Source organism: Prosopis cineraria, unplaced genomic scaffold (assembly GCF_029017545.1).
Source record: "Prosopis cineraria cultivar Desert tree isolate PC_DT_omini unplaced genomic scaffold, ASM2901754v1 PC3, whole genome shotgun sequence".
Lineage (NCBI taxonomy): Eukaryota > Viridiplantae > Streptophyta > Magnoliopsida > Fabales > Fabaceae > Prosopis > Prosopis cineraria.
The window spans coordinates 31,298,489-31,370,577 of NW_026555334.1; the positions used below are offsets into that span (position 1 = coordinate 31,298,489).

At 31.1% G+C, this 72,089-nt stretch overlaps 3 protein-coding genes across 4 annotated transcripts in view; 2 read left to right on the forward strand and 1 right to left on the reverse strand.

Moving 5' to 3' along the window:
- LOC129306894 (gibberellin 2-beta-dioxygenase-like) overlaps nucleotides 1-2,279 on the forward strand; it is a 2,902-nt gene extending 623 nt beyond the window's left edge. The window contains exons 2-3 of the mRNA XM_054947686.1: nucleotides 1,038-1,386; nucleotides 1,718-2,279. Of these exons, the coding sequence (XP_054803661.1) occupies nucleotides 1,038-1,386; nucleotides 1,718-1,972 (604 nt within the window). The 3' untranslated portion in view covers nucleotides 1,973-2,279. The remainder of the gene's footprint in view (nucleotides 1-1,037; nucleotides 1,387-1,717) is intronic.
- A 24,417-nt stretch (nucleotides 2,280-26,696) lies between these two features.
- On the forward strand, nucleotides 26,697-34,182 carry LOC129306829 (uncharacterized). Of its 2 annotated transcripts, XM_054947581.1 has the most exons (11): nucleotides 26,697-26,955; nucleotides 27,363-27,509; nucleotides 27,616-27,671; nucleotides 28,690-28,755; nucleotides 28,905-29,012; nucleotides 29,723-29,789; nucleotides 29,918-30,002; nucleotides 30,850-31,010; nucleotides 31,793-31,894; nucleotides 32,476-32,698; nucleotides 33,780-34,182. In XM_054947581.1, exons 1-11 carry the CDS (start codon nucleotides 26,917-26,919, stop codon nucleotides 33,911-33,913), a joined length of 1,188 nt encoding a protein of 395 aa, XP_054803556.1. In that variant the 5' UTR covers nucleotides 26,697-26,916; the 3' UTR covers nucleotides 33,914-34,182. The 2 variants fall into 2 exon arrangements, with proteins under 2 accessions (XP_054803556.1, XP_054803557.1); XM_054947582.1 differs by lacking the exon at nucleotides 27,616-27,671.
- A 668-nt stretch (nucleotides 34,183-34,850) lies between these two features.
- Nucleotides 34,851-38,080, reverse strand: LOC129304578 (pentatricopeptide repeat-containing protein At1g26900, mitochondrial). The gene has a single exon (XM_054944285.1). The coding sequence runs from the start codon at nucleotides 37,291-37,293 to the stop codon at nucleotides 35,512-35,514; it is 1,782 nt and encodes a 593-aa protein (XP_054800260.1). The 5' UTR covers nucleotides 37,294-38,080; the 3' UTR covers nucleotides 34,851-35,511.
- Nucleotides 38,081-72,089: the final 34,009 nt, after the last annotated feature.

Below are 72,089 nucleotides of genomic sequence, written 5' to 3' on the forward strand. Positions count from 1 at the left end.
GTATCTCCCCTTCCTGAATTGAGTTTGATTCCTCTCGGAAGCATTTTGACATTGTAACTTTCAGATAAACTAAGAGGAGCCCAATAAACACGGCCCCGGAAGATGAAGAAATTGTTGTTCAATTGTAGAAATTAGGAGAGGAATAAAATGAGAAAACCGTCAAAAAGAAATCGAGATGTGTAAGAAGCTGCGAAATCCTCATAACTACTGAGAAACCCATCTAAAATCCATGTTGTCATTCTCGCGATATGAAAACCATCTGAAATCCACGACTCTCTTGGGGTCATCTAGTTGTTCTCGTCATGGGAAACCCACACAGTTGTTCCTGCTCTCTTGCCGTCGTTCTTGTTCTCTTGTTTGCTTTCTCCTAGTTTCTCAGCCCCATTCATAAAGAAACTTGTTACAGAGAAAGGAGGATGAATCGGTGGTGAGGGGTGTCGTGTCAAAGTCTTGGAGAGAAAAGATGTATCGGAGATGTGGCATAAACAAGACTGGATTTCTCATGAGCAGTGATTCATTTCCAGTTGATTTTTTGAACGCTGTAGGTTATGCCACGTGGCGACACTGATTTCATACGACTATTGGCTACTCGCTTGGAATCCAGATTTAAAAAAAAAAAAAAAAAACAGTTTCGCGCTGCTCATTTAATATTCAACATTGATGATAAATGCCAAGCTTTGACAGTGGACATCAATGCTGAACAACATTAAACCTTAAAAAATCTTAGTAAACCTCCTAATATCTTCTCATATTGAATGGATGGAGTACATCATTATTTTTCAAAAAAAATAATGCGTGCTTAATATTTAATCTTGAAGCAAACAGACCTGTCATTGCTAAAAAAAAAAAAATAGATTGGCAATTTGGCATATCAAATAAAGCATTTTCACGTACTCATCAAGGGTTAAATTTTGTGGTGTATTTTACAACTTTATTATCCGAATCTTTTTTAAATTTTATAATGGTTTTCTAAAATCTTTTAATCGGATAACAAAAAAGATTTTTTTTTATTCTAATCTGGGTTTAACAATTGGCAGCTCTGCTGTGGAGAAATACGTTTCGGCGGTGAGGAATTTGAGCTATCAGGTGCTGGAATTAATGGCGGACGGGCTGGAGATTGAAGAAAGGAATGCATTTAGCAGGCTGCTGAGGGACGAGAAGAGCGATTCTCTGTTCAGGCTGAACCACTATCCGCCGTGCTCGGGGCCGGAAGCATTGAGTGGAAAGAACTTGATTGGGTTCGGAGAACACACGGACCCACAGTTAATTTCTGTGCTGAGATCCAACAACACGTCGGGCCTGCAAATTTGCCTCAGAGATGGGACCTGGGTTTCGGTCCCATCGGATCACACCTCGTTTTTCATCAATATTGGCGATACCCTGCAGGTACCACTCATCTCAACCTACAATTACAACGATTCATTTTCCCTCAAAATCAAATCTGTTCAAATTCTTCCTGTAATTTTTTACCTAGTCTTGACATCTATCTTATCCGCCTTTTTAACCCTCTCTCTCTCTCTGCTGTGTGTCGCGAGAACAATCGTGATTCCTTAATTGGTTGAAAAAGACGCCATGGTATCCGCCAAACGTTTGATTTCACAGAAGATTCAAGATTCTTTTTTTTTTCCCCCTTATCAGCAATGATACACTGCTGTAGTAATCATCAATTTGTCCAGAACTCGAGGTGGATCAACTGTTGTGTGAAACATGGATGCAGGTGATGACGAACGGGAGGTTCAAGAGCGTGAAGCACAGGGTTGTGACAGACTCGAGCAGGTCAAGGCTATCAATGATATACTTCGGAGGACCACCGTTGATCGAAAAGATAGCGCCTTTAGCTTCATTATTGATGGGGGAGGAGGAAGAAAGCCTGTACAAGGAATTCACATGGTGCGAATACAAGAAGGCTCTGTACAAGTCAAGGCTCGGCGATAATAGGCTGGCCCTCTTCCAGAAAGCTGCAGGCCAATGAGATATTATGAATTATCCATGAATGAAAGGGTCAAGATATAATTGGCACCCCAACTGCTTTAATTTAGCATATTTTAGGTCTTTTCTTTTCTCTGTATGTTTTGTCTGCTGGGAAAATAGGGTTCAAAGGGCTTACTCGACTTGACATGTTAGTAGTGAAAGGAACAAGCTGCTGTTTAATATTGTCTGGGATCCTTTATTTTCTTAATTTTGGTTTTAATTTTCATGTAACCACCAGCGTCGATGTAATGTAGATGGAGCGCAGCTCTTTGTGATGGTGTTGTTTGAATATTAAATAGACTTCTTAATGACTTAAGCGTCAGTTTTTTTCTTTAAAAAAATGTCTGCTTTATTCAAAATAATAAAAGAATAAATGACGGAGTCTAGTCTACGACGAGATGACAAAAAGGCAAGGTTTTAAGACCCAGACCGACCCGGACGGTCGGACTGGTCGAACCGTCGCCCGCTGAAGAAAACGGGCTGGTTCAACCAATTAACTCGGATTAGCAGTTGGCCCGGGTTGACCCACCTAGAACCGGACAGTTTTTAAAGACTCGGGAAAAACCCGGAACCCGGAGCGGGTTTTACGGGTCAACAGCGGGTCGCAAAAAAATGACAAAATTGCTATTTTTAAAAATAAAAAACCCTTCTCCTCACTCTGTCTAGCAGACCAACACCTATAAGGACCCATTCTTCTTCTTTTTAATTTCACTTCTTTCTGTCTTGCACAATGCACGCACTCATTCTCGTCACCTTCTCAAATCTCAGCCATCTGGGTTTTGTTCTATGTGTCATCTCCCTCAAGCCACTCAGCCTTCTAAGCTCTGTCTTCACCGTTCAGCCATCTTGAACTCGCCTTCTCAACCATTTGGGTTCTATGTTCACCCTTCGTTGTCTTCACCATTTAACTTTAGCCATCTCAAACTCTCTCAAACTTCAAATGCTTCTTTATTCTTCATCTTCACTTCACTTTCTTCATTTTGGTTTGTGACTTCGTGTTCTTGGTTAATTCTAGTATAGGCATCCAGTTGTTGAAAGCAATCAGATGGCGTCGAGCTCGACCCCTTTCATGATTCTTCATCTTCTTTGTTGATTGCTCTCTATCTCTCTCTCAGTCCCAGTGAGATTTTCTTTCTCCCTCATTTATATCTCTACCCAATTTAATATAATCTCTATGGTTCTAAATGGAGTAGAATGAATGCTAATAGATGAGCTTGCTTTTTATTATCTGAGCTGTTTATTGCAAAATGAAGGATTGTTGAATGGATGAAGATGAATCTATTTTTTATTGTCTGAGAGTTGTTTATTGCAAATAGAAGTTTTATCTTTTTCAAATGATTATGTCTAAATCCTGATGCATTCAAGAATCTAGTGTTGTATTTATTAACTTGTTTCTTTTATATATATATATATATATATATATAAATAATTTTTTATTTAATTATTAGGTCACCGGTCCAACCGCCGGTCTGACCGGTTGAACCATGAGACCCGTGACCCATTGATATTTTCGGTTCGCTGTCCGGTCCGGATTTTAAAACATTGCAAAAGGGTCTGTTGAGCGTAAATGTTAGATTAACTCCGGAATGGAGTTTTAAAAAAAAATAAAAAAACAGTCAATTTAATATTTATAAATCACACATATACATGTGAATATAATTAAATATTGAATCTTATTAATTTTACGTTTGTAAAGAGGTGGTGTGGTGGTGTTGTCACAACGACGAGCGATGATTGTGAAGGAACAAGGTAGCATGGAAAGGGGAACAAGAGAAATAAATAAAGGATTGAAGAAATTAAAGAATGAAAATGAAAATAGGAGCAAGTGGGGAGGGAGGCCAAACAGCCTCACACATAAATAAGAGAGAAGAAGGTTGTGAAGAGGGTGTCAGGGTGGGGACATTCCCTTGTCTCATGGTCCAAACAGTCGCTCTCGCTTCCAAGCAAAGTGTATTCCCATTTTGACCATCCAGATTAACCTTTCCTTCGCTACCCCACCTTTCATCTTCATCCCCCATCTGTGACGACGACGACGACGACAAATATACATGTCTTGATTTAAAATACGACTTAATAAAGATTTCGCTTATGATCTATGAGATCGTGTGAGTGCTGTTTGAATTTAAAAGCATGCACTAATTATAATGAGTTTCTAAAACTTCATTCACAATTTTTTTTTCACAAAATAGTAAATATCTCAAAAGAAATATTTGCTATTCACAGATAAGGTCCTCCCAACACACACGCACACCATCTATCCAAAGCTAAACATATTATTGTCTGTTGGATTATCGTTATTGTTGCAGGGTGGCAACTGGCAACCACATTATTAATCAACAAGGTGTCATTGACACGTTTGATATATAGAATCCAACTCATCGGATTAATATATACAGATAATCTTACCAAGAATTACTTGACTACTAGTCCCTGTAATTGTGTTAAGACATTTGTTCCTTGAAGAAACAAAATGTCACCAGATGAGTCTTTGGAACAGGAATTCAAAACTACCCTCATGGATAGGCCAAGGTCCTCTTAGTAATCATTGTCTCGGTCAATTTGTGTCAACTCTTGCATTCACTGTTTCATCTAATTTCGTGGAATGTTCTACATGGCTTAAATGTGATTTGAATGGTTCATCTTTTATTTTCTTTATTTTAAACTGGAAAAATTTTCATCTCTAATTAAATATGCATGAACATTCAGGTTTCTTAAGGGAATACTCGCCTCAAAGAGTAGCAATTCATAAAATTTGACATTTGTCTAAATGTCAAATTTTTTTCTATATTTTTTGTGATATCATTTTATAAAATATTATATTTATTTTATATTATCAATTTTTTTTAAAAAATAAAATTAAAATATATAAAACTCTCTTAAACTTTAAGACAGTTACAAATGACTTCCTTCACTTTTAAATATTTAAAATAAACACTCTAGTCTTTAATTTATTTTTCAATGCCCCTACCGTTAATTACTTTGTTATGTTATTAACAAAGTTTACCATGTCGAACTAATTAAGAAAAGCCACATAAAAACTTTATTCATGTTTAAATAAATGTACAAAATTATATTATTTTAATAAATGTATAAATGTATTAATTTTATCCATGCTTTTAAATAAATGTACAAAAATTATATTATTTTTTTAAATATTTATTTATGTATTAGTTTTATACATGTTTTTTGTCAGGATGCGCGATTTCTTATATTAAAGGGTAAATTTTTATTTATATAAATCATTGTTTTGGAAACCGGACTGGACCGGCCGGTCGGACCAATCGAACCGTCGACCAGTTTGGTCGGTCTGATTCAAAGGAAAAAACCGTTTTAAGAGTTGAGTCAGTTTGAGTCGTTTCGAACCGGCGGTCAGACCGAAAACCGGATCCGGTTTTTAAAAATCGGACTGTTCAAAAAAAAAATTTTATTTTTTATCAAATTTTTAAAAAAAATAACTAATTTTTTTAATCATTTGATATTATATTGTATCATATGGCTTGTTAAGTCGTAATAAACTTAAAATATTTAATTTTTTTAAGTTAAATAGCAATTTCATATGTATTTCTTATATTTAAATTAGTATATACATATATAATTTTTTTTTAATTTAATTATTATGTCACCGGTTGGACCATATGAATTGTGAACCGTTGACTTTTCCGGTTCAATGTCCGATTTGGTTCTGAAAACATTAATATAAATATCATCAATGACAGTTTTTAGATTTTTTTTCATTTATTTAATATAAAGAGTTCTTTTAATTGATAAAAAAATAAAATTATATTTTTTTAAAATTGTGTAAACAGTAAATAATGAGAATAATGTCGTTCAACTAAAAAAAAAATGGTCTTGAGTATTCAAAGTTAAAAAAGAAATTACATTTTTGCTCCTCCTTAAATTGTGTTAAAAAACTAATAAAAATATTTTTTTTATATCATGTACCATGTATATTTTATTAATTTGATATGACAAATTTTATTAATAACATAACAGAGTTTATTAATTTTAGAGGGTTTTGAAAAATAAAATTAAAATTAGAAAGTTAATTTTAAATATTTAAGGTTGATGGGTCATATGTAATTGTTTCAACATTTATGGAGTTTATGTGGGGGGGGGGGACCAACGACTTAAGGTTCATTTGGTTTTCTTCCATTTCAAGTTCAGAAAGTAAAATTTTACTTTCAGAAAATTAAAAGTTGTTTGGATAGAATATTCTGTAAGAAAGTACATTCTAAAAGTACATTCAAACAGTAACTAAAAATAGATTTATAAAACATAACTATTTAAAGCTTTTGAAAAGTGAATTTAAAAAATAGGATGTTATTTGACCATACTACCTTAAGTTTAATCTCTTATTCTTTTATTTAAAAATAATTAATTCATTAAAAATATAATTATTATTTTAATAATAATAATTAGGTATCAATTTTTTTAGTATTATAAATTGAGTAATTAATCATGTTAATTTTTAGCATTAATGTATAATAAAAATTACAAATATTTATTACATCTTTTAAAATTATAAATTAAAAAATATAAATAACTAGAGATCAAATTTTTAATATTATAGATCAAAATTTATGTTATTTAAAATCTTTATTATATTTTTTAAATATTTTAAATATATTACATTTGTATAATAAAAATTATAAATTATTATAAATTAATGTTGTTTTTGGTAATTGTACATTCAAAAGCACATTTTACTATTACAAATCAAACAACTTTTAATGTATCAAACTGACTTTTAAAAAAATATATTCAAACATAAATTTCATTATAACAACTAACTTTCACTAAATTAATTTTCATCAAATAACTTTTTATCAAATAAATTTTTGATAAACTAAAAACTAAATGCACACTTAACCTTTCAACGAAACCATTCAATCTACAGGCATATCCATGTTTCTAGATAAAAGCAGGTCCATGTATCTTGCCAATTATTCACAATTCACGCTGGAATTGAAGGTCAATAGCTTGAAAAGATATTGTATTGCGAAAGAACAGATTCAATTCCCAAAAAATAAAATATTTCAATGGTATCCTGCTATTGTCATCCAAACAAAGATTTAGGTTCCATTGTGAAGTATATAGAATATTGGAGATTTTATTATATCTTCTTTCCCTTTTTCAGAGTAAATTAATTATTAATTATTAATTATTCTTTCCTAAAGTGAGAATTTACATGAAGAACTTTACAAGAGTCTACTGTAATTTATCTCAAACCTATGGCTGCCGCATGTATTTAAATAGTAGGCTAGTTTTTCCCCTGGGTTATGCAGGACTAGACTGCTTTCGCATGGGACCAAGTGGTGTAATATTAATATAATAATAATTCGGACCTCTTAAATATTATTTTAAGATTTAATTTTTAAAAATGTATATAAAAAACCATTATTTAAAAGAGGATGACTTCCTTAAATAACTCTTATATTCTTCAAGAGATTAATGTGACAACAGCAGGTTGCGAAGATACCTTAAATATCAAAAAAATGCTATCGCATTGGGCTGTGAAGATTGAAAAACTGAATTGGTCAATGTACATTAAATAAATCTAAATTTTGCAGCTTATAAAAAAAATCTTAATTTTGCACATCCTAGTTAAATTATTATTTTGCTTCTTCCTAGAACAGCTTCTTGCAGTTTTGGGCAGAATAAGTTCTCTTTTAAGGGTTCATGAATTTCGCAAGTCAGTTTTTTTAAAAAAATGTGAGAATCAACACTGACATTATTTTTTCAACAAACATAGAAAATTGGGAAAAAATGAATTAAAATAAGAGGGAATATACGAGGGTATTTTAGTCAATTTATAGTGGTGTTTTAATTATATCAACTAAAGAATTCTTAATCTGTATGTGTCATAATATACAACGATACATAGGTATGACATGAAAGGATTATTATTTTAAAGAGGAGGTTAAGTAGTATAATAAGCGTTCAAAATTTGGTTGATAACGTGTCTTAAAATAAATATTATTAAATACACACACATATTATTGGATGAAATTTATCCGATGCATGATCTCCCGTCCAAATATATGCATGAATTCGCCAATATAATTAAGTAACAACCGCAGGAGATCAGGACAAATTGAGGGATGAGTTTGATGAGGGAGAAATCCGAGGCTTTGAATTTAATTACAATTGCACCAGATGAAGAGCCATATAGAATTGTTGCATCCAATAAATGTGGACTCTGTGTGTGTGTGTTAAGTGTGTGTGTGTGTGTAACACACACACACACACTTTGGTACAAAAGTACGAACCATTGATCTGTGATATATGTGCCCTAGCTAGCTCCTTCCGGGAGAATGCACATGGGTTTTTTTTTTTTTTTTGAGAAGACTGCTTTTGTAATGTCATGTCGATGTCGGGCTTGATTTGGAAGGAAAGAAAAATCTGCAGGGATGTGAACAGTTAGATGGGAGAGGAGCGGTGAACAGAACCCTCCGGTGCAGTTGTCTGAGCCTGTGCAGGTCATATCTGCTTCATTAAATGATTTCTCTGTTTTGATTCAAGAAGGAACGCCACAATGGTCTTGTCGCGATTTTTCATTTTTGCCCCTATTCTCGTAAAAATAATGATGACCATTTGACTCTAACAATTAATCAACACAAAAATCATCATTACTACATAATTAATGGACGATGGTACATCCTTCATCTCAAATAGAGCTGAAAAAAACATGTGAGCTCGGGTTTAAACTTTAAAACCTGATTTCTCATTTTTTATTTTATTTTTCAAACTCGATTCCCTCCTTTAATTCGTGCCCGTGAGCCTTATTTTAAAAAATAAAATAAAATTAAATATTATAAATTAATTAAAATATTTTAAAATTAAAACAAATGAAATTTTCATAATTTTATTAAAAATTAAACAACACACATTAAAAAATTTAATAACAAAATTTAAATTTTGATTAAAAACAGTTCATTTTTTATAAATACACAAATATAATAATTATAAAAAATAAAAAATATTAAAAATTTTATACTATACACTGATATTTATTAAATTATATTAAATTAATTTTAAAATAAATTAAAATTAATAATAATATAATGTGTGTATGATCAAGTGAGCAGATCATTTATTTTAAATATGTGTTTCACCAAAGAAAATAATGATAATAATAATAATAATATGATAGGGCTTGAAGGACAACCCTGGATTTGAGTTTTTTTATAAGATTTATCAGGGTCAAGCTCTCAAACTCGATTACTTTAAAAAAATTATTTTTAAAACTCGAACCATTATTTAAATAAAACTTTCAAATCTGACCCTTATTCTTGATTCTAATCCCAACTTATATATTTGAGTCAGAATTATGTATATTAATAAAACACAATAGTAACACTTAATCAATATATTACAATATTATATCAACTGTACTATCTCTCTAAAAGATTACATTAAAAAATATCATCAATAAAATTTTACTTTTTTAAAGTTACTTCCTCCGTTGAAAAATATAAAGCATTTTTAATCAAATTTTATTTTAATAAAGTAATTACATACTTTTCAATTAACCCTATCTTTTTATATTTATCTCTATTAAACACCCTACAATAAATATAAAATCATTATCAATAGAGGCACTTTTAAAAAAAGGCAATGATTATACCTCAAAAGATTAAAACTATCTTATATTTTTAAACATTTAACTCCTCAAAAAATAGTTTACATTTTTAAACGAAGAGAGTATCTTATATTTTGAAATAAATTTTTTAAAATTATTTTATATTCCCTCCAATTAAAAATATAAGATATTTTTTGAGGAGTTGGATGTTCAAAAATATAAGACATTTTTAATCTTTTAAGATATAATTATTATTTTTTAAAAATTTTTTATTAATAATAATTTTATATTTATTGTAGAGTATTTAATAAAAATAAATATAAAAAAATAAAATTAATTAAAAAGTAAATAATTATTTTATTAAAAAATAAAATTTAATAAAAATATTTTATATTTCTATAGAGGAGTAATTTAAGAGGGAGTGAGTAATATATTACTTTGGTCCATTAGGTCTCAGGTGACCTCATCCCTATGTTCTAGAGACACAGAGACATGGCAGGGTTTCCTTCGTCATATGCCTCTACGTACAGATGGTGCATGCATCTTTCTCTGATCACACTGCCAATTTTCATTTACTCTTTCGAAGTGCCCATCCCGTATCGTGCATGTTGGGTCTTTCAGGGTTATAAAAGTCAGAGGGCTTCAAGTTTTTTCTATTCTAGAATCAAGGGGACGATAGAATATTTAAAAAAAGTTTCAATAATCTATATTTTTTGTTTTTATAGATAGAGACGTCTCAATATCACTTAAACACATAAAATAGGTGTCTCCGCCGCCGAGAAGATGGGCCGTGCAAGATTATGTTCATATATGCTGGCAGTTAGATTGTGTTTATACATATAGCGTGTGTCTGTGGGGTGGGGGTCAGTAGATTTTCGGAAGAAAGCCGAGTGATATTTGATTTACGAGAAGGCTCTCCAAGTGAAGTGAGGAAGAGTGGAAGACGACACCTTCTCGTTAATTGGGACGACATCTTCTAATTATGAGACTTAATTACGCGCTAATTGACAAAACTTACGTCTTGTCAGGCACTGTAATTATCATGTCCAGAATCGATAAGTAGAATCCAACTTTTTGGTTCTGCCATGTTCGGAAGGAATGCTATGTTAATTACCACCCCAAAATCCTTCCTAGCTATTATGTTATGTTCGCAAAAGTAATTTAAGTTATTTAAAAAAAAACTAATATTCTGAAAACACATTTTCTTTTAATCCTTCAAATTACTTAAACTGTACTCCTATTCAACCATCCCTGAAATCAATATGGATAATTAATTTGTTAAAAAGTAAATATGAGATCGATGAAGGAAATTAATTAAAATCACTGCTACAAAAAATGACATAAATGACTTTTTTTTACTTATAAATGAATCGACATTTATGACCTTATCATTTAAAGTCCTTCTAAATAAATGACAATTATTTACCTGTCATTTATTTCTTTATATAAATAACGGTTAAATAATCCGTCATTTAAAATATTTTTTGTGCCTTTTGTTAAAATAAATGATGGTGTGTTTAAAATATTCATCATTTATTCTTATCATAAATAACGAAAAAATTTTTAACCGTCATTTATTCACCATAAATGACAGGAAAATATTTGCCTGTTGTATATACTATGATTTTTTTTTTGAAAAAATAGAAGTCTGTTATTTATAGCAGCCTCCATGTAACAACTATACAAATAATAACTAAACAGCAATTCTAGCATTTTTATACATAAATATCAAGTGAAATTTAATTATAATCAATACAAAATGAAATTAAAACTAATCTTTTATTCTAATCTATCAAGTAATCAATTTATAGAATTTTTTAAAGGAAAGTAATTTACCAACTAATATCAAATAATGAATGAAAACTAATAAAACTATATACACTAATCCTATTTGCACTAAATCTATTGATTTTCATCTTTGTGCAATGACCACACTTGGAATATGTACTGGCACCACTTTTCAATTACATCATTTATTTGTGCATGCCCAAATTCTTCAATGTAGGAATCCTCATAGTATTGTAAAACATAAATTATCTACCATAAATTTATTTTAATAAATTAAATTCATTAGCAATTATAAAGTGAAAATTAATTGTCGGCATACCATTGTAGGAATTGTGCTCTCATTATGGATAATGATGTCTTTCATAAGTCTCATAACACATAAGCCACAATCCAAGTTATTTTTCATTTGTCTTCAAGTACTACAAATTAAAGAACTAATGAGTACATATTAATGCATTAAAAAATTATGAATATTTAAATTAAAAAATGATATTAATTACCTTTATTATATTCTAAGTGTAGGCTGTATCAAAATTTGTAAATGACTTTGGAATTGTCTGTTTAATATTTGTGTAGTACAACACAATCGCCCATATAAAAAAAAAGAAAAAAATATGTCAATATAGAAATAAAAATAAAAATATAAAATACTTATTTTTTGCATTTACGTATTAATCAACTCTAATAAAATTTGTCTATTCTCTGATTTTCCACCAAGAGAATCGAGATAATATTTCCTTGAAATGCTACCATATGGTTTAGTGGCAATTATGGTTTAGTGGCAATCAACATCCAATGGTCCTAATAACATTAATAATTAAGTGTTATAAAATTATAACTAAGTGGCCAAATTAATCTTAACAAATCCATTAATATAAGTAAGAAATAGGTTACCCTTGGCAATATGGTATTAAGAATAATGTCCTCTTTTGAGCCCTTGCTTTAAAATTTTTACTTAATTGCTTGGCTTGATCTAAAATCTTGCCCTTTTTAATTAAAGCATGTGCACTAACCTTATGGGAACTAACAAAAATGAACTTCGTTTAGGCCAAAAGGGACAATAAATTTTTCATACAAACACCTACCATCAATATATCAAATGGATTAATATATATTTAAAATACTAACAATTCATATATGAAAGATAATTTACCGTATATAAAAGCTGAGAACAGTGAGGCTGGTCATCTCATGCTACAACACTTCATCTATAATATTGAGCAAAAGAATATCATATCGTGGTGCACTGTATATTCCTGCCTCGAATGAGATTTGCAAGATTGAAGGATTAGACTTTTGAATCATTGCATATGCTTGAAGTAAATTTTGATACTGGCTTGACAATTAAGGCTCTTATTTAGGCATAGTTACATGCGAGACAATTTTTTAGAAAAGCCTAGATTGGGGCATGGTTTTTTTCTTAGATTGTGCATCTTTGATAGCTTTTTTTGGACTTGGCATCTTAACATCGATAGCTTGCCATCCAACAACGTTACTCATTGCCTCTCCTACAATCCCTGCATCCTTAATAGGAATAGGTAATGGATAGTTGAGATCTTTAGGCACATCAATAGCAACTCGTACATAGGATGTAGGAAGTGGCATATTATATAATGTGTCTTTAAGCATATTGAACACTTAACTGATAGCAATCACGTGATGATTCAGGCCATTCGCTAACAACTCACATATATTCTCTCCCTATATTAATGAGTAATATACTATATTAATGCTATGAAAAATAAAAATAGTAAAATATAAGTGAAATAAATAAGTACTATTTTACATCAGGGAGATTTTTAACGAGTTGTGTTACACTAAAACTACCTTTCCCACTAGGACTAATATGAAACTCTCCCACCTACCTCTCCTTGTCCCTTAGCAAGGTATCAATCAATTCTCGCTGCCTAGATAGCTCCTCTTTCAGTGTGGCAATCTCAACCTCTACGCCTATGTCCTCTGTTGACTTCATCTTTTTTTATGTCCTAAATATTTGTTTTTTTATGGCACCGAAGTCATAACCCTTAACCCGACCAAAGTGTTTAGGATTACCTAGTGCCTTGCCTAAGACATCTCCATTATCAGGTAGGCCACTTTTCTCTATCTCAATATGTGCAACATATAGTGAAAAATTAAGTTTATTAATTGATTATAAAAAAATGACAATATTAAAATAATATACTTACATATTTGTTGGTAAGTTCCTGAACAAGTTTGTCAACAATATTTTCTTCTTTATTGGTCCGAGCCTCTATGAAGAGTTTATGACGTGAAATAAAACTTGCTCCTGAACCCTTTCGCTCAATCTACGCATTTAAATAAAGTTGAACATTAATAGTGCACATATCAATAAAATAAAATAAAATGATATAGCTTAAATATTCACATACCATTTACTGTTCAATTCCTGCATATCCTATGCATCCTTTCTTGTATGGGTATATATCTTTCTCATGCAATTTTTTGTTGTTGCTCAATTCCTATGCAAAACACATAAAATCATATAATATATATATATATATTGATAATAAAAAATTATAGTTCTTACTTGGAATTGCCCCTCAAAATGTTGGACGATAAATTCATCCCATTGTTCTTGTGAGATTTCAAAAATTTCAGCACTAATGTTTTCAATCAATTTTTTAATGTATTTCATTCTAACGAAATACTAAAATGTCTGCATTGCCTTTCCACTTGTTGAATGAAAAATTTCATTCGACTAGCATCAATTGTGAACGTTGACTATAAAATAAGGAAATTACTTAGATTTACAGTCAAGTAATTATAATGATTATGAGTAAAGTATTTTACCTCTACTTTCTCCCAAATATAATTCTTTATTACTAGACTAACATCGTTCTAACTCCTAATTGTAATAGGCACATTTGCCTTTGCTACAATCCCTATGTAGCTGATAAATTTATTTTTGTTAAGCTTGATAGGTTACCTTTGTAATTCCATTCAAACTCATATTTTTGGTCCAGTGGTCCTTCTCCTATTTACATCACTCATCAATGTCAATTCCCTCGTTATTTGATTTGCTTCTTATTGAATTTGCTGGTCATTCATGTTAATGCTAGGATCAGTATTGCTAGGTCCACTAAGATCAATACTTTTTTAAGAAGTTATTTACCTACAAAAATAGAAAAAAACAAATATGGAGAAGAAATGAATGATAAATTGATTAAAAATGCAATTGACTATACTCTATGTAAAAAAAAATTTGGCAGCATAATGTCATAAAAATAAGTATTTCCTAGGTTTAAACTTGCTTTTTAAACCTAACATCTATTTCAATAAGCTAAATTCAATCATATGCAATCTCAATAGCAACAAAATCCAACAAAATGACATTTTTAGCCATATACAATTCCAAAAAAAAAATTCATTGAAAAATCATAAAAAAAAAGAAAAATACCATAAACATCAATTTCAATCATTGTTTTTTGTCTCATTTATCATTCTAATGTTATTCATACCTTACAATAGTAATCTAATACCAAGATAATATCATTTATTATAGCAATTGTTAAAATCTCAACAAAATAGTTATAATTTTTAGAAAAACTACACATTACTTTTGGTCATTCAAATCAACTCCAATTGTAATAAAATTTAGCATACTATTATATTTCAATATGTAGTTTCTAAGATAAAACTATCCAAATCAAATAAGGTATATAATTTTAAAAAATATTATTCAAAAAATTCGTTCAAAATTCAAAAAAAAAATACAGTCATCATGAATATGCATTTCAATCACTCATTTTCATCCTCATAATTATTCTGAGGCTACCCATAACCTCCATTAGCATCCTCAAGCTAAGAACACATCATATATTATCAATTTTGACAACCCACATTACCAAAATCAAGCAACAATATGCACAGAAAGTTAACTATGTAAATTCAAGCAATAAAACTCTACAAAACAAAGAATAAATTATTTCCACAGCAAAAAAGTCAAAGGACATTGAAGAAATGGTAGAAAACATGAAAAAAAAGGCACCTTGGAAGAAAATGGGTTGAAACACAATGGTAAACTTAGGGCACAACGAACGACAGTGAGGACGATGGCGGAAACACGATGGAGGTGGGGGATGATGGTCGACTATAGAAATGAAGTCACTTTGAGGGTTTACTTGTAATTTCGTATGAAAGTGAAGAAGAGAAGAGAGGGAATTCATTAGGTGCGCAAGAGAGAATATGAAATGGAAGAAACTAAAAAAATTATAAACAAGAATGAATAAAGGCCATTTAAATGCCCTTCATTTATTCCACTTTATATGAGGGCATTCCAAAAGCATATTATAATGACTTTATATGACGGGCATTTCAAGTGCCCGTTATATAAAATCTCATTTTTACTTTAAATTTTAAAACTTAAACATTATATGAGGGGTGTTAAAACACCCATCATATAATGTCATCAATATAAATGATGAGGGTTTAGGAAGATCGTCATTTATGTTGATATTAATTTTAAATTTTTTTAAGAGGCAAAATTTGAAGCTTTATATGATGGGTGTTAAAACACCCGTCATATATGTTAATGAAATAAATGACGGTGTTTAAAACACCTGTTATTTATTTTGCAATCATTACTCGCCTTTTTTTAAGTGAAGAACTTTTTTAAAACTATTATTTTTAATGATATTATATATCAATAATTTTGCAGTAGTGAATCTTGCATTTAGGACTAATAAAACAAGCTCCCCCACCAGGCAAATGGCTCTTACTTTGAGGATTGGTGGGAATGTAATTAATAAATTGAACACATTTTTATTGGATCAAAGCAATATTTCAACCAATTTATGATGGGCTCAAGTTATATATAGAGAAAGAGAGAGTTTGAATTAGAAATATTTTTTCCGATTCAAAATATAAGACATTTTTAATTATAATTTAAATATTAATAAAATTCAGTTATATCCTTATTTTTAGTTATAATTAACATAAATTTTCTTTTTTATCACTTTTTCCAGCTGTCAATAATAAATCAAATGAGAGAGATAATTTTTTTAATGAAATACTATAACATAAGAAAGCATAAATCTCTTACAGATCAATAAAGTTTTAACCATAATGAAAAGTGGAGAAAATTTAATATATACTAATAATATATACTAATAAATTTATATAACAAACTACGTTAAATAAAAAAAAATGTCAAAACCTATCAAGTTTTATATCTTGAACCATGAGTTGGGAAATTTTTTTTTTATAATTTGGACCCAAGGCAGTATTTCCTTGACCTATCGCGCAATTTGAGAAGGGAAGTGCCCATTTTGTGGAAGTTGGCGTCTGCCTGTCGTTTCTTGTAGCACAAGATTCCTTTTGCCCATGGCAAAACTAACTTGGGATACCATTGCCTATATACTCCCTCTTATATCTATTATAGGCTATTTTATAAATATTGTTTATTGTTAATATAAAACGTTTATATTTTTTAATATTACTTTTATTTATGTAATGCAATTTCAAAAAAAAAATCTTTTAAATAGGAGTGAAATTGAAAATTATTTCCATAGTATAAAAAATTGAAAGTTTATTATTTTTCAAGCAAAATTAATAATTTAACTACTTTTTCTTGATTTAAGTGAGATATAACTATGCCTTGTAATAGGCGCCGTAGAGAGTATATTTAAAATCAAGTTAACGGTAGTTTCCAACATAAAAATAAAACTGACCATGATACGACGTTTCTAACTTGAAACTAAGTATGCCCTCAACCCTTGAAGTTGATTATTAATTAGCAATACGTATGTTCAGCATAAAAATCTTTTCTTGCATATGTAAGTGTTTATGTATGCATGTTTGTAAGCATGTGTTTGTATATGCATGTATATAAAGAAAGCTAAATGTACAGTACGGGAATATATCTGTTGTTCGATCAACTTCGCTAATTTATTGAAGAGGATCCAAGTCAACTAACTATGCTCCATTATATTACGACCAAATTAAAGTAGTAGTCAAGCTTAAAGTTGCGCTCAATGGTGTGTGTTTGTATATAGGATTTTGATCCGGTGGGTGGCCCAAATCAATTCATTTGATAAGATTAATTCCAATTATATTTATTGGATTTAATTGACATTTGAAAATTATTAAAATATATTTTCCTTCAAAAATTTAGAACAACCCTCATGATAAGAGTATCCCTTACACATGTTGTCTCCTCTAAAAATTCAAAACAACTACTAATAATCTGATTTGCAATCTAGTCTGACCTAATATGAGAAGTAAGATTTGATATTTCTTGAGTATCACACACACACATATAAATACACGAGAAAATCTCCAACACTCATTCAATTAAATTAAACCAGTGATTTTCTAACTATCGTGCCATGTAAGATATTCATTGGATGAATTCATATTACTCACCAAATTTAAATTCATGCCACACGTCTCATGCTCTAAAATAATTTGGACCCATAAGAAAATCTCAAGACTTTTAGGTCCCATAAGTCTCTCCTTCTCTCTCTCTCTCTCTCTCTCTCTCAAACTTAAACTATATTCTGTGGTGGACATATAGGGACCCATATTTTGATCCCACGTAACAAAAATTGAACTTAAGGTGATTAAAAAGATAGTATGGGAAAAAAAAGAAAAGAAAAATGGTTCACTGTTCATTGTATATAATCTCTCCAAGTGCAAGGTATGTGTTACCAGATTATGTCAGGAATCTGATATTTATCCCTTCAGAATATTAGATACATGCTGGTCAATAAAAGGGAGACAGGCTTGCCACTTGCTGTCCTTTGACGCTGCCAAGTTCATTGAACTCAGATCATTTAGCTTTTATAATCACTCAGTCAAAATCTTTTATCATTTCGGCTTTCGTATAGAAACACTTGAAGTCATATCTCACAGCACAGGCTATTTATTTCAGTCTTATCAATCGGACCGTATTAATGAATGATCAGGACAATTTCTTATAATTTTTTTCAGAATGAATTAATGGACCAGTTCATGCATCACAGCCTCAGTAAAAATGGACAATATATACATCACACCTAAGAAAATGGAGTAATCCATCGTTTTCCCCCACCTTAAAAGAAATTATTTTGATTTTCACAAATAGTCAAACATGCCACTTAATTAATTCCTTTGTAATATGTAATTTGTGGAAACTAGTCTCGAGGAAACCAATTATCACTACTACATAAATAAAATTCAGTAACATACATTTTATAATAATAAAAAATAAAACACCACTGACATTAAAGTTGAAGCAGAGAGGTGACATCTTTTATTTTAAATGCCACCATTTATAACTTATTTTTTTATATACAATTTTAATAAATAAAAAGAGGTGGCGTTTCAAGAAAGGCAAAACGTCACCTCTCTTCTTTTTCATTAAATTAATATTTTTTTTTACAATTAAAAGTAGAGAGGAATGCCACCTCTCTTCCTTTTTCAACATTTTATTATAAGATAAAATATTATTTTATTATAATTTATTTAATTGATATTATTATCAATATGTATTATTATCCAATAATTTAATAAGAGTGTTTAGCTTGGACTTGTCTCGATTAGTCTGATATTGTCCCAACCATATCTGGGGCGGGTCTTGTTTTGATCCAAAAATAATCGAAACGAGACTTTATGAAATGGGAGAGGAAAGGAGTTCGGGATGGAACGGGACACGAGATTACCATCGGGACGTCTCATCCTGTCTCGAATATTATATACACATTATTTTTTATTTTAAATATATTAATTATATTAATATAATTTATACTCATATTAATTATATCAATTATAATTTTAATACTTGTAATTCTTGTTTAAAACTAAAATTTTTTATATTGATAATTTTTAATGAAATTGAGTAAACCTGATGATATATTTCTTTATAATATATTAATTATATTAATATAATTTATTCTTATATCTATCTATTTAATAACTTTTATTTATAATGTATTTCTTGTTTTATTTTCATAAGAGTAATTAGCTTAGTACATTTTACTAAAGTAGAAGAGCAATGATTTAATATTGTGCTTGACTTGTCAGTTATTGCTATTCTTGTAACCTAAAAATTACTTGTATTTGCTATTATAATGTGTAGTTGTGATTAATGTAATTCAATAATTAACTTTAAATTGTTGTAATTTATGTACTTGTGTTGTTTTGATTTTAAACTTAATAAATTATATGATTTAAAATTTTAATAAACATTGGCGGAACGTCCTGGTCTTGTTCTGGTCCCATCTCAACTCCTAACGGGATGGGATAAATTTCAAAATAGGACGGGACACAAGATCAAAATTCAGTTCCGATCTTTTTTTTAGACGGGACACTGGACGAAATTGTCCCAGACCTATCCCATCCCGTAAACACCTCTATAATTTAAAAGCAGAGAGGTGGCATTTTTTTTAGCTTGAAAATACCACCTCTCTACCCTATTAATGATTTAATATTTTATTCTATCAGATTAAATAATTATTTATTATAATTTGTTAAAGAAATAATTTTAAATGGAACATCACATCATTTAATAAATAAAATAAGAGAGGCCACGTTTGCTGTGTTTGAAAATATCATTCTCTATATTCTCTTATTAATTTAAAAATGTGTTTTATCATATTAAAAATTATTACATTATAATTTACTTATTAAGTATTCATAACTAATATATAAAAATATTTAAAAAATAATTGAATAGAGGAGGCATTTCCAAACTTGAAAATGCCACCTCTATTCCTTTTTCTATATTTTATTATAAGATAAAATATTATTTTATTATAATTTATTTAATTAATATTAATTATTAATATGTATTATTATTTACTAATTTAAAAGCAGAGAGGGGGAATTTCTTTAGCTTGAAAACACTACCTCTCTACCCTGTTATTGATTTAAAAATTTGTTTTATCATATTAAAAATTATTACATTATAATTTACTTATTAAGTATTTATAACTAATATATAAAAATATTTAAAAAATATTTGAAGAGAGGAGGCATTTTCAAACTCTCTTCATTTTTCTATATTTTATCATAAGATAAAATATTATTTTATTATAAATTATTTAATTGATATTAATTATTAATATGTATTATTATCTAATAATTTAAATGCAGAGAGGTGGCATTTCTTCAACTTAAAAATGCCACCTCTCTGCCCTATTATTGATTTAATATTTTATTTTATTAGATTAAATAATTATTTATTATAATTTATTAAAGAAGTAATTTTAAATAGCATATCATATCATTTAATAAATAAAATAAGAGAGATTACATGCTTGAAAATTTCATTTTGGATACTCTCTTATTGATTTAAAAATTTCTTTCATCATATTAAAAAATTATTTCCTTATAATTTGGTTATTAAGTATTTATAACAAATATATAATAATATTTAAAAAATAATTGAAGAGAGGTGGAATTTCCAAACTTAAAAATGCCACCTCTCTTCCTTTTTTATTATTTTATTTTTAAAATGTATAATTATTAAATATTATTTATTTACTTTTAAATATTAAAAAATTATTTAAATGAGAGAGGTGGCATTTTCATGTTTCAAAATTAATTTTTTATCAATGAGTTTAATTTTTTAAAAAATTAGAGAGGTGTCATTTCTTCCATAAATAAATGCCACTACTGTGAGTTTTAATTATTTTTAAAAATTATGGATAGTTTTTAATTCTTATTTAAATTTTGAAACCCTAAGTTTTTTCATCTAAGTTGTTCTCTTCATCTAGCCACTCACTCTTCTCTCTTATAATCCATGAGCTATCTATTCTTTAATTGTTGAAGGTGCTCTCGTCATCTTCTTTAGTTAAGATTGCTTGTATTTGTATACTAATAACAGGTTTTTTTTTTAAATTTCTATTACCTCTTAGCTACCTATCCATATATATATATATACATGGATCTTTACAGTTTTGCTGCTGTTTATCTTCAGTTGACAATTTTTCTTTCCATTATTGAAGGGTTTGTTCTTTTAATTTGCTATCAAGCATATTTGTTGGCAAAATAATTCTCTAAATATAAATCTTTATTCAGATCTGAGGAACAGATAATGAGATCTTAATCTTTGTGTATTCAGTAATAAATAATTTGATTTTGTCAAGTTTTAAACTTTCAAAAAGGTAATTATGATAATCTTTACTAATCATTGAGGAAGAAACTTATTGAACATTATTCATAATTTTTTTTTCAATTTTATTGTTTATTTATTTTTGTTGTAAGTATTATTTTTTACAACTTTATTACAAAAATTGCTAATAAACCTTATTATATCTCTTAACTAATGTTTAATTTATATTTTTTTTAATTTTTAATTTTTTATGATCTTGCTAAATTTATTGTAGTTTTTCATAGTATGAAATTGATTATTTATTTTTGTTAATTATATGATTAAATTTTATTACATAAATTAACTATGTATTTACTAAAAAAATTATGTATATGAATTAATAGATTTATAAAAAATTATATATATATTTAAAAAAATAGTATTTTTTATTTTTTAAAAAAATAAAAGGAGATAAGTGACATTTTTTATACAAGAAACGCCACTTATCTCTTTTTATTTTTTAAAAAATTGAGCAAAGAGAGGTGATGTTTCCTGTAAAAAAACACCACCTTTCTTTTTTTTATTTTTTAAAAAGTAAGTAGAGAGGTGGCTTTTCCTGCAAAAAACGTCACCTCTTTTTTTTTTTAAAGTAAGTAAAGAGGTGTTATTTTTTTTTTTGAAAAATGCCACTATTATTGTTAGCTTCTTGTGACGTTTAATTAATTAATAAAATATTATCTAAAATTTAAGATAATATTAAATTTTATAATGTTTTATAAATATTATAAAATTAAAATTTTAAATGTCATTAAAAATTTATTTTTATAATAGTGTACGTCATATGATTTTGAGCTAGAATTAGGGCTGTGCAAAAGTCTCGTGGTTTCGTTCGGTCCGATTCGACCTATGAAAATTCAGTCCTGTCCAATCCTATAAAATGCTAGTCCTATAGGACCAAAAAAACCAAAAAGACAGGACTGATTTTTCGGTAAGACCAGACTAGAGACCAAGCATCTGGACTAAGTGGTCCAATTTGGTCATATATAATTATTTTAATATAATTAAAATTAATTTATAAATTATTAATTAATAAGCCTTAGAAAAAAAAGTCTTAATCTTGCTTTGCACTTTGCACTTTGATCGAAAAAAAAACCTCAACACTGTTACTCAACAGCACTTAGCGTCTCAGCCACTCACTCAACTTTGCTCTCATTCTTAATTTTTCAGTGCGCCAAAGCCCTAGCCCTTGCCTTGCACTTTGCACTCAGATTTTGATTTGTTCGAACTTTGAAGGAACATGTCTGTGGCTGATTTTTATTACTTCTGTTCTTGCTGATTTTTTTTCTCTGATCTATTTTTGGTCTTTCCTTTGATTTTTTATTGAAGTTATGTATTTAAATCATTTGAAGTTTGGACTGTAACTAAAATATTATTTTCTTGGTGTTAGAAATTATTATGAATTTATTATGATTATAAGTGTTTTTATTATCTTAATTGAATTTGTTAAGTTGAAATAGATTATTGGTCATCATAGAGAAAAAAAAGAAAAAAAAAAGGCCAAGTGAGTATTGGACTAACAGGAGTCTTCCAGTCTTATCCCAAATCTTCAGATTTTCACAGGACTAGACCGAACTATGGGTTACCTAACCCAGTCCTTTTTATAAAAAGAATCAGGACTTCGGTTAGGTTAAAGTTCAGTTTCATTCAGTTTTTTATGCAGCCCTAATTAGAATGGTCCTGGGAAACATATTATCTTTTTGTATGGAGACCTGTGGGTCCAATTTTGTTGTCACGTCACCATCACTAGTAGATTTTAACGACCAGAATAATGAATGAATTTCTAGGTGTTAATTGAGAATTCTCTTATTGATTTTATAGTAGTTATTCCGTCCCTCGTATGTCAATTATTAATTGTTGTATGCATGATGTCCGGCCCCAAATTGACATGATGAGACTTGAAAAGAACATCTTGTAGACTTTTACTTCCCTTTACACTCCATACTTAAGCTTGTTTTACGTACTATAGCTTCTCATTGTAACTTAAGGCATCAACAGCAATCTTTAATGAAGACGAGAAAAAAATAATAAACCACATTCATAAAAAAAATAGATAACTTAATTTATAGAGTTAGAAATTAAGATTTATGAAATTAATTCTTGAAAAATGTGATAATTTTTATATTTATAGTATATATTAATAAGTTTCATTATACTTACAATAAAACAAAGTAATTTAGTTCATATTTGTACTGTTTTTTTAATATATTCTGTTTTATTTATTTTTAATAATCAAATAGGACCAAAGTGTTTGAGTAAAGAAAATTTTGACTGAAATATAATGTGAAGTAATGCAAATATTAATGTTCTTTTTTTTCCCCCAACTCTTAATCTGTCCTGTATTACAAAGACCAACATAACCTAGATTAACTGTCAAGTAGAGAACCATTTCCAAACTGCTTTCCCATCATTCACTATCATCATCACATTCTTTTTCATCAAATTAAATAAAAGTTTTCTATGTATCATGTATAGGAAATACGTACAATGCAAATAAGTCATGTTATTTCAAAGTGTAATTTATTACTCCATCTATTTTAAAATATAGTCCTTTTAATGTAATAGCACATAAGTTAAGGAATACACTTGATACATAAAAATATTAATTATAAAATTGTAAAATATTTGTTGTGATGATATATAGATAGTTAGCAAAGTCCTCGCATCTATAATGGGATTTGAACACATGAATTTATAAATTATGACTCAATTTTTTTTTAACCAATTGAACGTGTGTTTAATTATCAAACTGGAACAAGAATATATGTGAACCCTTTTGGCAAAAAAATAAAAAAGGATCCCGCTATTTATAACGGATTCAATTCAATTACCCTCACTCCACATGTTAAGACGGGCCTTTCTTTGCACTCGTTTTCCTTTGGGCCAATGGTCACGTCCAAAAAGTTGTTGGGCGTGGACCAAATTAATGAAAACAAGGAGATCTGTGTTTTGGTTTTTTGGGCAAGAGCAGAGGAAAAGTTTATGTCTCTAACGTTTAACCTAATATGTACCAAAAAAAAAAAAAGACGGAACACTTAACCTAAGCGTGGTTTTTTTATATTTTTCTTAAAAAAAACTGGGCAAACCCAAAAAACATGCAAAGTCCAAAAGTAACAAAGGTCCACTAAAATGGTTATCACCAACACATACATCCTTGTAAAGGGTTAAATAGAGGTTTTCTTTCATTAAAATAGGAAGAGACCCAGCTAGGATCAAGTATTACATTCTACAGATATGTATCTGTCCCACACCAAGAGCGTCCTCTTGCGCCATCAAGTCTTCAGGAGGATGATCCTGTTAAATTGAGATTTTAACAATCCATATGACCTCCCCAGCTCATAAAGCCAGCTCATATTTTGATTCCAAGTAAGCAGCGGCAGATTCTATAATGCTTGATGAAAACAAATTCTCATCACCAACACTCACGGACTTCAGGAAATCAAAAGTAGTTTTAATTGATATAATATCCTTCACAATAGAGGAAGTATGGGCGTAAAAGCAAAAAATATGGTTCAATCAATAATTTTGTTGCGTAGTCAATAAATGAGCAAAATAGTACTGTTGCACACACCCGGTCTTCCTTGTTTGACTCGTGACATTACTGTTGAATAGCACCAAAATTAATAAAAACTAGATTTTGCAGTAAAGCGCAACCTAGGTCGTCTCTCTAAGAGTCAATAGAGTAACTATTTAAATTATAATTATGAAAAGCTAAAAAAATGGGGGGTTTTATAATGAAATTAAAAAAATCTAAATTAAAATTAGATAAATAAAGAAAATTCAATTGAGAAAATTATCAAGAACAAGTAGTGCAATCAATCACAATCCAATCACCTAAATTTAATCTTCCTCGCCTACAATTTAAATTAATTTTATTTACCTTTATTATTCTGATTTTATTATATATTTCTCAAATTATCATTCAAGAATTAAACAAGAGATTAAGTTATAGATTAATTGAGATCTCCTTTAACCCACAACCTAACAACTGTTCTATGTTAGCCATACCAGAAATAAAGCATGGATAATCACCAAAGCTAGGCCAAATTACTCTTATAATGCTATATCAATCAATTATAGCAAGTAAAACCTCAGATAAAATTTATAACTCAAAAATTATACAATAAAGCTACTCTAATTAATAATAGTAATTAAAGCATAACATTTAGAGGTAGGAAGAAGAAGAGGAAATTGAAATAAAGCTAGAATAAAATTTTCTCTAAATATTAAGGACTCTGATTAAAATTTAGGATCATGATTTATAATTGATCACACTAAAAAAAATTACTATCATAAAATTAAAAATCAAATAATATGAGATAAAAATAAGAGAGGCCATCGCCTGTATTGAAGGAAAAAAATTGAACTGCGATTGCTGTCCTTTCTTCTCTTCTCCGTCAAAAAAATCGTGATTTTTTCTCCTCCCGTGCGTGCGGCTTGCTTTATATACATGTATTGTGCTGTGTTCGTACGCCTCTTCCAACTTGAAACTTAATAATTTAATAAAAAAAAAAAAAACTACCTTAAATAACCCTAAATGAAAACTACACTAAAATACCCAAGATAAATATAAACAAAATTTTGAAGATTTAATTCTTGATTTGATCTCCAAGCATGCCCATATTCTTCTTATCCAAAATATTCTCTATCAATATCTTTCAAATTGAATCTAGAAAATCTGTACAAATAAAATAAAATTAAATAGCACCTGTGCAAAAATATTAAAGATATTATTTATATTTTAAAATCAAAGATTTAGTTAGTTAAAATCTCAAAACTGAATATTGGCTAAGAAAATTAAATAATATCTAATTAAACTCAATTAACCTCAAATAAATATTTAAAAATCTAAATTAAAAGAATAAAAATATATAAAATTATCATTTATCAACTCGACTTATACGCAATTTACACTGTAAATGAGAGTGGAACGGCTGAAAAAGAATGAATAAAAGAATTGAGGAGAGCTAGGCAAGGGGCAGCAGGCTCGCGGGGGAGAGGGGAGAGGGTTTCTTCACTTCCTTCTCCATTTCCTTTCACTTTTTAATCTTTATTATTCATTAATTTTATTATTTAAAAAAATTATTTAATAAAATAATTTAAACTATGGAATTGAGGGAGTGGAGGAAAAAAAGTGGAGAGACTCCACTCCCCGGAGAGACACGGACAGCAGATCTCGTGCGTGGAGTATTATGTGATATTAGAAAATTAAGATATAAAATAGGGGAATTATGTACCTTCCCGAGAGAAATTAACCAAAAAAAATTCCACGACTATAGAAACAAGAAACTGAAGAAAGGATCCTCATCAACACGTGCTTGAGGTCTTGAGCTCCGCCTCTCTCTCGTCTCATCTGTTGCTTATTCCACTCGGTCATTAGCTTTTATCAGCTGAGCTTCCAGTAACTTGCTCGATTCAGGCCCTGAGCTTGGGAGGCCAGCATTTTGAATCTCTCTGACTCTCGCTCTTTTCACTCACCGGAAACATGTCCGACGAACCAATGCCCACTCGATGGTCCTTCCAGGTCTTATTTTGTAAATTTCGATTGGAATTTGAATACACTTATAATCGCGCTGAATTCAGGATTTCAGACTCTTGTTAACTCTAAGCTTTGAACTGATTTTAGCTGAAACTTGATGAACAATTATTTACATGCATTCGAAGGAGAATTCATTTCTCTCTCTCTCTCTCTCTCTCTCTCTCTCTGTGTCTCTCTCAATATTTTTGCCAATTTTTTGGCTATGCAAATGTACGTGGCGTAGTATCGTTTCTTACTGGCATACAGGCTTCATTGAAAAATCATACGTTCGATTGTTTTCCTTTTTCCTTTTTGTTTTTTCTAGTTATGTTTCGATCGGCTTGTTGTAATTGCAAATCTTGATCTAGCGAATAGCATTATAATCTTGTTTCTGCTGTCTGTTGCATCTCTAGGATTTTAAATTGTTCTATGACGCCAAGTTTGGTAGGAAGAGAATCTTGGAGAATGGCAAGACTGATAATACCATCAGTAATGGAAATGGTAATCTACATCCCAGAAGGACATCGGATACGGCTATCTATGAGCAGTTTCAGAACCAAGTAATATGTCTGATATAATTTTTTTTCCTCTGGTAATTGGTCATTTACTTTTTTTAATTCACTAAAATGTGCTTTGTCTTACCTGAGCTTAATTCTTCTGTCTCAGGGGCAGAATTTAAACCACTCAAATGGTTTTTTGCCAAACAATGTTGGTGATAGGCCGTATGATTCCTTGACTTGATCCATTGGTTTATATTGCTGGGTTGTGTATTGCACTCATTTACGCTTTAAAATCAGTTCAGTTCTACTGTGAGGAATCATGTAAACTGCAAAGGGTGGGGAGAGGGGAGGAGAAAACCGGAAGGTGGGGCTGGGGTGAAGCAAACAGTATTAGCTAAATTAAATTGTGCATTATGTTATGATTGAGAATTGATTTGCTAGGCGTTAATTAGATCCATTATCTTTATTAGTTTCGATTTTTAGTTATTGACTTGTTAACAGTATGCTACAATATCTTACGTAACTGTTAGATGCTAACAGTGTCAAGTACAATCCTTGCTTATGAAAACTATTATTTTTTGGGCCTGGTGTGCTCTTCATGTGCTATCTTTGCATCGTCTCTTCATAAAAAACTAAATCATTTGTGCCCTAGTTACTATTGGAACCTTGGGCTCAATTATTTAAAGCTTGATCGCACTTTTATATATGATAATTTTGTGAAAGAGGAAGATACATTTCAACCTACTTGTTTCTATCCTAATCTATGATTGTTGCCTGCTTTACGACGTTAATGTTATGTTTTAACTATTAAACAACAATGCTGTTTAATTTAGCATGTTAGTAGTAATTTACTGTAATATTATTTGTCACTTGTTTCATGAACAAAAAGATTATCATTAGTGGGATGTGACTGAAATTCTTGATCTCTAAACGGGTCAAAGCAGGTGCAGAGAGGGATTGCGTTAATGAAGTTTCTTTCTTTCTTTTTTCTTTTTTGGCTGCCATTTGTGAGTTTGCTGAAGTTTATGAACACACTGCATGGTTGAGTTTCCCCCTATGAATTGAAAAATAAAAAAATAAAAAAATCCACAGCTTGCAAACAATGTATCCTTTAACCTAGTAATTGCTAAGATTGATCCTATGATCTCTTCTCACAACTGTAAACAGTGGTAGTATCTTATGTTCTTGAAATTAATTGTCATTCTTTGATAATATTAATTATTTCCATTGATATTTTCAGTCAGAAGTCTTTGCTTCCGCCTCTTGAATCAGCAGAAATGCGTACTTTAGCAGAGAGCTTAAGTAGGTAATTATCCTTATCTCTCTTGCTCAACACAGATGTCATTCCTGGATAAATTACGTTATGTGATATGCTGATCATGGTTTTCATGATTTATTTCATCTTATAATTTCCATTTTTCACATATGCATATCATTAAAACATCACTTTTGCAGGGATATTATTCGTGGGAGTCCAGATGTGAAGTGGGAAAGCATAAAGGGGCTAGAAACGGCCAAACGCTTACTTAAAGAGGCTGTTGTAATGCCAATCAAGTATCCCAAGTAAGTATTGATAGGCCAGTGTAGTTACGGATCGCCCTTTTCTCTCACCTCTTGTTGACAATTTTTTTTTTTTAAAGTTATGCGATCATTTTGTTGCATTTTGTACATTATCTACATTTTTTTTCTGAAGATGACAACAATTATACTGCAAACATTAAGATTGATTTCTGTGTAAGCAACATATTATGTGTAGTTTCCTTATGTGTTAACCACCACCATTTCCAGGTCAAAAAAACCATTCTTTCAGCTAGAATTTGTTATAATTTCTGAAACTAGCTGGCCATAATCTTTGTGATTAAACTGTCAAAAATTGTAAAGCATACCATAACCATGTCATTAGTTGTCCGGCAATTATATAGTTTCTACAGCATTACATTGCAGTATGATCGGTCCCTGGACAATTAATTGTAATGGCTTCAATGTAGACTAGTTTTCTCGAAAATGACAGAGCACAAACACTGGTGGAACTGCAATTTTTTTTTTTTTTCGTTTTAAATTTTCTGTTTCCAAATTTTCTAAGATCTTTTTTAGGGGAGCACCTATATGCATCAATAATGATGCTAAAAATGGCTGAATTAGTAAATTGTCCTCAGAAACACTTTGTTGATTGATTTGTTAAACCTCAATATTTAATGGAAGAACAAGTTTTCTGATGATACAGGATGTAAATTCCTTTCCCGTACTCAAGTTGATCTTTCTTCCTTTTGTAGATACTTTACTGGTCTATTATCACCTTGGAAAGGTATTCTTCTCTTTGGGCCACCAGGAACAGGAAAGGTATATGTAACAATCTCTCAAAAATTGTTGTACCTTTGCCTACTCTGTGTTTGGCTAAACTGTTGTGTGGGTGTGAACATGAGTGCTTATTACTTATATAATCATAATTTCCTGTTTAATTGTTGCAGACAATGCTTGCAAAAGCAGTCGCAACAGAGTGCAAGACTACATTTTTTAATATTTCTGCATCCTCCGTTGTCAGCAAATGGAGAGGCATGTTACCTTTCTTTTTTCTTTCTTTCTGTTTTTTTTTGTCCTTTTTTGAAAGCTTGTTTATGTCTTACACACATGCACAAAATCTAGGTGATGTTAAATTTTATGGATTGCTTTTGAGGTCTAGTTTGTTTGGATGGTTTACTTGATGAACCTTCATCCTCTGGTTTTCCTTAACAAGATACTTGCCCACAAATGAAACACTAATTAAGGCATATGAACTCAGATGTAAAAATTCATTTCTGGTGTGCTTTTAGAAAATATATTGCATCTTATCAGATTTTGACATGAAGGTAATATTATATAGTTGAAAAATCTAAGTTAACACAATCCACAACAGCAGCAGCAATATGCCCTGTCCCATTAGGTAAGGCCATCTTATGAATTGCATGGTTCCATTATACTTTATCAACAACCAAACCTTTAAATATATTGTTAACCAAAAAGTCTCATTCAACAACTTTCCCAAGTGCTCTCTTTGGACTTTGGTCTTCCTCTTCCCCTTTTCATAGAGCTCAAAACTATCCATTCCATTTTTCTCACTGATGCCTCCCACTGCCTTCTCTATACATGTCCTTGTGTTAGGAAAATGAAATATTCGCTATGGGGAGCAGTCACGAATCCTTGTAAAATTGGATTATGCATTTCATATCACTGATTAAGTGATGAAACCTGATTTGAAATTCATTGTTTCCTATCTACTTTGTGTGTGCGCGCGCGCGCGTGTGCGTGTATGTTTTGACAAATTATCTCACATCTGGCTTGAAAAAAGATGGATGGTAAAATGTTTCTTCTTCTATATTCTGTTATAGTTTATTGCATTTACAAAGGTTACCTTATATTGCAGGTGATTCAGAGAAGCTAGTTAGGGTACTATTTGAGCTTGCTAGGCACCATGCACCCTCAACAATATTTCTTGATGAGATTGATGCAATCATTAGTCAGCGTGGTGAGTCGCGCAGTGAGCATGAAGCAAGTAGACGGTTAAAAACTGAGCTACTCATACAGGTGATGCTTGGTTCTCTCACAGAACATTAATTTATCATCATGCAGTTTAAATACAATAACAGGAATATTTTGTTTATTTACCCTGCGCAAATTAAAAAAATATAGACACCAATCACCATAAAACCAAGCAATTGAGAGCAAATGAGATTATCATTTTATAACTTTTTCCTGTGATTGCTAGGCTTCAGCCTGATGATGCTTTGAACACCTACACAAACACATGTACACTAAAGAACGAAATTACTTTGGAATGAAGCTCAGAAGTCATAGGTGTAGATTTGAAAATGTATTCCTAATCAGTTATCTGCTCTTTTTGGATGATTAGAAGCATGTGGCCTTTTCTTGTTATTAGAAGATTTGCTTTGATCGTTCAAGAGACTTTCAGCACCACCAAAGTTTTGTTGATTGCTTCCTAATACTGCATACTCTTATATTGGTTTCCTTTGCACCATGCAGGAAGATTGTTAATATCTATGTGAAAATTCTGTAAAAAATGTCAAACCAGAATGAAAAAGAAGAATAGAAATTAAACCAGAGACCTTTGGTCTTTTTTATCTGGATATATTATGAAAATGTTACTTTTGTGGCTCTACCTTAATAATCCATGCATGAATTTGTTACCATGAAACATTAATTATGATTGACATGTAAGATATACTCAGTTTTTCCTTGGGAATTTGGGCCCTCAAAAAATTGTCTCAACACATCTCAATATGCAATTATTTATTATGAAAAGTGCCATATTAGTTTTCTCAAAATTAATCATTTGGGTTAGATTGCAGATGGATGGCTTGACACGGACTAATGAACTTGTTTTTGTTTTGGCGGCGACAAATATTCCTTGGGAATTGGATGCAGCCATGCTCCGACGTTTTGAGAAGCGAGTATCCTTTCAATGTAATTATTCATGCTTCATCTTACATCAATTCCTCTAAATGAGAATTGGTCTTGGGGAAGAAATATCAATGAAATGTTACTGTCAGGGCTATCTCATCCCAAAGCTTAAGTTATTATGGGAATCTTGAATAATTTATTAATATACCTTGCATGCTCCCTCGTGCTGTCTTGTGAAAGTCCTTTGGGCTTGAAGAATGGATAAACAGAGGCCCACCAGACTGCATGATGCCAAATAAGCAATCTGAACTTGCAAATGCAGCTTTAATGATTTGATTCTTGAAGTGTTGTACATTGACCTGGACAAAGGGCATGACATTGCATGGAAGCAGCAATTAGGAAACATGTGTAGTGTCTTCAATGAATTTGAAGTGTTGTAAAGTATCAATTCTAGAAGTGTTGTCCCTTGACATGGACAGAGGGCATGGAAGCAGCAGTTAGGAAACATTTGTAGTGTTGCAAAGTATGATGGGGTGTCTAATCCATGTCGAGCACAGACACAACTCTATTTTTATTTTTTTGTGCTTCGTAGATTCTAATCCAGTGGTTGCCGCTTAACCATGGTCAAAAGATCCTTGTGCCACTTCCAGGACCAGAAGCAAGAAAAGCAATGTTCAAGGAACACCTTCCACCACAGCATGGCGAGGAGCAGATCCCCTATGCTTTACTGGCGGAGCAGACAGAAGGATATTCAGGTTCAGATATCCGGTTACTCTGCAAAGAGGCAGCAATGCAGCCATTGAGACGCTTAATGTCACAGCTTGAACAGAGAGAAGAGGTAGTACAGGAAGAAGGTATGAGGTTTACTGCATTTGTTGCAATGCAGTTACTTTTGAAGATATCTCCACACAGAAATGCTGATACTTAAGCCAATTTTGGTGTACTTTTCAACGTGGAAAAGTGAGAATATGTCATGCAAATTGAGAAACTTCAATTTGTGCAATGTTTATTATACCCAATGTTCATGACAAAAATTCACATGTCAACTCTTAATAACTATAAATGTCATTCGTTTGGAAGTTCGATTTATCTGACTAAAGAACTAGAGTATCACATGGTGATACGGAAAACTTTACACGTATGACCATTACATGGTTTACATGTTGATCTCAAATGACATTCGTTGAGTAGGTTGACAACTCCGGAGGTTCTTGAGCAATACAGGGCACTGGAAAGTTGGAAATTGGATCATTAACTCCAATCCCTTTTTTAAGTTTATTTTTGCATAGTGGAGTCTTCTATGAAGCTCACAGTCATAATTAATAACTAAGTGCTACCGTGATTATCTTTTCTGTCCTTCCGTGAAATAATGCAGTGTTCTTCTTAAACAATGTTTTCCTAGGAGTTATGCTGGGAGCAATAGTGATAACTAATGGTTTCACAAGTTACCACATATTCTTTCAAAAGTTGTATTATGTTTTCTTTCAGTTACAAATTGTCATTAATCTTTGGTTTGCTAAAATTACAACTACAGCTTCTCTAAGTTTAAATATTTGCCATTTATGCTTCCTGAAGTGTCACTCATATTTGCTGTGGTTACCGTGTTCTAGTTTTGTTGCTACCACTTATGAACAGTCATGCACCTGAATTTATCACTCTTGTATTCCAATTGCTCGCTCAGTTGGTTAGAATGGGAGACTGAGTAAGATTTGAAGTATTTTGGACCAAGGGAGGATTTTTTATTTCTAAAGTTCTTGGCTATCAGTATTACAAGTTAAGGGTATTTAAGTGTCACTTTATTGACAAAAAAAAGTGTCGTTTCACTTTAATTTCTCATTTTGAAAAATTCTCATTGGAGGAGGTGTTCCTTATTTTACTCAGTGCTTTTAGGTTATTTTTACTCATCATGAACTATCCGTTATTGTTGGCTTGCAGAGTTGCCTAAAGTCGGGCCTATAGGATCTAAAGATATAGAGATTGCTTTGAAGAACACAAGGCCGTCTGCTCATCTCCATGCCCACAAATATGAGAAGTTCAATTCTGATTATGGAAGTCACATACTGCAATGAAAAGATGCAGTCTTACCTAGCTTGGAATTTGTAATTTTAAGTTCAATTAGATTGTCATAGAATTGTTATTGCACAATTAGGATACTATAACATTCTGGGGAGCCTTTCTAGGTTACGGTTTTCATACATGGAGATGCTATAATTGCCGTGTCATGTCTGTAAGCACACTGACGCCCAAGATTGTCATTGAGAGTTGAAGTTGCTACTTTGGTCTTTTGTTATAGGATGGTGAATAAAACGTAAAAACCACAGAACAATGTTAAGTTTCATGCTGATTGCTGCAAGTTAGTTTCTATTATTACAATTAGGCTAATTGGTGTTGCAGCGGTTGAATGACTAACATAACAATTCCTATATTATGGTCCAAATTTTTAATGGAAGTGACGGCTGCGACATTAGCCATAAGAATTTCCGTGCGTACTAACGAACAAGGTTGTTCTTGGGAAAATTTACAGCTAAAAAGTAGGTTACCGTCTAAGTAAAATCTCATTTTCTATTTTCGTTTGTTTCCTCATACATACTAAAGATGTAATACGGTTATATTCATTCAAGCATTTTACAAGAATTGTATGGAGTGTATAAATTCCGCAGATTGAGAAAACGACTGAGCACAGAACTGAAACATATGCAAGATTAAAGGTTGATGAAACCTATTTGGCAAAACTAAACCCTACACATATCCATCCACATGGACTCAAGTGCACCCTCCAAAATTCACTCCAGCACTACTTGCTGTAACATTTGAGAACTCAATATGTATGCCTCCTTCAAAGTAATCTACTATATTGCAAGTTGTTCAATCATGTAAGTAGCTCATAGAAGTGAGTAGCCAACTGAATCATGTCGTATGACACGATCTTCATAGGCACAATGGATGTACATAGCATAAAATGTCGCGGGCAAAAAGGTGGGGGGCACTTCAGTGAAAAACAAGGGCTAGTAACAAAAGGAAGTCAAATGAAGTCATTATTTGCCAACATCACAAAATGTGGAAGTTTTTGCCTTCTGATTCACATACCAATTAATAACAAGCTTCTGAAGATATGGAAGCCCTGAGAGGGAAATTAGCGTTTTACAAGGGAGAAAATCACAGATCTTGAGGATAAAAGGTGTAACCAAATTGATTGACCACAACTCCAAAACTCCAGGTTGATTGACAGATGAAAGGAAACACTTCCTTCAATAACGTCAAGACTCTTGATGGGTTTTGAAGGCTCATTTAATTTTGTTACTCCAGGGGCCTTGGCAAATTAGTGTCCATTTATATGTGAAATCCGACAAATTTTTACGTTTGGCTGTCAAAAGCCTAACACAGCACTCCTTCTTTATCTGGGCTTGGGACCAGCTGTCAAGGGCCTAACACAAACTACTGTGATTCGACAAAATTGAGTGATCAGAAAAATATTTTCAAACCAGCAAAAAGATGGCACCAAATTGACAGTAAGTTGGCAAATCATTGAACTGATATCTACCATGGCTTTGCCTAAATGGATCAAATCTCGCCCGACTTTCAGACTCAGACATGTCATTAAGGGTCCTGTTGCACCACAGAGCCACCACCTGGTGAGACAAAAATTGTAGATGGAAGTATGGCAGTCTCACTCCTGATTATATACTTCAATTATGCTGAGCCCAGCCTCTTTAACCATCTTTTCTCTCTTCATTTCAACTGTCCCACGTTTTTCCAGAACAATATCTGCTTCCTTCATTCCTTCAGTTCTCGGAAGGTCTGAAAGTCTTCCAGTGACAGCATAAGTGCTAGATATGAGAAGGGAATCTGCAGGATGCTCTTTATACATTTTTCTTAACATTTCTTTCACACATTCTCCCAATTTAATATTCCCATAAACTCGACAAGCTGCAAGCAGTGTACGCCAAGCAGTAGCATCACTCTTAATGGGCAAGCTCTTAATCAGTTTATGTGCTTCCTCTAGCATTCCTGCTCGACCTAAGAGATCAATGAGGCATCCATAGTGTTCAACCTGAGGTAAAAAACCATATTCTCTAACCATCCTTTCAAAAATTGCTGTGCCTTCCATCACAAGGCCTCCATGACTGCAAGAGCTCAAAACTGCTAGAAAAGTGACTTCATTTGGTCTAAACCCTTCCTTCTCCATCCTATTGAAAAGCCTAATGACATTAGTTGGCTGCCCATGAACCCCATAACCTGTTATCATGGCTGTCCAAGACTTTACATCTTTACTTTCCATTCTCTCAAAAATGTCCAAAGCTTTATTTAGAAAACCACATTTAGCATACATGTCAACAAGAGCAGTTCCGAGAACTGGATCCAATTTTAGTCTCTCCTCTTCCATGTAACTAGAAACATACTGTCCTACTTGGATAGCTCCAGATGCAGGGCAAGCTGAAAGCAAACCTGATAAGGTAGATGAATTAGGTTTGACTCCTTGGAGTCGCATCTGCTGCATCAAAGACAGTGCTTCTTCTACTAGACCAATTCTCCCATAGTTACCTATTAAACAGTTCCACAAGACAACATCCCTTTTAACAAGTCCATCAAAAATTTTACGTGCCTGGTAGATATGCCCTGTTTTTGCATAAATATCAATCAAAGAAGTAAGCACATTCAAATCAGAGCCAAAGCCTATTCGGAGACAATGCCCATGCAGCGATTTTCCTAAAACAACACTTGCTATGTTGCCAAAAGCAGTTGAAAGACACAAGATAGTGGCAACACTGGCTTTAAGCCCAACACAACACATTTTTCTAAACAAATCCAAAACTATAGTAGGCTTAAAAACAAGAACATAGCCACCCATTAAAGTGTTCCAAGAAACCAAGTCGTTTTTTGCTGGAAATTCATCAAACAGTTTATGACCATCTTCAATTCTTTTGCAAACACAATAAAAATGCAAGAGGCTATTCTTCACATCAATAAACATCATATGCCCAGACTTCAATGCAATTCCATGGATCCCTTGGCCAATCCCAGTCTCTAATGCTCGACCACAAGCTTTGAGTGTTGTAATAAAAGAGAATTCATCCAGGACAATTCCTCGAGCCCTCAAATTGTTGAACAACATAAAAGTTTGTTTTGGGTAATCGCTAAAAGAATAGCCTCTAAGCATTGTATTGAACATGTAAAGATTTGGATTTTGTATATAACTGAAAATGGATGCCGCATGCTCTATGTCACGGATGGAAGCTGCTAGGAGCTTGCCCAAATTGAAAGGAAAGCTATCGAGACCAGTCTTAACCATGTAGCCATGGATTTGATTGGTTTCAGAAGACATTTTGCATGATTTTAATAGAGAAATGAGCTCCTGATCTAATGCAAGAATAGAATAGGACTTCACATTGAGATTTCTGGGATATAATCCAAAATTATACCTCAGCCAAAAGGCATTACCCAAAGTCATGAGCAAGCCACTAAAGGTTTAAGGCGAAAATATCAATATGTAAGTCGAGAAACACTAATGGCCTGTTTTTTTAGGAGTGAACTGAGCCCAGAGAGGTGGAGGTGCAATGGAACCCCGAATTTCGTGCGTTTGGTAGGCCTGAATTGGCTTGTCAGTGTAAGTCACTCCCAAAAAAAAAAAATGATGGAACATGGCTCCACACCTAATCCCCTGGAACCCAGTTCCACTTCCATCAAAGTCTCAAGTCTGACCATTTTGCCCCATCATTATCTCTCCTTGTTACTGAGACTGAGGAGTGAGGACGATGAATAGGACTATGGCAGCGAAGATGATTACTCCGGCGAGGACGATGATGAACGACGATGATCCGGTAAGAACAACGGCGGACGGCAAAAGCTTTTTCCTCACTGCAACACTCTACAATCCCTCAAATCTCGTTTACCCACAACCAGCAAGCAAGATACCTCGTCACTATTTCTTCTTCCTCTATTCCTTCCTTTGAACTGTTGAATCTTGCTCTGCACCTCACCCTTTTCTTGATTTGCTGATTTCTAACTTCTTCTTCGTTTTAATTTCTTGGTCTCTCCGCACAGAATCGGCCATGGAAGGAGCTGGGATTTGGGAATGAAACCCTCTTTGTCTAGCTTGACTTTGACTTCGACTTCGTCATCTTCTTCATCCAGGAGATCCCTCCTCTCCGCCGCATCTGAATCACGACGGTGATTTCTATGGTTGCAGTGGCTGGTTTTTGTCTGGATGAAGACGGTTACTGTGGTGGCTGAGATTGTTTTCGGTGGGGGCAGGGTTTTTCAGGCAAGGGTATACAGGTCAATTCACATAATAAAAAGATATATTAATAAAAATTTCAAATTATACTTTTTTAATTTTTTTTATAAGTTATTTTTATGAATCCCATTACTACTGATATAAAAAAAATATAAAAATAAAAGGGTGTAGAATTTTAAATATATTCATATATAATGATTAAAAAAATAATATCATGTTATTTTTTTTTTATAAAGGGTAATTTTAAAAATATATTTTAAATATTACTTAAAAAGTTATGTCATAACTTATAAATGAAACCAAATGAATCTTTTAAAATGTGACTTATAAATGAGACAGGAGGGAGTATTATACTTACAGTATTTGAGGAGAATTTTAAATAAAGACTAGAGATGTGACTTAATTACTAGTAGGCTTAATTTTTTTTAAATGTCAGTTCATTTTAAGAAATAAAAGTAAAAATAATTTTAAATGTAAAAAAATTAAAGTATCATTTGCTTGTTATGTAAAATTATTAGTTGTTAATTTTTTTACTTTACTTATTAATTTATTAATATCACTTATAAATTACATTTGTTTGTCAGATAAAGAATAACATTAGGTGTTAATTTACTAACTCTACTTATCCATTTACTAACATCAATTATAAATTACAAGACCTATCATTAATTTACAATTGATATTAGTAAATTAACAAGTAAAGTTAGTAATTTAACAAAAGATGTTATTGCTTATGATTAAACAACTGATATCAAGTCTTATATAATTATTAATATATCAACTCATGTAATTTGAAACTTTTATTAGTAAATTAACATGTGAAGTAAGAAAATTAACAACTAATGATTCTGTATAACAAGTGAAGGATCTATCGATCTTTTTACATTTAGAATTATTTTTATTTTTATTTTTATCTCCCTATACTGAACTAAAATTTCTAAATTTTTTTTTGATATCTACTAATAATTATGTCATATCCCTGATTCTTATTTAAAATTTCCCTTAGTATTTAAATTCTTTGAAATTGGGGTTGATAAATTTTCATAAAGTTTTCCCTTTTTAGTATTTTCTCACATTTATTATTTTTTTGTAAAATATGAAATCTTCTCTTGCTTTTTTAAGAAGGAAAACTTTATATGAATTTATCAATCTCAATTTTAAATGATTTAAATCCATACCAAGCATACTTTTATACTCTATTTAAATGTGAATAAAGGTTAAGAGAAAAAATAAAAAAAATTAAAGAGATAATATTATCACTCATTTTATTCGGATGAATAAAAGCACACATGAAGGAAAGAAAATAAGCAAATTATATAATGATAGTAGTACATTTGTATTAAAATATATTACTTTCTCTATTTAAAAATATAAGGTATTTTTAACTGAATCTCACTTTCTAATAAAGTAATTACCTACTTTCAAATTAATCCTATATTTTTATATCTATCCCTATTAAATGCTTTACAATAAATATGAAGTCATTATTAATAGGAGCACCTTTGAAAAAAAGGCAATGATTTTATCTCGAAAGAGTAAAAATGCCTCACATTTTGAAATATCCAACTTCTCAAAAAATACCTTATATTTTTGAATGGAGGGAGTATGTCTTAGGTTATTGTGTTTATCAAAATAAATTGAAGGCAAAATTAATAAGAACATCTTGATATTTTAACATCAACTAATTTGAAAAAGTATATATATATATATATATATATAAGTAGAATTGCGAGCATCATCCACAGCTTCACACATAAGTAGATTTTGTAATGCTACAATTCTAAACTATCCACATCAGCATTGATTTTTAAAATATTTTTAAAAAATAATAAGCATGATCTCTAATTATTAAGATAACTTCTTCTCATCCCTTTTTTTTTTCTCTTATTATCTTAACTCTTATTTTTAATTTGTTCCTAAATTTTCTCTCTCATAATCATATCCATTACTATATTGACTTTTAAAATATTTTTAAAAAATAATAAGTATGATAATTTAAAATGTCAAGATAACTTCTCATCCCTTATTTTCCCTCTTATTATCTTATTCTTTTTTTAATTTATTCCTAAATTTTCTCTCCCATAATCCCATCTATTATCATATGATAACTTATCTCAACTAAAAATTTAATAAAACATAGCTTCCCTCAACTTAAAGATTAATAAAATGTCTTCAATATCTCAACTATCCCAATCTACTTTCCAAAATTTCTCTACCAATTTAGGATTAATTATCTTTTCAGTGTAAATATTTTTTTAAAAAAATTATCACAAGCATATATGAAATAATTTAGAAGTTTGAGATTTTAAATTAATTTAAAAATTTTAAAATTGAGCATTGACAACTTCCCTAAAATATATTTATTAATTGTTTATGTGAATCTACAATCTGATTATTAATTATAAATTAATTTTTTATTCTCACAACTTTTATCGTGTCATAACTTTTCTCATGATTTGATATCATAGCATTTAGTTCTCCCTTTAGCTCCAAGCATACATTCCTCCATTAGATTTGCAAGTGCACATAGGCTTTTTGAATTTCATCCTCATTTGACATCAAGAATATGTTATCAACCGCCATTAATGTCACGCCTCAAAAATTAGACACGACTGGCACGGGATATATATACAAATATATATCCCTTAAGCCTTGATCAAGGAAACTTTAATATAGTATTTTAATTTATTTGAAATATGATGGAAGATAATTGTGACATTTTAATATAAACAAAAGATTCATAAACTTTTGAAAAAATTTCACTAGAATCTCCCCTCTAAATAAGACCTCTCAAAGTTCTACAATAAAATATACAGTCCAAATCAAAAATGCGAAGCTCTGCTCTTTCACAATAAATAGACAAATATATTGCAAATCAAAATTTATCTATAGTTAACATGGGGCATACCTAATTACAATTTCAAAAGATAACAATTAATTAACCATTTACAACACAAGAAAGATATACTCAAAAGGTATTCTCCTCAATTTAACAAGGAATCCCTCATAAATTAGCAAAACGGTAGATCATCAATTATATTATCTGAGACAAAAATTTATTTTCAGTGAATAACGTCCCAACAATAAATAATTTAACATAAATAAAAGGAAAAATTAAAACAATTATGCAAGTTAAAAAGACAATGATTTTCATACAAGTTTAATAAATTTTGGAAAAAAAATTTCTATATAGCTTTAAACAAAATTTTGAATCGTTTAGTTTTCATATCAAATGTTACTATCACTTGCTTTCAAAGAAGCAAATAAATAAAAATAAATAAATATTAAATAAATTACTAATTAAAACCAATCAGATATAAAATCACCAAGTAACCAAATTCATATTTATAGAGACTTATCAGAACAATTTACAAACGTGGACACACAGTCCATAAGGATAAGTAACCGAACGTGGGTTATGCCACGAAAACAAACGTGGACAAGAGGGTAAGTAACCAAATGTAGCTTAAGCTACGAAACAAACGTGAGTACGATGCTCATGAATAATTATCCCTCTGTTCCATGTGCGTTAGCCATCACACGGGACTAGCACCTCCTATGAACACCCTACTAGCTAGGTATACCATGGTGTGCCAAGGGCTAACGGAACTGCCGTTAGCAACCAGTGTTCTATATAAAATTCCTTTCTAAAACTATTTTCAAACATGCAAGAAAATTATCACTTTCAAGATACAGTTCTCATTCTCAAAATCAAACTCACATGAACTGTTTAAAATATCAATCCTTTAAAATATGAAAATTCACAACTAACATTCCATAAACTTCTTCACCTATTTCCATGATTGTCTTTATTGAATAGAAGAGTACTAGAATTTATAAAAGCATTTCTGCCAATCTTATAAGTATAAATCATGATAACTTCAAGAGCTAAAGAAATTTAATCAACAACATTAATCAATGTCAGAGTGGCATATATTAATGACTGTAAAATTAAAAATAATAATTGATAAAAGGAAATTTTCAAATATATAAATTGATTGGGATGTTATTTACTTACTGTAAAGTTGTTAATATTTAAAATTCTCTCCTTACAACCTCAGTCAAGTCTCTTTTCTTTCAAACATCATATAAAAATATAAAAATATATAAAAATAATAAAGTTTAAATAACTTTCCATAAGTTCAATGAATCCTCTTTCAACATTAACACAACCAATATTTAATCCAAGTAATTCAATGTTCCCAACATCATCATTTATGTCACAGAACTTTCCATAGCTAATTATCAATTAAAAGTGTGTGTTAGACCTCTAGCAAAAGCTTTATTAGTCCACCATTCATGTGTTGCTCACTTTATTGAATAACTCAGATATATTCCCAATTTAGGTTGTAAAACAATACTCTAGTTTATATTCATCACCTATAATGAACTTCATCATCCTTCATTCACTTATTTTTGTCTAACACTTTAAATTCATTCTCAGCATTCTCAAGACCAAATGATAAAACAATACCATAGTTATAGATTACCTAACATGAAACTTCCAAAAATTCAACTAACCATATAATACCTTAAAATCAACTTCTTAATAATGTTCAAGTTAAATCTCAACTAAATAGAATTTGAATCAGTCATGCTTCTCACCTTAATTAACAAGATTCAACAAAATGCATAATCAAGCAAAATTCTCCTAATAGGCATTTCACCGAACACCTTAAGAGCATTAATCCGTAAGCTAATATCAAACCTCTTCACATTCACTTCCATTTCCAAAAATTCTCTTAACATCAATATTTAAATAAATCAGCCTCCTAAGTTTTTTTTTTCTGATTAATCATAACTCAAGGAAATTAAATCTCCATCTCCCCCATTCCTCACGGCAGTAAGAAAAGGAAGTAACAGATTAAAATTTTTCATTATTTAAACACACTCACACAAAATGAACAAGGATCAGGGAGAGAAAGATTGGGCGCACTTGAAGTAAACATAAACAAAAAAACGGTGATGATGGCACAGGGGAAGAGGCAACCACCATTAAAAACTCATACAGCAACACACTAACTCCCATAACAGCATTAGTTTTAAAACCTGGTAAATGAAGCTTTTGAGCTCACCCATAACAGCTGTAACATCAAAGAAGGAGGCAATGCCTGAGGCTGCAAATTGAAGGCTCAAACAAACCTTCACCGGAAAAGCAGAGGAAGAAGAATGGTAGTGCACACAAAATCCTAATCTCCCTCACCGGAGATGTTGAGAACGAAGGAGGAAGATGAAATTTAAACACCCTCGCACGCTATCATCAGCCCACAGCAAAGATGAAACAAAGGAAGAGTTTTAACTGCTTAGCTCCACAGAGGCAAACAAGTGAAAGAGGGAAAAAGAAAGGATGGACTACTGGTGGTGGGGGTGATAATACCACGGCAAGATCGAGGGAAGTGCGACAGGAAGAAGAGAAGAGAGGAGCCAAATCATATATAAGCTCCCTGAATATGGCTCTGCAAAGCTGACCGAAAAGGGAAAGGAAAATTTAAGCAATGAAGCCCATTGAGAAAATTACAATAAACCCCTAGATATTTTTGTGGAGTTACAATAAGAACAAGGGTACATATGTAATTTCAAACTCTATCATTACTTTCTACTGTTCGAATGGCTGTGGAGGAGGAAAAGAATCTGATATTAATGAATAATTGAAAAAAATTACAAAAAGGACACAATGAAAATTATAAGAAAAGGTACAAATTTTTTTATAATTTAAAACAAAATAAAATCAAACTTTTATTCAATAGAATTCAAATTCTGAACTTTCAAAAAATTACTAACATAAATTCTATTAAATTACTTCTCTCCATATACTATAAAACTAATTTAAATGAAATATTAATTATAAAAAATTTATTAATTTATTATTTTTTAATTTTAAATTTAAGGTCATTACAATTAAAGTTAAGCTTCGAAGCACATAAGCCACAAGCCACAAGCAATGCCACATCTCTCTTGGTGAGATTTTTCATCTATCTCACTCTCAATTCATCTCCCTCTTAACTCATCTCCATTTTATTCTTAGCCTCATTCATTTCTCTCAAAATTAACTCAATCTTCTATCTATTTTTCATGAACATTGTTTGATTTTTGAACTTTGTTTGGTTGTAACAAGTATGTATGTAACAAAATTTCTAAGCACCTCTTTTTCCTTCCCTTTTTTTCGCTTGTATTTGATTGCTTAGATGCACATGTATGTAATTTGTTTAAAAACTTCTTTTCATATCATTTTTATTCCATTCATTATTGTTGATCTTGTATTTATTCTACTAGTTAGGGGATTCAATGGAACAATAATTGTGCATTGCTTTGGAGCTGTCCTTCTTAATGGGAGAAAATCATGACTCCTTTTATGTAATATCATCTTGTCTTAATTAATTAATTTTATAAAATTTTGCAATTTGGTAGCTATTCACTCACTCTTCACCTATCTTTCTTAAAGATTTAAAGCCTGAAAAGTAGGAATGCTATTTTTATCTTCTATTCAACCTACTTGAAATATGGTAGTCATTAAGTTATCATGGTATGTTGTGATGATTGCTCACTATGAAATCTACCCATGTTATGCCTAATTTTATTACTTTTCATTATCTAATTTTGGTGACTAAGAAGATTAATCATATAGTTTAATTTTTTCCTCCTCTTAGTACTAGGCATAAGATAAATCCTTCTTTGTTATGTGTGCAACCTTACAAGAATATTTTTAAAAAACAATTATATTAATGATCTTCTAATCAAATTGAAGGTGAGTGATAGAACTTCAAATGTGAAATTTCAATTCCAAGTAGGTATATTTGTCAAAACTCTTATGCATATCACATGTTCTATTGGATTTTTTTTGTATGTTCATCCATACTTCTTTAAAAAGCTTAGTATCACCTTGGCCACTCTTTTATTGAGAATTAAAAGCTTAGATTTACAAATGAAAAAGGGAGAAGTTGGAAATAAAGTTGTTGTCTCTAAAACAACAACTTAATATTACAAATAAAAAAAACTTAAATATGATATCAAATTTTTGATACAATCATTAGTATCAATTTAAATTTTTTGAATCATTCTTAGCTAATAATGGGTAAAATTCCAATAATTTTATTATTATTATTTTGATAAAATAAGTAAACCGTTTACTAATTATATAGTTAAATAGACTTAAAGTGAAAAATGAAATTCCTTATTTGAAATCAAATTATTGATTTTTTTATAGTTAATTCGAATAATATGAATCACTAAATAATAAATTAAGTTATATTGTAAATTGTATGTTTAATGTAAAGTCTTCCATTTCATCCGGACTTTACCAATTTATTTATACTTTATAATACAATATCAAAGTTATAGCCCTTAATTTATTTTTACAATGTGGGGTCTCAACTTTATAGCAAATAAGTTTAAATAACAAGGCTAATGGAAGCGTAAATACACTCCCAACAAACAAGATAAACAAGAAATCAATTCCCTTAAAATAGGGCCATGCGCTACGGTTAACACTACATGTACTACAGTATGTGGCATAGAGCAGCATGCTCTAGTTCAGTGTCATATGCCATGGCTTGTACACTATGTATCGTGACCTATGCATCAGATTTTGTTGTCACAACTGCACATTTGATATGAACTTCCGTCATGCGACATTTTCATACTCGATGTCCGATTGGAGTGATTCAAGTGCCTATACGAAGCTTATAATATAATCTATCTAATGAGATAAGTTTGGACACTATCTAATAGTTCGATTAAAGATTTGACACCCAGTGTAACATCCTAAAATTTTAAGACTCGGATTTATAGAAATAAAATAAAATAAAATATTTATAATTAAATTAAAATTTAGAATAATTTGATAGAGGTCTAGAGTTTGAATTTTACTAAGCAAAAATTTGGTTTTATTTAATTTTTAACTATGGGAAAAATTACCAAAGTTGACCCGAGCTTTTATACAATAAAAAAAATGTTGGGCCATTTCTTGTAATTTTCCCCAAAATTTTTGACCAGCAATTTAAAGACCAAAACTGACGCAGAAAATGCAAAAACTAAATTGAAAAGGAAAGGAAAGGAAATGCACGAGAGGGAGAGAGGAAGAAGAGAAGAGAAAGGGGGGAGTTAGGCTTGGATCTAGGAGTCTTTGCGACCGTTGCGAGCTCGGTTATATGATAGGTAAACTCCCTACTTCAATCCTCTTCTCTTTCTCTTGATTTTCTTCAACTTTTGGAAGAGGAAATTTTTAGATTTTGATCCTAAAGGCTTTATTCTTATAAGCTTTTGTATCTTTGGATCTTAGGGAGCATGTTTTGAGTTTCTATATAGTGATCTAATGTTTTGAGTGAATAATTGGATGAAAAGAGGTGTTTTAAGCACAAAATAAACCCTGAGAAATTGGGTTTTTGCTCCTCAATGGTTTAAGCCTATTGATTTAGTTATAATTTTGCTATTCGAGCCCAATAAGATTTAAATTAAGGTTTGGTTTTCATTATAAGGGCTAATGGTAAAAGTTGGTGGCACTAAGTAAAGATTTTTAATTGATTAAAAAATTATATAAATTGAAAATTAGCCTAGTGATGGCTAATAAATGGTTTTGGTGGTTAAGTGATACTATGTGAATGGTTGGTTTAATATATGGACCATTGGGATGGATTATGGCTCATAGACCCAAGTTGTGTGGTATGAGTTATAGTCTTCATTAATGCTATTTGATATGATAAGTGATGTGAATCACTTATATGTTGTAGCAATTGTTGGTGAAATTTGTTCAGAAGTTAAGGAACAAGCTGAGCCCTATTTTGTACAAGGGGAACCCTTTTGGTATTAAAGGGTTGAGGTAACAGGGAAATTTATATTTTTTATTACTTTGTTTTAGCTATTTTTGAATAAATATTACTAGTTATCATGCATTACATGTTTTAAAAGATTAAATGTGCTTTATAAGGGGTTATGAGATACTACTTTGATTATAGTGCAAATATGTTTTCTAATTGTTTAATAACAATGTTTTTATGGAAATGAGATTTATAAATATTATACTAACTTTAGAGTGTTGAATGGTCAATACTCAGGAAAGGTAGATAAGAGTAAAAGGCATGATCTCGGTGGGAGTTCACTAATGAGAAGGTGTGGATTTTTAATATTCTATGGCACACTATCAGTACTCAGTGTTGTCTTATGTATTGTGGGCTCAGTGCACTAAAGTGGTTAGTGTATTGAGTGTTCGACACCTCTCAGTGGGGGAGGGAATCTAACATATGAAGTGTGAGGTTGAGTGCCTAAGCTAAGGTAGCCCTCACATGGAAAGTAAGTTGGGATGGCTCTGTGAGGGAGTTAGCTTCAACTGCTTAGGATTCACGTCGAAGGGGCATAAAAGGTTCGGTGGATTAGATCATGCCTTAGATTACGTTTTGTGCCTGTGGAGGTATAAGTAGGTATAAGGTTTACCTGCGAGTTAAAGAGTGCCAGGAGGCATTCTGTTGGTCATGAAAGGCCATACCGGCCTAGGTCATGCATTCATGCATTTTAAATGGCTAAATTATATACTATGTTGAATTTATTATTCGTTTATTTGATTATGGCCTACTTTGTAATAATCAATGTAGATTTCACTGTTACTGAAACTGTGGTTGTCTCACCCCTTTTTTTTCAATATTCTAGATCTAGGCGAAGGATCTAGTGGTGGACGGGGAAAGGAGCAAAGCTAGGGGTTTGCTTGTGATTTGTAAAGAACTGCAACCCCTTTCTTTTGAGTAAATATATTGTAATGTATTTAGGATTAGGGTGGCAGTAGGATATGATTATGTATGTGTGTGTGAATATGTGTGGATTGTGTGCTTGTGTATGAATTTTTGTCTGTTTATAGACTTATGGCTAGGAAACTTAGTTATGGTGTGTGGTTTTGATGGATTTACTTAGTAGACCAAATTTCTATTACAAGCAGATATTTATTTTGATATGTGTGTGTGTGTGTGTGTGATTCTATAAGCAATTGCAAAGTAGTTGCATTGCAAATGGTGTGCTATGGGCAAACATACATCTTGGATAGAGAGAGTGGGTGCGTGGGCCCCACAAAGAGATCTGAGCCAAGTGAAAGTGTTTAATATATGTATTTATATAAATACATGATATTTGGATTGATTTGTGACCACTCTTGTATGATTTGTGCATTTTGGGGGTTTAGGGTCCATTTTAGGAAATGACACCCGGGTGGTCAAATTTTGATGTATGGGAGTTTTCCATCATTTGAATGTTCTATCAGGTATTTTTAGTCTTATTTGACGTGTCCAAAGTGTTCCCACAGGTTTGTGACCATTAGGATGAGATTTGGACAATTTTGAAAATGGTTTTTACCAAAAAGCTGCACTTTTGTATCCGGGTGTCCAAATCTTAATCCGACCGTTGGATCTTTTTGAAATTTGATATACTTATAGTACCCTTTGAATGTGACGTGTGAGCTTTAAAATTACTTTGATCGGAGGTCGAATGACGAAACAGTGCCTTCTGGAGGTTGGCCCAGGAGGGCTGTCATGACAGCATTTTTTTATTTCACTTTCGTCTAGCTTGCTTTCGCGTGCTATAGGTAGAACTTATAAATTTTTTTAAAAGGCTTTAAATGTTTACTTTGTAATTGTATATTTGCTTAGTGATTTAAATGGTTTGTTTCCTAAGTTGGTTTTAGGATTAATTCCTTAACCACACTTAGTTTATTTGAATTGTGTGATTTTTGGATAACACTCGAGAAAGTGTTACACCCAGGGTGTAAAAAGCTGCTTTTCTTTCAAAATTTGGCACCCTAAGTATTCAATTCTCATTCCTTATCCTATTAGATCATTTTGAGCCTTAAACTAAGTCTAAAAGGACCACATGCACTTAATTGACACAATATATCACATATATCACATCATATATATAATTTGACTTCTCAGTACCACTTTACACACTTATAGTCTTATATAAGGCTTCACACATAATCACATACATATATCCACACTTGTTTCACTTTTACACCTCTGATTTATACATATGGGGCTAAACCTCACTATATAGTCAGGAATTTCAAATATACTTGACTCATACAAATGGAGTCAGGTTTCACTATTTGGTCAAAATCTATACATACAAACATATTTTCACATCACAATTTCATATAGTTAGTAGAACAAGTTATACAACATAATATAAATTTGTTTGGATTGCATCTAGGTTACCTATATATTCATTACTGTGATACACTCAGTAAGATACAATACTAAATACACAAGCAAGTTCTCAAACAACATAATCATATAAACACATTCATAAACTTATGTATCCTAGTTGGTAACTAAAATATTTAACAACATTATTATACATTCATTATATACAATGGCAGTTATACTACTATTAAATGAGGCGACTCTTTCCTTACCTCCTTTCTTAGCCTTCTTGTGCTCTCTTTATCTGTATATAAAGGTAACGGAGTGAGACATACATCCCAGTAACTTGGATAAATTCTAAATACCAGTTAGTAAGTAAAATCATAAATAAGGGATAAAGTAGCATCATTTCAATAAAACAATATATATATATATATATATATGTATATATATTTTCATACACATAACATTATTCTCATTCAATACTATGCTCATGCACTCTCAATTCCTAATAGCGGAGCAAGCTTAACTCTCAGACCAGGACTTCTAGCCTTACACGAAATAAGGCCCACCAAACCACTATCTCAGACCGGGTATCATCAATATGGGTGGCCTCCTGAGTTCCCATTGGCAGAGTATACTCAACACTTAGATTGTCAAGATTTCCTAGCCTTACACAGAGTAGGGCTATGACCTCCTACCCTAGTCTAGGGTACACTCATAGATCATTCGCCTAAATCCTTCCTGGTAGAGCAAGCTTTATGCTCAAGACTTTCAGGACTTCATAACCTTACACAGAGTAGGGTTATGACTCCTTAACCGAGTCTAGGATACAATCATGGATGCAGATGTTTATACCTCTTTGCATACATTTCAAACATCACTCACACATCCTACATGTACATTTCTTTTACAATATTGTTACTCTATCAGTTCATAAAACACAATGCACATAATTTATGAAATACTTGTAAATGATTTCGCAAACTAACAAGTAAAAGGATTACTCTAGTTACTTTTTATCCTTTTCACTAAGGGTTACAGTTCACACAATTAACTCCTAAAGGTGTAGATTCCCATGAACAACTTTTCTAATACTTAATCTATATAAGTAACATTCCTCAATCAATTCACAACATTCAGCACAAGTATTAATTTAGTTGAGCTAAATTCCTTAATATATAAAACAACTCAATTAACACCTTTTAATTTATACAATACATTATCTATAGTCATTTGTATTTTAGACTATCCAAATGACCAAGACATTCCTCTTCCTTAATTTTTTATCCTTTTTTCCTATTTTCACCTAATAACTTAGGTTAATTATATCCATATCCTTAAGGTTCAACTATTAGACTTCAGACCAGTTACAAAACCTTAGTTTCGCACTGAAAGCCCTTTTTAAACCTTTTCTTTAGATTTTAAATCCTTAAAACTCCATAATTCAATTTCTATACCGACTAAACTTAGAGAAATTAGGGTATAAATGTAGTATAGGGTAGTACAAAATTTACCCAATAAATCACTGGTTGAAGCAAACTCCCAAACCTTGGATATTTGATGCCTTAGCAAAGATGAACTTCCTCTCCCTCTTAGATGCATTTTTCCTTTCTTTCTCTTTTGGTTTCACAAGCTAAGAACATCAGCTTTAAGCAAAATCTATACTATGCACTGCAACGCAAGCAGCATATGCTGCAGCACATGACACAGTGAGGCTAATCTCACTGATACTCGCACGTTTCATCCTAACTTACCATTCCACTGTTTGATTCTACTAATACACCATGTATATAAAATAAAATATCAATCCATCATCTAAAACTATAATCAATCCACTAATTACTAATCTGCCCTTAATTAGTTTTCTAGATTGAAATTTAGGATGTTACATTTAAATTACTATCCCTAAAGCTAGAACCTTATGAAAAAATTATATAAAATGATAGACAGATACCTAACACGACTCATGCCTCTTCTTGCAAGACATAACTAATAGCTTTTGGATTTCTCTTTCCCATATTGCTACAAATTCTTTATAGTTTATCATTCCATCCAGTGCACACATGGTAAATTTTAACTTCTTCGCACTGAAGCCAATATTTACATGTTTATTTATTTATGTATTTTTAATAAATTAGTTTGTTCATAAGTTGTGAAAAATGTAACATCACTTATTTCTATATATTTTATCAATTCATTTGACACCCTTGTATGGCATGGGCCACATACTAGTTTTATTAAAAAAAATCAAAACAAATAATTTTGTTAAAATAAAATAAAGTAACCTATAAGAAATCAAGTTAACTAACATTAATGAAAGACCAAAGGCAAAAATAAAAATATTAGCATGATCTGTTTTATAACAAGAACCCTTTCATTATGTTATTATACTTTTTTCAAAGGGTTAAGGGGGAAAATGGTATGAAAGTTTTCTAAAAGGAGTAGTGGATAGTATTTTTGATTGCCTTCTAATACACGAGGGTATAGCCTTATCCTATAGTTTGTCGAGGGGCTATCCTATAGTTTGTTGAGATATTAGAACTTAGCTATCTCTATTAGTTTATCAATGAGGTTAGCTTAAGGTATATGACACCCCATAGATTTGAGAGTAGGAGAAGTTGTAATGTTCACATTAACATTACTAGGACAACACTCACACATCGTTATGATAACTAGGATTAAATAAAATCCTCTAAAGAAATTACCACAACTCAAGGGTTTAAAGATAATTAGTTTAAAACATTGGGATCCCAAGAAAACCATTTTATTTTAAAATATTTTTGAGCTCAAACCATAGTTAAAAATAAATTTAGAACAAGTACGGAAGCATGGTAGACACATCATGTCAAAATTAGGCTAAAAATGCCATTTTTCAATGAATACTGGTTTGTCTGTCGCAGCGCAAGCTGCACCTGTCGTAGTGGATGGCACAGAGGGATGAATCCCTCGAAGGCCTCTTGTGCCACGGTGTAACAATCATACGCTACAACACGCACCTGCTGTCATGACAGCAGATTGTTGTCATGGCTTCTCTTTGAACTTTTGGAGCACGCCGTTTTGCTATTTGACATTTGATTTGAGTGATTCAAGTGTCCACACAAAGTCTTTGAGCCCTCTAGCTAATGGCACTGGTATCACACTCAAACAATCATCCATTTAAAAGATGGATACTCAACCTAAAATGATTTGTTTCCATAACAAAACACATACTATGATATCCAACTCATAATACCAAATGTCATTAGCCCCAGAGACACTTTGACCACCTTAAATGGACCACACAACATATAAAAATTCAATCATAACAACTTAATTGAGCATTTTCATTCAAAATGATCATTGAAACCCCAATTCACAACAACATGAAGGGGTGGATAAATTCTAACATATATGTCACTTGGTTATTTTGGCACACAAAATACTTAAAATATATATATCACATGTAAGCAACTTAGCCAAGCACATACTTAATCTATATCATCAATCTTGGACAAAGATATACACTCTTATTATAAGATTCACATAAGTAATATCCAAATAATGTCATGTTCCTAAGTTGGCAATATTTAGTGACAATATTCATTATAATACCCAAAAAGAGAAAGGGAAGAGCTATACAATGATGCTCTTCACTCTTCAAATACCCCTTCCTTCCCCTTGCCCCTACCGGAGCCCTCACCTGTAAAATTTAACCACACGGTGAGATAAACATCTTAATAACCAATATAGTTCATTAAATGTTTATTACCATAAATAACCATGAAAAAGTATCAACACTATAGTAATAACAAGTATATTATAATTATGAGATAAGTGTATCTTTTCACAATAAAGCGCATAGTTTTACACTAGTATGATCATCTAACCACTGAACCTCTAATGCTCCGCAGCATGAAATCATAGGCTCTTCTGGATCAACTGCTTGTTGACCTAAGCACACTTTCGGTGGTAGAAATACATGACCAAAGGTAATCTAACCTGCACCGAATGTCAAATGATATTAGCTCGACCATATAAATTTTTTACTCACATATCTTTACACATACATATCCCCACATATCTCGGGTAAACTCCCACCCTCTATGATCATGCTTTTTTATAATTTCTACTACTTTTCATCACATTTCCACATCACAAACTTATATACATAGTATATACTTTTCAATTAAAATCAATAACCATTTACAAAATCAATTTTTCATGCTAAAATCATTTACAATGTCAAATTATGCACAAAACTCTTTAAAACCACAACTTTATCATTAGTAATTACTTCTACACAGTTATAATAGTTAATAAACATAATAAACTATATGGTTACCTTAACCCTTTGTCACACAAAAAGATTACTATGGTTCAACGTTCGCTCTACATGTTCTATACACACGATATGGCCCAAGAAATGCTCAATCTACACCAATAATTGATAATCGTCAATTATCACTCCAGATAACTCTAAATTCTTTAGGTTCTAAGTGTTTAAAATACTCAAATTCCTTTTCTAACAATATCAACCATTCTTACACACTCTAACTTCCTATTAAACATTCTAACATACTAAATTCTCTAATCAATATCCCACATTGTCTCAAAATCCTCAAATTATACTTAGGGTTCGTCCAAACCCTTACCAAAAATTCTCAATCACTAAAAAACTCATAAACTTAAGGTTAAAAGCTTGATTTAACTCTCTAAAATCTTAAAGAAACTAATGGGTTTGGTCTAAACCTAAAGGAACTAAAATTAAAGCCCTCATTACCCCAAATGTTTAAATTTTTGCATAAAAGAGAGAGAAGAGGGAATGTACAACTTACCCAATGGTGATTCAAGCTCCAAATGCCCTCAAAGTAGCTTAGGGATCATGCCATAGCAATCCATAAGCTCTCCTCTGTCACTTTCTCGTTATCTTTCTTTTTCTCATTTGTTTTTTGAGTCTGATTCCTAATCTGATAAGTGCTAATTTTGCACGTGCACCACAATACATCGACACACTCGCTGCCGTGTATGGCACAAAAAAACCTACAAAATTTTAAACTTTCTTCTATGCTATGGCCCACTTGAACATCAATCTAGCCCTCTTCTAAGACTGTCCAAGGATCTAAAAATTATATTAGTCTCCATAACCCTCGTTAAATCAATAATTTATTAAAATTGACTAAATTACCCTTAAAAACATTGATAATTACTAATGAAAAAACTTAGGTTGTTACAGAAGCCGTGGTCCAAAAGTGAGTCCTATGATCTTTGACTGGGTTACACCTTACAATTGGTGAGCTTGGGCAGTCCAGTTACATAGATGAAGCCCTGTTTGATATTATATCTCACGATTTCAATTGGAGGAAATATGGAGGGTATAAGGATGGTTTACTCATGCATATGTGCTTATATGACGTGTCATATGATTGTTTAAGTTTGTGACAAGTCGTGATAATAAATTGAGTTGTTGTCATATATCTGTGTGTCTTGTGGCAATGTACTGTGTGATTTAAGATGAAAATTATGAACATGAATTAAATATAGAATGACAATTTAGTGTTACATGCAATAGTATTTATATTTTAAGAAAATCAACTTCAATTATGTGTATTTATTCAATTCACATACAACTACATAGGGTAAGCGTACTTTGCTTATTGAGTGGCTAGACTCACCCCTCTCCTTTAATATTTTACATGCCTTAGATCTAGTGCAGAAAGAGAAAAGGCTCTCGAGGCTTAGGATTCTGTGTATTCTTGTCGTAATGCTTATTTATTCATCTATTTTATGTAACAGTTTAATTATTGCCAATTAAGATGTATTTTTTTACACTTGCACTATATAATTGTTATGATGTTTAGAAGGTATTTTAGGCCCTGAGATATTGATTATGATAATCATAAATATTGATAGGGCCAAAATGCTAGTGCAAGTATAACAAGGTTGTTTTAAACATGATATGGATGATTTTTGATGAAATGCAATGTAAAAACCTCTCCTTTAAATTTTTGGTGTAAAAAGGGGTTGAAGGGTGAAAATGTGATATAGTGATATATATGTGCATGTAGTATGTTGTATAGGTAATCCTTGATCTAACGAATATGGTCTAGGTGTTAGAAATAACTTTTTGGCACTCGTATAGAGGTTTGGACATCCTTTATTATGCAAATTTGTGAAAAGTTGTGAAAATGTGTTTAGGTGTTTAACTTCCTATGTGACTTGATTTAAAAGTGAAACTAGTGCTATTAGTTATTTTATGAAAAGAGCTTTCTATAGACACTTAGATTTTCTCATTTGGACATCGAACAGAAAAATAGAGCATGCTAGAAGTTGTTAGGTTTATTATCAAAATGATAACACAGTTTGCTATCAAAACGTGCAACACACCGTGGCATGAAATATCTCCCTCATCTAATCACCATTTAATCTAAAAGCCAAGGTAATTAAGAGATTAACCTATAAAGAGATTACCAAGTTTGTAATTTGAATGACAGGATCCTAATTTTTCATAATTTAGAATAAGTCAAAACCATCCATTAGACCCTTAATTAGAGTGAAATAATGTTACAAAAGCATGAGATACCTCAGAAGAGTGAAATGAGTTAAAAAAAATTGAAAATCTCAAGATTCTAAAAATAGAGTAGTGTGTCAAGTGGTGCATTACACGTTTGACAGCAAACCCGACTAACTTCCAGTGTGCCCCATTTCTCCATATGATGTCCGAATGAAATGATCTAGGTGTCTAAGAAATGATCTTTTCATAACCTGGCTAATAACATAAGTTTCACTTCCAAATCGAGTTATACCAAGAAGTTAGACATCTAAATATATTTTCACAACTTTTCTAAACTTTCTCAACAAAAGGATGTCTAAAACCCTATACAAGTGCCAAAAATCATTCATAATATTTAAACCATATTCATTAGATCAACAGTACAACACACCACATGCACATATATACCACTATTTCATAAAAAATCATCCATATGATGTTTCAAACAACCTTTCTATACTTGTACTAGTATTTTAACCCTTTAACATTTACAATTATCATAAATAACATCTCAGGGACCAAAATACACTCCAAACATCATAAACAACAATAGAGTACAAGTGCAAATTAAATGCATCTTAATTGACAATATTTCATCTATTATACAAAATAAATGAATTATAGAGGCATTACAGTAGAAATGCATAGATTGCTAAGCCTTCAGAGCCTTTTTCCTTTCTATACTAGAGCTAGAGCCTATAAAATATTGAAAGAGAGGAGTGAATTTAGCCACTCAATAACTAAGGCACGCCTACGCTATGCAGTTATATATCAATTGAATAAATACATAAAATGGAGTTGATTTTCTTAAAATATAAACACAACACATGTTACACAAATTGTCATTACTTAATTGAACTCATTCTCATAATTCCGATATCATTCTCATCTTAATCACATGATACATTATCATAAGACACATAGGCATGTGACAATGACCTAATTTATTATCACGACTTGTCACAAACTTAAACAGCCATGTGACATATCATAAAAACACATATGCATCATCAAACTATCTTATACACTCCTTATTTCCTCCAACTAAAATCATGGGATGTAACATCAAATAGGGCTATACTCGAGTGACTGGACTACCTAAACTCATCAATTGTGAGGCATAACCTGACCAAAGATCATAAGACTCACTCTTAGACTATAGCTCCCCCCACTCTCAAATATTTAGGGTGTTGTATACCTTAAACTAATCTCCTTAATAAACTGGTAAAAATAGCTAGGTTCTAGTCCCTTTACAAACTATAGGACAAGGTTATATCTTCATGCACTAGAAGGCAACCAAAACTGCCATATGGATTTAACCACTCCTTTCTCTAGGAAAACTCCTACTAACTGATCATGCTATGTACAATGCTCACTCATTTCATAATTTTATTTATTCATTATTAACACATTGGGTACATAATAATACACTACCTAAGTGAGCATCAATCTTATTATCACATTTACCACATATAACTATCATTTTTCAATCTTAGTACAATTATCTTTAACCTATTATACTTAACCACAATTCAAATCTATCATATCAATCATCAATTATTCATTCCAATACCACATTATAGTTTAAAATTCATTTCCACATCTTTAGTTTATAACAAGTAAACATACTATCTCATGTTTCATAACATGTGTACACATTCACAAACACAATTGTATATGACAATACACACATTTCACATTACAATGCAATTAACAAATCACTACCTAAGATAGGATTTTCCCTGGTTATCTCAAACTTTTGAAAGGTCAAAAGCTTTACCCCTAAATAATTTGCTTTCAAGCTTGATTTCTCAAGCCAAAATGGTACTTGAATGGTTAATCTATAATTAAATTAAATCTAAACTCATCACTATTGTCAAAACATATTTGCTCTCTCATTTTCTACTTCTAGAACATCCAATGCCCATATTTTCATGTTTATCCCTACCCTTTTAGTATCATAACTCTTTTTAGCTCCCAATACCATAAATGAGTCATTAAACCTTCATTAATGGCATTACAACTCCTCCAACAACCTTAGTAATGTTATTTTTGAATATTAATGACATTCACCAACTAAAAATGTCAAAACCCATAATCTATAGATTTAAATACTCTAAACGACTTCTATTAACTCCATTTGATTAATGGGTTTGAACCCATAACTTATATAGATAGAAGATTATCTCCTATTATCAAACCCTAATAAAAAACCTTAAGAAAATGGAAGAGATAGGGAGATTAAGCCTTAAGGAACTTACCTTAGGTGTTTTCTAGCACTAAAATACTCCCAAACCATCAATGTGACAAACTCTAGTAGAGTAAGGATAAGCTCCTCCATTTTCCTTTTCTTTCTCTTCTATTTTTTGTCTTAGTTTGTTATCAATATATTAGAATTTTTAATCACATTAGCATGTGTCGCGGCACATGTCATAAAGAGGATCTTCCTTCTTTGTTGCCATCTATGCACCATGACGGATGTGTTACACGCTGCGATATTTGGCATAGAAATAATTCTTCACGTTTTTCTCCTTCTTTGATGCCCAGGTAGCTCGTCTTTACTTTGGATCCATAAATCACAATGATTACATTTATTAGACCTCTTTGGCTACACATCATATCAAATCACTAAATTACCATAATTACACTTAATTAATTCCTTAATAATCTAAGGATTAAAATTTGAGATGTTATACGGTGCATGACATCTACACTGTAGTGCGTGGCATAGAGAGTAGTAAGCTATGGTATATGGTGCACAAGCTATGGCATACTGCTTTATTTTATTTTTTTTTTTGGCTTTTGATATTTTTTAACTGTTTTCAATTCTTTTCACTCCTTTAAGGTATCCTATGCTTCTGAAACATTATTTTACTCCAATGAAAAGTTCAATAAATGATTCTAATTTGTTTTAAACTATGAAAGCATGGGATCACATCATTTTAAATTATAAAGTTGGTAATGTCTTGTGGGTTAATCCCTTGATTACCTTGGCTTTTGGATTATATGGTGATTAGATAAGGGAGATATTTCAACTTGTTATCAAGCTTTACAACATTTGTCATTGCTATCAAGCACAAGTATACTGCTAGAACTAGGACTACTTCCATCGTTGAGGTATATCACTGTGATAAAGACATAAGGAAGAAGAGTATGTATAGTTAGGCATTATTCACACAATGGATGTTTTCTAATACCATTGGATACCTTATTTGTTTTCTCTTGTCCTCTTCTTCTTCATGGTTATTGAGTACACCCTTCAGATAGTGCCCTCGTCCTCACTGCCATTTGATTTAGGCTTCATCACTACCCAGTCCCTTTACTAGTTCCTTCAATCATCGCCTTAGCTTAACACTCTCTTCATTATCCTTAATATAGGATGTCATTCCCTCTAAGTATCATATATGAATGAATATTCGTCCCCTCATTGTTTGTTAAATGACATTTTAGAATCAAATCACCTTTCTTGCTCTTTATTTTCTTGTGAATCCAAAAGAAAAGAATAGCCACAATTTTGAAATGCCATTTTAGTATAGGCAAATAAGTATACATGCAATTTATTGAATGTCATTGAGTGAAAAAATATATAGGGTTATTAGAAGGAGAGATTTGAGGATTATAAAATGGTAAATTGAGACTGAAAGTAACAATGGTTTGTCTAAATCGTGTAAACATATCAAATTCCATTTTCCAATGTCACCAACAAAAATATAATGCTTTATGAAAAGTGCAAGATGTATTTTGGAAGTTGGAATCATACATGGTGGGCTCTAATTCATGCATCACTTTCTTATTATGGAAGAATTTGAGAAAGAAGAAGAACATCTCGACTTAAAGAGACACATGGAAATTTTTCGCTCAACACAAATATTTAGCGGTCAATATGATTGTGGGTTAACAATAGGGCAAAAATTACTCCCTTGAAAGTTTCAAGGCAAAATTACTCTAACTAAAAAGTAAGAGTACCCAAAAAACTTCTGAAGCATTTTTGTCTTTTAATCCTTTTTTAAAACAAAAATAGAGAAGAAGATGGGTTCCCATGAAAGTGGAGATGAAGATATGTTTAATGTTGCTAATTTGAAACAACATTGAGAAGAAGGTTTAGAACAAAAATAATAAGCATCTAAATGTAATTCAGAACGAAAGGGGTCAAGAAGAAAAGAGCTCAATGATAGAATAAAGATTTTTCTTCTCAAAATCTTACCATATGTGGAAAGAAAATGTGGGAGGTAAAAATAGCAAGACCACTCTTTATTTTCTTCTCTATTTTTCCTTCCTCTCAATTTTCTTTTCTTAACCAAACAAGATAAAATGTGTTTTCTCTCCAATTTTCTCTCTTAATTTTCTTTCTTCCCATATTTTTTGCTCATCAAAACAAGGGGTTAACTCAATTCCTCTTTCATTTCCACTTTCACTTCTACTTCCTTTAAAAACTCTTCCACCATACCAAACAAGACATAAGAGAACACTTGTGTGGAAGTGAAAAATCTTTCATAGAGGAAATATTGTCTAAAAGTTATATAGACAAAAAAAAACAGAAAAACAATCTTTTAGGTATATTGTCCTGCTAAAGGTTGGTTAGCAAAATCAAACACCTCAATGTTGCTTAATAGCCATGCGCATTATAATCCCAAGTCATTCATGCTATGATTTTAATTCTAATCATCATATAACATGATTAGCTAACCATTTGTCAAGAAGAAGTGAAGAATGTGTCTAAGGATAAAACACCAATTACCCACTAACTTTTACATTTTTTGAAATAGGCATAGTGTCAAAAGTGAAGGTGGTGAATGATAATGATGAAAAAGATAACAGCACTCGTCTTTGGTGTGACAACCATAGGGAGAAACTTCCTAGGAACTAGATATTACTAAAAAAATCAATATTCAACAATATACATAACTCAATTCAATGTGTTCGTCATTAATAAAATTAAAATATCATTAACTACTTATGTAATAATAAATTTAGTCATGTATTATGTACTTTAAGTTATGTCTTGCATCTTTAATATGCTCAACAATGTACTAAGGAGGTAATTTGAAATGTAAATAAAATTCCTCTCTCCCTTATTTTCTGTAACATTCGCGAAAATTTAATCCTGGTTTATTAACCTAATGAGAGTACTTAGTGAGTTAATGAGGTGTGTGGCTAGAAGGGCTTAACTTAGCATAATTATTGTGATTTTAACTCTAGAAGTGGGTTCGAATTGATGGTAGGTCACCTGGGCAAGGAAAGAGGAAGAAAAAGTAAAGAATTGTTTTTTGTGCCACATATCACCGAGTGTGGCTGGTCTACCGCAGTGCATAGAGACAATTTAAATGCAACAGGATTTTCTATGCCATGCACAGTAGCGGAGGGCATCATGCGCTGTGGCGTATGGCCAAAAATTAGATATATCTGATTTGTTCTGCGCATGAAAACAGAAGAGAAGAGGAAGAGGAAAATGAAGAGGACGCTGAGGCTCTAATAGGGCACAAATATTAGCTCTCATTACTGATATTTTAAAGCTCCCAAACACCTAAGATAGGTAATCTAAGCCTTATTCTTCCTTTCTCTCCCTTATTTATGATGATTTATAGTAGGGTTTGAGTTGGGAGATGGATTTTTGATCTATAGGAGTATGAGTCCGATCCCATTAGTTAAAATGAGTATAATGGAAGTTGTTTAATATATTGAAACGCCACATTAATGATTTTAGAAGTGGTTGGCCCATGGGAGCATTTATTATCCAAAAATTTCTATTTATGAGATAGTTGGGAGAGGTTTATGTGAATTAATGATAGTTTAAGGTGTCATTAATGATAGTGTACATTAATATAACCTAATGAGCCCATTAGGTATGAATAAGTAGTGATTATGAGTTGATAAAAATAGAATGTATGGAGTATTATGTGATAAAGCTTCAAGAGTTAGACAATGATAATATTCTTGTGATATGGATGTAGAGAGGTTCGTTTTAGCACCATTCGAGCTTGTTGAAGCTTTGAAAAGTTGGTATAGTGAGATGTAAACCTTAGACCTCTCAAAGGTTTGAGGTAACCTTGGGGAACTAAATCATTACAGTTGAATGTTAATTATATTTGTGAAATGTGATTTATGAGTTAAATTGATGATGCATATTAGCAAAGTATTGATTTGTGAAATGGTTTTTGGAAAGAAAACCTTGATTTTTTCTACCCTTAATGTTTTATGAAATTAATTATGATTTATTATTATTGGGTGTGAGAATTGTAATTTATTATGTGTCAAATTATGGAGTATTGAGCATATGGAATTCATGTATTATGAATTGATTGTTAAATTGCATATTATGTGAGAAATGTTCATAGCATGATCATTGGCGGGAGTTCTTCTAGCGAGGGGAGTAGATTAGTTGAAATTCACGTGGTATTGACAGTGATTGTTAGAATCGGGTATTAGCCTTGGCACTGACTATTGGAATCAAGAGGTAGCCTTTATCCTATAGTTGTTTTGAGATTGTCCCACTTGTTCTATGAGAGACTCGAACCTAACTAGTCTGCACTGGTTCATGAAGAGGCTAAATTAGGGGTACGACACCCTATAGTTATTAGTATTAAGGGAAACTGGATTACATACGTAAGTGAGTTCATCATAGCTTGGTAGCTCCTCATAAGTGGAAGGCTGAGTTAGTTCATGATGGATGTAGCCGCATAATAGCCACCGATTTCATGTTAGAGGTAACGGGAGGATATAAGGTTGGCATACGATCATGCATATAATTCCGGCCACATGGTTGTTAGTTTTGTAGTCCAGCATGTGTTGAGAGTATATGGTTGTTATGTTTACGACCTTATGTTATGTTTTTGCTAAATAACTTGATAAAATGCTTTGTGGCAAGCCCTGTCACATGGTTATTAGTTTTGTGAACCGTGGTCGAGTGCTATGTAATATATATGCTTATTTGCCTAATTGCATCTATTTACAATTGATATGTAACTGTATATGTTAAGTGAAACTTGATTACTGAGTGGTTGTACTCACCCCTCAATTCTCAATATTTTTATGACCTAGCTCATCGGATCCAAGTCGGGAAAAACATATAGAGGCTTAGGATTTGTGGAGTAATCCTTTATATGCCTCTCTTTTACCACTTTCATGTGTGTTTGTTAATGTAATTGCTAACTAGGATTAATTGACATGATTTATATACTACTTGCATGATTTTGTGTATAACTAATGTATTTTGTGCCTTGGGTTAGTGAGTTTTGGGTTGTGAATCCATGGATAGGGCCAAAATAATTGTGCAAGTAGAAACATATGTATTTTGAGAAATTAGAATGAAAATGATGATTTTATACAATATTTCCTCCCCCTTTATGTTTTGTAAAAATCGATGTTGAGTGGTAATTTTAAAAAGATAAATGTTTTTGATTGTGTGTGGTGTGTTGCATGAGTCCACAAGAGTCTATTGAGTGTGGTCGGATTGTTGGTGTAAGCTATTAGCACAGGTGGTTAAGTTGGGACACTCCATTTGTGAGATTTTGTAAAAAAGTGATCAAATTGAATTTTAGTGCCAACTTTTTATAAAAAATGAGTTTGAGTGTGAAACAAGTGCCATTAGCTAGAGTTAGGAGAAGCTCCATGTAAACATTGAAACCACCTCAATTGGATGTCAGACAGAGATTTAAGACACGTTAGAAGTTTGTGCCTTGTGCTGTCATATGACAATACTAATCTGTCAAATTTCGTGCAACGTGCTGTGGTGCACAGTGCCTCACATCACAGTGCATGGCACAAAGAAGACACGCCACTGCACATAAGCCGTAAGCTAAGGTAATGTGATACTTTTTGCACAAAATCTATTTTTAAGTTTTAAAACTTATTATTTGAGTCCTAATTGATTTTCAAGCTTCTGCTTTACTTTTAAAACTCTGATTTGAATTTATTAAATTATATTGAGATTTGAATTACTGAGATTGGGTTCCATCTAAATAATTTTGAGAAAATTTCTTTGTAAAACTTTACAATTTGGTAATCCTTTAAGGATAGAACCCTGGATTACTTTGATTCAGAGTAATTTGTGGTTTAACCTCAGGGAGGTTACATTTTCTCCCTTCCCCCTTCTTTTGGTATTCCTTCTTTTTTTGTCTATTAATTTCTAATTATATCATTGGTATTAGAGCACATTCTAGTCCAATGATGGATGCAAAGTGTTTAATCAATTTTAATTTTCTTATAATGTCACTTTCTATAATTTATTTGTAGTAATAATATTAATTATTATTTATAAATATTCACATACAAATTAGAGGCTATTTATAGAAGTTTGTAAAATTAATTTTAATTGTGATACTTAAAAAACAATTTATAATTTTTTATTAATATTTATAAATAATAATATTAAAATTATCAAATATTAAATATTTTAATAATATTTATTAAATTTTATTTTAAAAAATGCTCCGGATACCTAGAGCTCTTGAAAAAAGAGTTTAGTGAAAGATGTTCTAGTTGTTTTTGTTTCCTTAAATAAATTTTTGAAATTTAAAAGCAAGAAATGTCATTTTCATTAATAATCATGCCTACTATTTTTCTTTAACATTTAAAGAGCTTGAAAATACTAATAAATAATCCCTATAACTGCTTATACTAAATATAAGTCTTTGTGCCATCCATTATTTCCTTGGCAATTAGTTCATCAACTTGAGTAGTCTTTTGTACTATCATGATAGTAACATTGTGCTAGGCAGTACTAAAGGCAATCATGTCATTAAGTTCATTAATTTCTTATTGAGATTGTTGTATATTTCTAACTTAGTTATCACATAACAATTACGGTCTGATAGAAGATTCCCATGAGAATGATGGGATTTAGATTTGAATATTCTATTAGTATCTCATAGTAAGCAATCTAGTTAATCAAAATAAACTAGTAAGAATGATCATGATAGAATTCAAGAAGCACAAGAAATCAAATGTGAATGATAGGATTATTAGATAAATCCCCAAGTATTTTCTTTGTTATTTCCTTTTGGTTTAGCTTTTTCATTTGTGTGGCGTCCAGCAATGATTGGAAGGCTTTTTAGTCATGTGTCACATGCTTTGAATTATGCCCTACACCTTTAAGATACCCAACAATGTACTGAAGACTTTTTGTGAAATGTGAATGAACTTGTCCTCACTCTCATTTTCTCCTTTCCTCATTCTTCTAATATTTTTTCTTTCTCTATATGTTAATTTCTAGTTGTATCATTGGTATCAGAGTACATTTCAGTCTAATGGATAGTTTCAGATACAAGAAAAGCTGAAAGTAAACTTGATAAGGTAGATGAACTAGGTTTTACTCATTAAAGTTGCATCTACTATATCAAAGACAATGCTTCTTTTACTAGACCAATTCTCTTATAGTTACTTATTAAAAAAATTTCACAAGACAACATCCTTTTTAGTAAGTCCATTAAGAACTTTACATGCAAGGTATATATGGTCTTTTTTTGGATTACTATCATAAAAGAAGTATGCACATTCCAATCAGAGCAAAAGCCTATTCAAATATAGTGCCTATGGAGTGATTTTCCTAAACAAAATTTGCTATGTTGCCAGAAATAATTAAAAGACACAAGATAGTGGCAATACTACTTTAAGCTTAACACAACACATTTTTCTAAATAAATCCAAAACTATAGTAAGCTTAAACATAAGAAGATAGCCTCCTATTAAAGTGTTCTGAGAAACTAAGTCATTTTCTGTTGGAAATTCATCAAACAATTTATGACCATCTTTAATTCTTTTGCAAACACAATAAAAATGTAAGAAGCTATTCTTCACATCAATAAACACCATATGCTTAGATTTCAATGCAATTCCATGGATCCTTTAGCCAATCCTAGCATTTAACGCTCAACCACAAGTTTGAGTGATGTGATAAAAGAGAATTAGTTTAGGATAATTCCTTGAGCCCTCAATTTGTTGAACAACATAAAAGTATGTTTTGGGTAACTGCTGAAAGAATAGCCTCTAAGCATTTTATTGAACATGTAAATATTTGAGTTTTTATATAATTGAAAATGGATGTTGCATATTCTATATCATGGAAGGAAGCTGCTAGGAGCTTTGTTAAATTAAAAGAAACACTATTAAGACTAGTCTTAACCATGTAACCATATATTTGATTGGTTTTAGAAGACATTTTGCATAATTTCAATAGAGAAATGAGCTAATGATCTTATATAAAAGCAGAATAGGATTTCACATTGAGATTTTTGGGATATACTCCAAAACTATACCTCAACCAAAAGGCATTACCCAAAGTCATGAGCAAACCACCAACAATGTTAAAGCGGCATATATTAATGTTTAATCAAGATGTTAGTCAAGAAACTATAAGAAAGCACTTTGTGTGGAAGTGAAAAATCTTTCCTAGGAGAAATATTATCTGAAAATTATCCAAGCAAAATAAAAAAAACAATCTTTTTAGTAAAATGTCCTACTAAAGGTTAATTAGCAAAATTAAAGACTTGAACGTTGCTTAAAAGCAATGTATTATAATCCCAAGTCATTTATAACATGATTTTGATTCTAATAATCATATAGCACGACTGAAAAAGCCATTGAAAGTGAATTATCCAATATGACATCTATGAGATTTTGAAATGCACATGAAAGCACATTCCCAACCTAAAATATCATTATCCTTTACCTCTCTAGTGTAAGGTCTCATTTACTAATCCACCATTAACTTCAAAACTAAGGTATTTATAAGGCTAATTAAATTGGATTACCAAGTTTGTAAGATTTCAACAATGGGATTGCAAGTTTTCAAACATTTAAAATACTATAATATCATTCTATAAACTAAAATTAGTGTAAAATATGTATGTGGAAGCATGTGATTTCAAAGAGTTGTAAACATTTGCATTTAAGGTGTCAAAACAACACTAGTCTAAAAAACAAAAGATATGCTGTAACATGTGATTGATATGCTGTAGCACATCCTTCTCTATGCCATGCATCACAATGCATTATGTAACATCCTAAACTCTTAATCCAGAGACTAATTGCCAATTAGGGGTAAATTATTAGATTAATTGAATAATTAGAATTTTGGATGGTGGATTGACATTTACTTGTTGAATAATTTAGTAAATAGGATTGCATAGAAGAATTAGGATTTAGATTAAAGTGTGTGAGTTATAGTGAGAGTTTTTTCATTGTGCCATGCATCGTGGTATACGTTGCATGCACCACGACGTATGATACAAAATATTAAATTAAATGATGTGAATCAGATGTGAAGAGAGAAGAGAAAAAAGGGAAAGAAGCATGAAGGAGAGTTGTGGAGATGTTTCTCTGTTAGGGCAAGGATTCATAGCCATCTAAGAGATTCCAGCTTGTCGCTTGCCGATTAAGTTTTGTACCATCCTATATTCATATTCCACTCTAATTTTTCTCAGTTTGGGATATAAAGAAATTGAGTTAGACAATTTTAAGGAATTATTTTCTTACTCAATAATAAAAAGACTCTTTAAAGTTAAATTGAGGTTTTGATGATTAATTTAGGAGTTAAAGGTTAAGCTTTAAAGTAATAAGCTTAATCTAGTTTAAATTGAAAGAGGGCAAATGTTTGGTGTGGAAGGTATTAGGGTTAATAGAAGTGATAGAAGGTATAAAGAGGATGATTAGGACCTAAGATGGTTGAATGAAAATGATTGAAAGGTTAACTATGGTTAGTTGACCAATTAATACTTACAGTCAATTTGATAATTAACTAATAGTACAAATTTGTGTAGGCTGATATATTTACATTTGTGGACTTAAATTGTGAAAATTAATTGCTTGAGAGAATATCACATATAACCCTTTATAGTGACAGAAGGGTTAAAGTAATTGGATAATTTATTTAGTTTATCAACTAGTTTAACTGTTTATGGGTAAAAGTATAGTATAATATATATGTTTCTAATCATTTGCACGATTTAAAAACTTGCATTATTTGTATTGAAAAGAATTTGATTTATAAGGTATATCATTAAAGAAAGTGGTTTTGGAAAAGTTAAAATGTGTTTATGGTTGTTTCATATATATATATATATATATATGGAATATACTAGAGAAAAGTGCTTGTTTTCTATGGAAAATGCATGATCATGTTAAGGGTGGGAGTTTACCCATAGGAAGGAGTAGTGAAAGACCATATGACATTTATTCTCCTTAGTGCCCAAGATGGTACGATGTTAAAGAATTTATCTCCTTAGTGCCTATACAAGTATGGTGTTGGAGACTCTTTCCTTAGTGCCTATATAGGTGTGATGTTAGAGATTTATGTTCCATAACATTTATAAGATACGGTGTTAGAGTAATGACACCCTGATTGTATGTGTGATAAGGAGAATATATAGTTTGGATGTATGATAGAACACTTTTAGCTAGGTGATTCTATTATTAAAGGTGTGCTCGGATGAGTAGAGCCTATGGATTCAGTGGGGGGTGATATAAAGGATCAAATGGATAAGATGATCGTACTAGTATGCAAAAACTAGTTTTATGAGATAGATATGTTTATATATGTATAAATGTTTGTTTGTGGTTATTCCAGATAATAGATAGATGTAAATTATTTTAGTTATTACGATGTTTATCTCACCTTATGGTTACTATTTAACAATTTCTAATAATAAGAAGAGCATGGGGAGAGATTCAAGCTAGGCACAATGGTGCTACCACTGTGCTTTTAAGAGCTTGTGTAATGAATTTATTGTGTTGTAAATATTAATGATATAAGATACCATTAGAATGCATTAGCATATTTTGATTTACTTATGTGAATGTTATGTGTATAGCTTAGCCCTGTAATGTGACAATGTGTGAAATGATGTAAAACGTGACAAGGAGGGCTAAGATAATAATACAAGTGTGTGATTGTGTGTTAAGAGTAATAGGCTAGTGAAATTTGGCCAAGGATATTTATATATGTGAACATGTGAAAAATGGGCCCTAATGTGTGTGATTAAGGGCAATTTGGTGGCTAAATTTGTGTTTGCATGTGATTTTAATGATATGATTGTTTAATCAGGTGTTAAATGTCATATTGGATGTAGTCAAGGCCTTAGAAGTGGCTAATGACATATGGTTTGGATTTGATATGCTTAGGTGGGTGAAAATGGCATAAAGTGGTCATTTTACATTCAAATGTCTAATTTTCAAATGAAAGATTGGATTAAAATAAAACGAGTGTTATTAGATTGTCAAATAAACTTCATGTATATACTTGAATCACTCTAATTAGACATTATATGTGAAAATAGTGCACACCGAAAGTTAATATCAATTGAGCTATTTTGATAACAGAAACTAATACATACACCATGGTGTAAGGCACACATGTTGCAATGCATAGGTCGCATGCCATGGCATATGGCACAGTTTGTCTAAAATCACTATTTTGCCCTTGTTTTCTCATTATAAGTTATTTATGCAATTCGTATGCTTTTATTGAGCATTGATACATACTTTTGAATTATTTTAAATGGTCTTTAAGAGATTTTGGAGATCCCAACTTTTTAAAAGTTATTTGAAATTCATATTTTTTTATTGATTTGATTTTAGTATTTTAGGAGCCACAAAACTCCTAACTATCATAAGGTGTATTATGTGTGTATAGTTGGTAATGTTGGGAAGGACATTATATATTGCATACAATGACAAATGACAGCAATAAAGGTAAACTTCTGATGCGCCCCATTTCTCTTGTTAATATCCAATTAGGGTAATCTAATTGTCTATAAAAAGCTTTCTCCAAATTTTAGCTAATGACATTTGTTTTACATTTAAATTATTTTTCAATTAAAAGTTAGACACCTATATCCAAACTCGCTTGTTTTTCAATCAAATCATAACTTAAGTGTCCACTTTTTAATCTAAGTGCCTAAAGACTAAACTTAATCCTAGACCACACTTAATAGAACTAAGGACACCTGTGTAATACACCTGACATCCATATAGCACATGTATCACATTTTCAATGCTCAACCTCTTAATAATAAAATAAGAATGGGGAGCCTTCATATCATTCATCATCAATCATATATTTTGCTCACTTCTCTCTTATACTAGTATTTTGGCCCTTTCTAGATTGCACAATTTAATACATATACAGAGTAGAACCCAAAATACACAACTTAGTTTAGCAATCACATAGTGCAAGTAAGTAAGACATGAAATATCCTAGTTGGCAATATCATAATAAATTATACACATAGTTTTCAAAATAAATAAGGCATAAAAATTTAGGATGAATATCTTAAGCTTTAGGTTATTTCCCACAATCCTGCCCTGTAGCTCTTATAATATTGATTGTTTAAATATCACATGCCATACTTGCATTAACAACTAATTTCACAAGTTATAATAATAGTTTAATAATTAAAATAACTAACACATAAAAGCATAACAATATTTTTCCTGATTACTTCAAACCTTCAAAAGGTTAAAAGTTTACCCCTTAAATACACACTTTCAAAGCTTCACAAATCTCAAATGGTGTTGCTATATAATTTAATCTATAGATTAATGTCACACCCAGAAAATGTGACGCGAATGGCAAACGAGCAGAGGTCCCGCCTTCACGGTGGGAATCGAATGAACGAGGAGTTGCCACCGAGATTTTGAGAAAAATCTTGGGAAATTGTTTAAGGAAGGATAAGGATAGTTTGCAAAAATAGAAACTAGATTCGGGAGTTGATTGAGTGTAGGGAAGGTGTTAGGCACCCCACAACACCCATTTGTGATAACGGTTATCTGAAGTTTATTGTGCTTTATTAATATAGTTTTAAAATTATTTTAATTATCCCTTTTATATTCATGCGTTTGATAGAAAAATGATAGAATTAAGTGAGAAATATTTATTTATTTACGAAGGAGGACTTGACTCAGAATCAGACTCTGAGGCCTACATAACCTGTAATAGGGATCAAAGTCCACGTAGTTTGGGTTTCAAAGTTATTGGTAAAAATATTTTTTAACGAGAAATTAATTAGAAATAATTCACCATTTTACAAATAAAACAATTTTTGAAATTTTGATATGTGTGTTTTAAGTTGCAAAAAGTAATTTAATTTCAATTATTTTCTCAATTTGTGAATTTTTGGAATAAAGAAAGAAAAGAATTTAAAATTATTTTCCTTTTATGTTTTATGATTGAAAATTTTAACTACTATACTTGTAGAGTCTTATTAATTTATACGGTAATGCAGTTATTATAAATATCTGTGAAGATTCTGAAATCTCAAATGATAAAAGAATTTAGTAATTTAATTTATTTATATTTTTAAGTGTTAGTAATAATTTGTTTAAGTATGTATATATATATATATATATTTTAAAAAATTTTAATCATCATACCTGCAAAGCCTTATTAGCTTATACAGTAATATGATTATCCTAAATATCTATGAAGATTCTAAAATCTCACACGATAAAGGAATTAAATTTATTAAAATACATCTTTAATGTAATTAATTTAATATATAATTTATATATATATATATATATATATTTTAAAAACTTAATTGTTATATTTACAAAATCTTATTAATTTATACGATAATACGATTATTTTAAAAGTCTACGGAGATTCAAAATCCTCACGTGATGAAAAGATATAATCAGTAAATATGATTACAATTTAAATACATTAATTTGGTTAATTAATTTTTCTAAATTGTGTATTATATCATTATTTACAAAAATCATTTATTTATTATAGAAATTGAGAATCACTACATCTGTGAGGACTTATTATCCTACACGATGATGTAATTAGTTTAAGCCTCTGCGAAGATTCTTAAAATCTCACGTGAAACTTAAATAAATTATTAATTTGAATTATAAAAGGAGAGTTAATTTTGATAATAGGCCTTTAGAACCCATATTAACATATAAGGTTTACTCTTGTATCTGTGTAATCTTATTGATTTACATGATACGAGATTATCCTAACTATCTGCAGAGATTCAAAATCTCACACAATAAAAGGATTAAATTTATTCACTTTAAATATATTTTAATGTGTAATTATACAACGCATATTTTTAAATATAAAAATCTTAATCATTATACATGCGAAGCCTTATTGACTCTCACGGTAGTACGATTATCCTAAAGGTCTACAGAGTTTCCAAAATCTCATGTGACTAAAAGATTTAATTGACAATATAATTATAATAAAAATGTTTATTATTTTATTTACAAAAATCATTTATTTATGTAATATATAAAATTAATAATCGTGACATCTGTGACCCCAATAGCAAGCAACAAGCAAGAAGAAAATATGCAAGGCATATAAAAGAAGAAATCAGAACACTGTAATATGATAAACGCAAATAGTCACAATG

What these genes read in the sequence shown, in the direction of transcription:
- LOC129306829 (XM_054947581.1), top strand. Translation starts at nt 26,917, where the DNA reads ATGTCCGACGAACCAATGCCCACTCGATGGTCCTTCCAG. An exon ending in ATGCCAATCAAGTATCCCAA is followed by an intron (nt 29,013 to 29,722) that starts GTAAGTATTGAT and finishes TTCCTTTTGTAG; the next exon opens with ATACTTTACTGGTCTATTAT. An exon ending in AGAGGTAGTACAGGAAGAAG is followed by an intron (nt 32,699 to 33,779) that starts GTATGAGGTTTA and finishes GTTGGCTTGCAG; the next exon opens with AGTTGCCTAAAGTCGGGCCT.
- LOC129304578 (XM_054944285.1), bottom strand. Translation starts at nt 37,293, where the DNA reads ATGACTTTGGGTAATGCCTTTTGGCTGAGGTATAATTTTGGATTATAT.